This window comes from Talpa europaea (assembly GCF_964194135.1).
Source record: "Talpa europaea genome assembly, chromosome: 15".
NCBI lineage: Eukaryota > Metazoa > Chordata > Mammalia > Eulipotyphla > Talpidae > Talpa > Talpa europaea.
Window position 1 is genome coordinate 33304002 of NC_140083.1, and position 70603 is coordinate 33374604.

Below are 70603 nucleotides of genomic sequence, written 5' to 3' on the forward strand. Positions count from 1 at the left end.
AGGCTTCCTCTACAACCTCAGAAAGAACCAAGAGGGCAAAGGCAATTTTTCCTGCATCATGATTCTTGTACTCATGATTCCGTTTTCCTCTTTCCAAACCCTCCATAAACAGGAAACCGAGTAACTACAGAGTATAGTCATCCTATTAAAGACAATTTTAGTTTATCTCTCAGACTCTTCCCACCCCACACTCCCCAACACACACAGAGGCCAATGGTTGAGTTTGGCAAGGGCAATTAAAGAAGGTTAAGGGAAGGCTCAGAAAATACCTACTACTAAGTTAAAATTCCAGTATCATAATATCAAATTATCAGTTCATTCAATTTTTAACCCATTTGGGAAAGTTTAAGCTATTAACTTAAAAATATGGTGATTCTACTTTAGTAACTATTATCTACCTATTGCCTCTTAACTGCTCATGCTAATAGCTTTATTGCATACTACTGTTTCTAATAAGAAGCAAATCCAGGGACCATTCCATTTTATATTAGACATAACATTTACTAGTTTTCCAAGCATGACAGAAATGGAAAAATATATATAAGAAGAACAATTTATATTGATTTCCACAATTTGTGTTCTTTCTGTGAGCAGTGCCTGATTCTATTAAAATAAACAAATTTAAGTTGTTCTGTGCTTATGGAAAAAAAAAACCCTAATGAGACTAATTTACAAAGTATACAAGAATATAATTTTATAACAAATCTTTCCAGTGTTCACTATAACTGCATTACATGAAATAATTTTCCCTCACAGAAACTTAGGATAGTTTGTAAAAATGAACAAAGCTTTCTGTGTTTAGCTCTGGCAAGTAATGAACAAATACAACTTGCTGACAAAGCATCTAAAAGTTGCCTCAGGAGCATAAACTAACATCAACATGCTGTGTGAATGAGTACTGGTGAGTGGCTACTACCCGGGACCCACTTCCTCTCTTCTCACACCAGCAAACCCATCTCACTCACATAAAGGAAGAGAAAACCCAAACCGTTGCAAAAGTGAAACAATGCTCCACTCAAACAATCTAAGGGAACCATCCTAAAGGAAAATTGAGAAGGCATCTCTTTTATCAAAAACAAAACAAAACAAAACATACAAAGGCAAGTGCTGCTGTTCGATCATCAGATGGACTTAGGCAAAAAAAAAAAATGTGACAACAGCAATAATTCAAGTAATGTATATGTGAAAATTTAAACACATCACTTTCAAGTTAAGACAAAAGTGAAAGGTAACTATGATCTTTATAACAGAGTCAAAAAGCTTAGGCATTATCACCAAATGTTAATTCACTTTACAGTTATCAATGAGACTATTGTATATATTTTTGCACCTTGCGCTTATAAAAGCAGATAAAATATTTAATGTGTAATGTACAATGTATTTTACCAGCTCAGCATACAGGATGTATATAGATTATATCAAAGTAGTAGACAGTTAGGGGCCTGTGCAAACCCTGCAAAAATAGTACTTCAGGTATCTGCTAATTAAAAAAACAAAACAAAAAGTCTGCTATTTAGAAGTGATACAATTCAAACTACCACAAAATACAAAGGGCTGCAAAAATGTATATCATTCCAACAACATATATAAGTTATTAAATAAAGATTTGATTTAAAAGAATATAAATGAAGCCTTTAAGTAGGTCTTTTCTACATGCATATTATTCCTTATTAAAGAAAAAATATGTAAAAAGGCCATTGGTAATTGCTTTGTTAACATTTGTAGAAAATGCCAATTCTCTGGTCACAAACTCCACTAAGTTTAGCACTTAAGGTCTCTGCAGTGTTATAAACGTAATTTAAAATACTGTTAATCCTATAATTCCATTGGTAAAATAACGTGACTTGGAATATGGCAGTCTTCATGTTGAGGGCAATGATCCACAGTTTGTTTTTTTAATTTCTTAGGTGTGAACAGTTATCCAGAAGAACAGCAACCTCCACCACTGCTCTGGGTTTGAGGTTCATCATCAATAATCTGTACACCTCTCCTTGCAGCTCCTGGCTGACTGGAGCCATTGCCTTTTGCCCTCTCATCCACTTGTGCTGTTTCTATCATCCCTAAGAAAGGAAGAAAAGAAATTATTTAGGGGCATAATTCTTAAGTTATGTTCAATAAAAAGCTTTTCCTGCAACATACCTAGAAATATATCAAAGTTCAAATTGTTCCACATACAAATATTTAAAGTACAAGATTTATTCTTTGACTAGTAACATAATACCTTTATGATACTATAAGAATGAGTTTGCGACATGGGAAGAACAAAATTGGAAGACCTGGCAGCTCTCATCCCAAGACTGTCCATCTTGTGACTACGCAGATATCTTTTTCCTTTCCCTCTGTCCTTTTAAAATATAAAAAACAAACAAGCAAAAAAACCCAAAGTGGGAAGACTCACGCTATGTGATATAGTTTCAAATTACTCTAATGAAGTAAGATCAGTAAACAAAGTCCAGAAATAGATTCCATATTGTTCATGTGATTTTTGACATACCTATCAAAATTATACAATGTAGAAAAGATAATCTTTCAGGGCCTCCCTGGTGGCGCAGGAGTTAAGAGTCAGCACCATTATACTATCACCAGCCATTGCAGCATGAGCTTGATGCCCGTCCAGGGAACTAACCCACATATGGTGCAGTAGACCTCTCCTGTCTAGCCCACTGCAGTGTATTTCAGTACACTCAGCAGTGTATTTCAGTAGATCTGCCAGTTCTGCTCCCCTGTCTGTCACTGGGTGAATCATCCCACCCCCTCACCTCTGGCCTATACCCCAGTTCTTATATGTATAAATAAAATATTTTTTAAAAAAATACTCTTTGAGAGACAGTTACAAAAAATGAAAAGAAAGATACAGACTAGGAGTAAATATTTGGGAATACATATCTGAAAAGATGAGGGAAGAGAAGAGGGAGTCCTTAAAACAACAAAAATTTTTTTTTAAAGATTTATTTATCTTTACATACAAGAGCTGGGGAACAGGCCAGAGATGCGGGGTGGGGGTGGGATCCACCACAGACAGAGTGGGGAACAGAACAGGCAGACTGACTGAAGTACACTGCTGAGGGGAGCAGCAGGCGAGACAGAAGAGGTCTGCCACGCCATGTGTGTTGCTCCTTGGCCAGCTGGGGATGAAACTCATTCTACAGAGGATGTTGATTGCTTCACAGTGTGGTAATTAACCCCTTGCACCAACAGGGAGGCCCAAAACAAAACTTCCTAAAACAGAAAAAGGGTTCCTAAACTTAGGTCCAGAGGATAACCTTTTTTTAAATATTTATTTTTTTAATTTATTTATGCACACAACAACTGGCATGTAGGCCGATGGTGTGGGGGATGAGAGGATTCACCAGAGACAGAGTGGGGAGCAGAACAGACAGAATGACTAAAATACACTGCTGAGGGGAACAGTGGGCAAGTCAGGAGAGGTTGGCTGCACCATGTGGGTAACTCCCTGGCCAGGATCAAACTTGTGCTGCAGTGGCTGAGGATAGCTTCATAGGTTGCGTCTTAACACCTTGCGCCACCAGGAAGGCCCTCTTACATCATTTTAAATAGACAATTTTCTTTTTTCTTTTTTTTTTTTTAATTTTATAGAGGCATGTTTATTTATTTGTTTGTTTGTTTGTTTTGTTTATACATGCACTGGGTACAGTCAGAAGCGCGGGAGGGTGAGAGAATTCACCAGGGCCAGAGCGGGGAGCAGAGCAGGCAGAAGGACCGAAGTACACTGCTGAGGGGAGCAGCGGGCGGCAGGAGAGGTCTGCGCGCCATGTGGGACCCTCCTCCGGTGGCCGGGGAGCAGCCGGGGATCGAACCGGCGCTGCAGAGGCCGCGGGCAGCTTCGCAACCCAGCGCTCAACTGCTGCGCCACCGGAGAGGCCCTAAATAGACAATTTTCTAATAAAGATGTCAGGCTTAAAACATTTGTAAGGGCCTCCCTGGTGGCGCAGCGGTTGAGCGCTGGGTTGTGAAGCTGCCCGCGGCCTCTGCGGCGCCGGTTCGATCCCCGGCTGCTCCCCGGCCACCGGGTGAGGGTCCCACATGGCGCGCAGACCTCTCCTGCCGCCCGCTGCTCCCCTCAGCAGTGTACTTCGGTCCTTCTGCCTGCTCTGCTCCCTGCTCTGGCTCTGGTGAATTCTCTCACCCTCCCGCGCTTCTGACTGTACCCAGTGCATGTATAAACAAAAAACAAACAAACAAACAAATAAAACATGCCTCTATAAAAAAAAAAAATTTGTAAGCTACTGATCTACAACATGGATACTACTATGGTCTGAGTACATCATCATCCTTGAGTACTTATTAGAAATCTGAAACTCAGGCCCACAGCAGACATACTATACTGAAATACTTCATTTTAATAAGCTCTCATGTGATTAATATGTATAGCAGTGGTTCTCAAACTTTGGTGTTCATGGAAATCATTCACAGGGATTTTAAAACACAGATTCTGAGTACTACCTCCAAAGATTTTGATTTAGTAGGTTTAGGGTAGAGAGCCCAAGAATATGCATTTCTAACATATATTCTCAAGTGATATTTGATGATCAGGGCACCCCATTTAGAGAATTACAGCTCTAGAAGAATTACGAATGACTGTTAGGTTTTTATAAAATTGAAATTCACTTCAAGTTATATATATTTTATAAGGAAAAATACTATATAGTTTCATCAGGTTCTCAAAAAAGTACAAAGTCCAAAGGCCTTCCTGGTGACGCAAGGGGTTAAGTCGCAGCACCAAGAAGCAATTGCAGCCACTGTAGCACGAGTTAGATCCCCGGTTAGGGAGCTAACCCACATGATACAGCAGACCTCTCCTGTTTCACCCCCTGCTCCCCTCAGCAGTGTGTTTCAGTCAATCTGCCTATTCTGCTCTCCACTCTTTCTTTTTTTTTTAAAGAACAAAGTCCATAAATCAAGCATAATTTGACAAAAATCATTTCATTCTATTATTTTGCAGACTAGGGTTTTCCTAAGTATAGTATGCATCCTACTGACGATATGAGAAATGACATTCAGTTATATATAAACAAATTTATTTTCCTATCTTTTTTTTTTTTGTTTTAAATATTTATTTATTTATTTATACAAGCACTGGGTACAGTCAGAAGTACGGGAGGGTGAGAGAATTCACCAGAGCCAGAGCGGGGAACAGAACAGGCAGACTGACGAAGTACACTGCTGAGAGGAGCAGCGGGCAGCAGGAGAGGTCTGTGCGCCATGTGGGACCCTGGCCGGTGGCCAGGGATCGAACCAGCACTGCAGAGGCTGCGGGCAGCTTTGCAGCCCAGTGCTCAACCGCTGCACCCCCAGGGGAGGTCCTTCCTTTCTATCTTTTTAAAAATGAAAGTTTCAAACACAAATAAAAGCAGGAATAGCATAATGAAAATCATCCATACCCTCTCAGGATCCATACCATTATTTTGAATGAAATCCCATACACAATTCTATTCATAAAATTTTTAAGAAGTATAACCATACCACCACAATCACACTTAAAAAATTTATGGTCATTTCTTAATATCATCAAACATTCAGTGAGTGTTCACATAATCCTGATTGTTTCTAGATAGTCTTTTTCATTAGTTTGTCAAATTTGAATCCAGATAAGGTCCATCCAAAGCAAAAAGTTGTTATGTGACTTAAATCTCTTTTAAACTGTATATTCTGTCCATTTTTACTTAATAGTTATGCATATATTTTAATATGTATTTAGCACATTGCACACATGATTTCATAACTATAAACTATAGCTCACAATAAGGCTAAAGCATTTAAGCTTTAAAAAGATGAGTTAAGGGCCTCCCCTGGTGATGCAGCGGTTGAATGCTGGGCTGCGAAGCTGCCCACAGACTCTGCAGCGCCAGTTCGATCCCCGGTCACTGGGTGAGGGTCCCACATGGCGCGCAGACCTCTCCTGCTGCCCACTGCTCCCCTCAGCAGTGTGTTTCATCAGTCTGCCTGTTCTGTTCCCCGCTCTGGCTCTAGTGAGTTCTCTCACCCTCCCGCGCTTCTGACTGTACCCAGTGCTTGTATAAACAAATAAATCTTAAAAAAAAAAAAAAAAAAGAGTTAAAAATAGGGCCTCCCTGGTGGCGCAAAGGTTAAGACGCAACCTATGAAGCTATCTGCACCACAACAGCACAAGTTCAATTCCCGGCAAGCCAGGGAACAACCCACATGGCGCAGCAGACCTCTCCTGACTCGCCCCGCTGCTCCACTCAACAGTGTACTTCAGACAATCTGCCTGTTCTGTTCCCCCACTCTGTCTCTGGTGAATCCTCTCACCCCTCCCACACCTCTGACCTGTAACCCAGCTCTTGTATGCATAAATAAATAAATCTTTTAAAAAAGATGAGTTAAAAATATTAAATAAATAACAGTACTGGCAGATGTGACAAATCATCAATGTGGACATTAATGTAGATAGTAAAGCATCACTTAAAAAAATACCAATATTCTATATTAAAAAAGCCTAACATACTCTTACTAATATACTCATACTAATTCTGAACATACTTACTTTTGCAAAGGTCAAGAAAGAGTTCCTCAATTCCTTTGTTCTGTTTGGCTGAAGTATGATAATGCTTTGCTCCCACAGATTCTGCATATCTTAAAAAAAAAAGTGGCATAAGAGATTGATGTTAAGAAATAAAGCTTTTTTGTTTTATCAAGAGTGCTATCTGAATTTTTTCACAACAGCAGTTTGAGTAACTTAAATTACTAATTAACCCAGATTTAGTGAAATTAAGATTATATAGTCATTTAATATTTCTATATATTAAACTCAATTTTAAACAAGAACACACATCTAATAAGAAGTGAAGATTTTATAAATTAATTTGGAACTCAAATACTTCAAAGTTTTTGTGATTCACAACAGAGTTTTCTTTTGCATCACTCAGATTTTACTGAAAGCACACTGCAAAAAAAGAAGACTTCCAATGGGGAGTTATAAGGGAAAAGGGAAGAGGATAACACACTTACGATTCTGCTTCTTGAATGGAAACATGTCTCTCCTTTTCCAAGTCTATTTTATTACCTAATTTGAAAAAGTAAATGCCAATCTTTAGTACTGATTCATTTTATAATTAAATTAGGCCAATTCTAAATATATAACTATGGCTTTAATCACCTAGAAAAATATTACTGGTCCCCATTAGATTTAAAAATGTCCTGAGGGCCTCCCCTGGTGGCGCAGCAGTTGAGTGCTGGGATGCGAAGCTGCCCGCAGCCTCTGCAGTGCCGGTTCATTTCCCGGCTACCGGCGAGGGTCCCACATGAAGCGACAGACCTCTCCTGCCGTGCCCGCTGCTCCCCTCAGCAGTGTATTTCGTCAGTCTGCCTGTTCTGCTTCCCACTCTGTCTCTGGTGAATTCTCTCGCCCTCCCGCACTTATGACTGTACCCAGTGCTTGTATGAATAAATAAATAAATCTTTTAGAAAAAAAAAATAAAAAAATAAAAAAAAAAAAATAAAAATGTCCTGAAACTATAAAGTTAACTAACTCCTAAAATAGTATAATCCCTCAAATAGCATAATGAGTATTCTTCCTGAAGCTGTAGTCTCTGTCAGAAAGAATAACTTTCCAATGAGACAAGCGCTATTCTTTGATTTGGGTATAATACGAAACAAGATTAACTAGAACCTAGAGATAAACTTATGATTCTTAGCCAAGTGTAAAAGGTCCTCAACCAACTTATAGTCAATCATAAGCAAAGCAATTTTATTTTTCACAAAGATGTATTAGGCTAGCTTCTTAGGTCCAAAGACTATCTTGGTTTCCTAGATGGTATAAGCTGGTTAGAGAAAGAATTAAATTGCATGGCTTTTTAAGCATTTCACCACCAGAACGGGAAACTGTACTATTTGTGTTAAAAACACAGAAGAACTTATAATGCATGCAATTTAACGTTACGGAAAATAAGTTTCTCTCTCCTGTTTTTAAGCAATGAAACCAAACTAAGATTATGATAAAAAAACACTGAAGTGAAGAAACTGCAACTGCAAATTCTTTAGTGAATACAAGATAGAGATTAAGGGGAGATTTTTGACGTACAACGTAGTAAAGGTAATGGAAATAATGGATAGGAATGGGAAAAATATCCTGAGGAAGATCACTTCAAGTATCTTCCTTTCTTCTACTACCACTATGGAGGGGGAGGGTAGGAGAGGAAAGAAACCTTGTATGTAGGTCATTTTTTTACCTGGGGCCTTAGGGCACCTACAAGACAATTTTGGATGAAGCACCTTGAGATGTCATGCTTAGAACTGAAAGGGATAAGCTCAGAGGTTCTGTATGTGGAGAACATCCAGTAATCTGAGCACCTAATTATGAGCAGATGCAAGCAACTATCTGACACCACAGCCTAAGAGGGAGAGAGGGAAGGCAGGAGAGGGAGAATATTACTCAAGAAAAGTTCAATGGGTATGAACAAATTCGTTAATGAACTCTCTCTTCTTTGAACAGTTACCTGTTTACCTCAGTAGGAAGACACCTATTACTTCTTATTTTCTACATTATAATTTGTCAATAAAAATTTCCATTTGCTAAATATTACAGCGAATATATCTGACAGTCACCAGAGGAACACCAGAGGAAAACAAGTTGCTTTATGCTACAAAGAATGCACAAAGCACCATCTAGTGGCTGGTAGTTCAAAGTAGACACAACATTCTGCCACATAGAAAGATAAACAGGATTGTTTTCTTTAGCTAGCAAAGAAATTTTTGCTCCAGTTAACTAAATCCCTATGATTTTTTTTTTCTGATCTTCAGTGTTTTTTTTTTTCAAATTTTACCAAAATCAAACATTTTAAATGACTATTTAAGAGAAATTATTCTCAAATAATATATATAGTGGACTTTGCTTTATTATTTAATAACACTTTAGACTTTACTAATTTTAATAAACCCAGTTACCATTAAATAACTGTTTTAATAACCCAATTATTTTAGACTTCAAAACTTTAATGTTTGGGGCCTCCCTTATGGCACAAGGGTTAAAGTCTCAGTACTAGCAAGCTATCTTCAGCCATTGTGGTATGTGTCTGATGTTCCACTGAACTGGCATGAGTTCAATCCCCAGCCAGGATGCTGACCCACATGGCACAGCAGACCTCTCCCGTCTCGCTCACCCCTCGCGTCAGCAGTGCATTTCTGTAGATCTGCCTGTTCTGTTCCCCATTCTGTCTCTGGTGAGTTCTCTCACCCCCTGCACCTCTGGTCTATACCTCAGTTCTTGCATGCATGCATAAATAAATAAAAATAAATCTGTAAAAAAAAAAAAAAAAACTTTAATCCCTCCACTATTTCTTTGAGCAATCAATGTTCACAATGGAGTGACAGCACAAAGTCACAGAAAGCTACCTGTTAATAAGTAACATCTTTCCAAAACTCAAAAATTTTTTAGCTCCTATATTCTTTTAAAAGCAAGACAACTAAAGGACTAAACTTGGAAGCTTTTATCTGTTTGAATACTACTGTGCAACTGCATTAGAAACTTTCTAACAGGAATAAAACATCTGAAAGCAAACCATCAAAGTACTACTGATGGTCTCATAGCAATAAAGAGCTAGAACCACATTCTCCTTAGACTGGAGAGTATGTGGCCTAATGGAGAGAACCCTCAAAAGGCTTTTAAAGCTGATAAAAGTTGTGTTTAAGTCTTGGCTCACTTCATAAAAATATGGAATTATCTAGTCTCCTTTAGTGTAACTTTTTACAAATGCAGTTAACAAAGCCTGCAGGATTAATGTGAAAACATATGTAAAGGGAAAATATATAGGACATACTCAACATAGAATAGTTACTATTATCAGCCATAATCATTGATATTCAGTAAATTATCATGTGAAAAATCAATTATTTTATGAGAAAATTAAAGCCCATGACAGATAATACACTTTTCACTACCATAATGCTGGCTTCATCTAGCTAATTTATCCAACACTCTAAGAAATCTCTTATTCACCCTCCAAATTTAGTAAGGCTTACTTTTTGTGCTATCACCCATTCTGTACTTCCACCTGTATAGGATTTATCATATAATACAGCAAGTTTATTTTTTCTCCCAATAAGCTCTGAGAAATAAAGATCATATCTATTTTGTTTACTTATTTATGCCACTATTCCCAGTCTGGTGCATATTAAGTAACACAGAGTACTGGTTGAAGATATGGGCTTGAAGCAGGAGAAAGGCCTTAGTTAAACCAGACCTACCATAACTAGCTATGTAATTTGGAAAGTGTCAAGCTCAATGTAAATGCAGTGTTGTCAAGAGGCTTAAATGAAGTAATAAATGTGTAGTTCTTAGATGAGCACTTGACATTCAATAAATGGGATAATGTTGGGATGAGAGAGAAGCACAGATGGGGCTTCTAACATGAAACAATTTTCATTTTTGTAGCAAATAGGCCCTCAAAAATTATTACAAATCTAACTAAAATTCCAAATCACAGCTGCGGTAGAATAGAGACAGTCTTTCATACGTCATACCATTCATTAATAAACATTACATAACACTTGATGAGAAATACCTGACCTACTCAGCCAGTACACTAGCAGATCCAATATTCATAAACTTACAATATGAACCTGGAGAGTATACAGTTTTACTATTCATAAGTGTATTTACTGTCAGTCTCACAGAAAGAAAGAAGGAACAAAGCATTAGCTTCATTTATCGTAAGAAATAATAACCTCCACATAGAAATTAAAATGACTTTTTCAATTCAAATCCCAGTTTTGGTAACTGCCTGGTGTGGGGCAAGTATTGTATCTTCAAGCTCAGTTTCCTCTACAAAGGTCTTATCATTACAAAGATTACATGAGGTAAAGTCTATAAATACAAAGCCGTGTCTAGTATAATTTATAGTTCTATAATTCATTTTCTATCAAAGAAATAATACTATAAAGAAAAAGGTAACCCAAGAGAAATTACAGAAGTCCAAGAGTGAGTTCTACCGTTCTTTTATAAAACCTTAAGCATATTGTTCCACCAATATACCTCCACATATCATGACCTGTTTGTATTCTTGGAGTCAAATTTTCCCTCAACTCAAAAATGTGTAAAATTAAATGTATAGAGCAAAAACTAGCTTATGTCATTGCCTTTTTTTTTTTTAAAAAACTCTGTTTTAAAGTAGTTCCTGACTCTCCTGCATTGTTGGTGGGAGTGCAAACTGGTTCAACCACTGTGGAGAGCTGTGTGGAGATTTCTTGGCCTACTAAACATTGAGCTTCCATATGATCCAGCAATTCCACTCCTAGGTATTTACCCAAAGGACACAGAAACCTCAATTCCAAAGAGCACCTGCACCCCTATGTTTATAGCAGCACTGTTTACAATAGCTAAGCTTTGGAAACAACCCAAATGCCCAAAAACAGATGACTGGATCAAGAAGATGTGGTACATATACACCATGGAATATTACTCAGCATTCAAAAAAGATAAACACATGCAATTTGCAGCAACATGGATGGAGCTGGAAGGGATCATGCTCAGCCAAATAAGCCAGAAAGAAAAAGAAAAATACTGGATGGTCTCACTCATAGCAGGAATCTAGAAAACTTAAATAAGGAACCAGAAAAAAGAATAACTACAAGAAAGAAAAAATCAAAATCAACAAACAACTATGAACCAGAGACACTCTATGGGGCTGGGGGGCGGGGAAAGGAGGGATTGGGGTCAAAATAAGGGGGTTGTAATTGTATGGGGAATATAAAATAAAATTTAAATTAAAAAAAATAAAGGAAAAAATAAAGTAGTTCCTGAACTCTTTTTTTCTAAATAAAATCTCATGGTAAAAACTAAAGGTCAAATTAAAGTAAGTGTGGAAGACTAGAAGCCAGAAGTTTGGCTTCCCATTTGCCCGCCAAGGTTTTTCTTAAAGTACAGAAATTACCCTGAAAGATCACTTCCAAATCCTGTTATTCTAAAAATATTAGTATTAAAATGCCATTCTTCTCTCATGAAGCTTTTACATAATTACCAATTTATTATTCTTTAATAGAAAAACATTATAGAAACAAAGGGCATTTTTAAAAAAATGCTTACCAACTATACATAAACAGATTTCATTTCCCAACATTTTCCGTAATTCTTTGACCCAGTTTTTTACCTGTATGCAAAAGAGTAAATATTAAAACAAATTCTGTTTTAAAGACTATCATTACAACACTGCAAAACTTAAATTATAAAAATAGCTCCAAATTTTGTCTAACAAACCACATTATTTAGTTGCTAATAGAAATGATTCACTGTAGGAGATCATGTTATTTAATACTAATTATACTGCACACCACACATACAATGGGAAAATATTTCTCTATATGCATCTACATGTAAGTGGAGACAGAAGCACTTCTAACCACAAATTTCCATATATCTTCCATAGATTCAAGCAAAGTTGTTCATCAAAGCAAAGGCTTCTAGCCTCTGATAGGAGGAACTTGTATAGTCACTTTGGACTTAGGAACAGGTGGTTACTTGTATCCTTTGTTCCTAAGCAAGATACAGGAGTTTCTGGTCACACGCTTTAAAAAAAAATGTATATAGATACCCAAAAACAAACAAACAAAAAAGAGTAGCAAAATTCTCATCCTTTAGTGTAAGTTATTTTTGTGGGTTTTTTTTTTTTTTAAGATTTTTATTTATTTATTTATACAAGCACTGGGTACAGTCGGAAGCACAGGAAAGTGAGAGAATTCACCATAGACAGGGTGGGGAGCAGAACAGGCAGACTGACGAAGTACACTGCTGAGGGGAGCAGCGGGCGGCAGGAGAGGTCTGTGCGCCATGTGGGACCCTCGTCGGTGGCCGGGGATTGAACCGGCGCTGCAGAGGCTGCGGGCAGCTTCGCAGCCCAGCGCTCAACCGCTGCGCCACCAGGGAGGCCCCAAGTGTAAGATTTTTTAAACTTGGCACTAATGATATTTTTGCTCAGATAATTCCTGTTATGAGGGACTGTCCTCCACAATACAGTTATGGTTAGCAGCATCCCCGTCTCCTGATCACTAGATACCAATAGCACCCTCCAGTTATGACAAGCAAGTGGTCACCTCCAGATATTGCCACCCCCTGGTGAAGAACCACCAGTATACAATGACTCCAGTAACAAACTGGTTCTTTATTGTGGAAGAAGCATAGCAGCAGGCACAGATGGGAGTAAACTGGAGTTAAGTAAATCAATCTTTTGAACTCAAGGTTTCAAATATGTTGACCACAAGAACAAAATAAAGAAGCAGGATACTTCTCATTTTTTGTAATGGAATTTAATCTGTGTAATTAAATCACAAAGAACCTAACAACTGTCCTCCCCCCACTTTGCAAAAAAAAAAAAAAAACCTATAAATTATAAAAATTAATTTAGACATGTGGCAAGCACCTATTGTGCACCTGGTCCCATGGTACAAATGTAACATTTTCACCCTTCTGTTCTCTTCAAAAATGCAGAGGAACTGTCTTTAGTGAAACAAAAATCTTTATAAAAATAAAGGTTATCAATTAGCAATACTGTATCTCTGTAATAACACCATCTTTTTGTTTCATTCATATATATGTATAAAGTTTAACTTCTACTTTAGGTGACTTATATTAAGAAAAATGTGAGGGCCTCCCCTGGTGGCGCAGTGGTTGAGCACTGGGCTGCAAAGCTGCCCGCAGCCTCTGCAGCACCGGTTTGATCCCCGGTCACCAGGCGAGGGTCCCACATGGTGCGCAGACCTCTCCTGCCACCTGCTGCTCCCCTCAGCAGTGTACTTCGTCAGTCTGCCTGTTATGTTCCCCACTCTGGCTCTGGTGAATTCTCTCACCCTCCCACGCTTCTGACTGTACCCAGTGCTTATATAAATAAATAAATTAATCTTTAAAAAGAAAAGAAAAGAGTACTGGTATAAAGTATGTATCTTTATCACCTCAAACATGCCAGAATTCAATAATGAATTGCTCTAGTCTCTGCACATATAGCACCATAACCAACTGAATCTAATAAGTTTTTAAAAAGTGTATTATTCATCTCCAATCAGATCCCCTTCCACAGACATCATAATAATTACCCCCATATATTCTGTGCTGAATGAAGGATAATCACAAATTCTTTGCCAATCTTCCCATGGACAGTTAGTCTATTTTCTCTTTGGATCTGGACAAGACTTGTAAGTTGCTTTGACCAAAGAATGTGGCAGAAGTTAATACTATGTTTGTTCCAGAGGTAAGCCTTAAGAAGGCAGCTATACTCTTGGTATGTGGTTGTCATAGAAGCAGCTTAGGGCAGAGGGCCTCCCTGGTGGCCTAGGAGTTAAATCTCAGTGCTATCACTGCTACGGCCTGAGTTCAATCCCCAGCCAGGGAACTAACCCATATATGGTGCACCAGACCTCGCCTGTCTCGCCTGCTGCTCCCTATGCAATGTATTTCAGTAGGTCCTCCTGTTCTTCTCCCTACTCTGTCTCTGTTGAATTCTCTACTGCAACCCCCACCCCATCCCGTACCTCTGGCCTACACCTCAGTTCTACACCAAAAAAAAAAAAAAAAAAAAGTAAATAAAGACTTAGGACAGAATACAGAATAATGACAAAGTATGTGCAAAAAAGTACTAGAGGATGAGACACCAGATGCAGAGGCCATATGGAGAACCAGGCCTTCTTGTAATGTCCCAGTCTAGTCAAACTTGCAGTTCAATGCCACTGTGTGAGTGATTCCACATGGAGTAGATGACCTGCCCACTCAATCCACAAAATCATAAAAAATAACACTTTGTTTTAAGTCACCAAATTTTGAGAGGTTTGTTGCACAAGAGATAAATGGGCATTTAGCTAGCTAAAAGACTCAACTTTCTCTTAATAAAATACTTGAACCATTTCTTTTTATGCCAAAAGGCAGCCCCAGTATAACCAAAAAAAAAAAAAAAAAAAAATTAAATCTGTAAATTACCTATCATTTCTATTTCTGTTGTTCTACTGCTCATTGAAAGCATTTCCACATGCCATTAATGATCCATATATATATATATATATATATATATATATATATGATTCATCAGTTAAATATTGGGAAATAAAGAGAAAAAAATTGAAAAGACAAACAATTTAAACAATAACAAACCTGTAACTCAAAGCAAGAAAGTTTCTGACTCGAAATTACCCCCTTTATACATATTCTTGACGTATTTATTTCAAGAGTTTTCAAAGAAAGGGTCAAATAAGTAATCCATCCTGATTCTGATGAGAATTCAGAGAAAATTTAATGGTTACTCACTTTTCTGTTCCAAATAACTTATTTTCGCTTCTAAATTTTAATTTTAATTATACTGAAATAACATAATTTAGTGTAAAAGGTTTAAATGCCATTATAATTGCTAAACTATGAAATCAGCATAATGTCTACCTGATCAGTTGCACAAAACTCATTCTTTTTTTTTAAAACAGATACAAGAAATCTCAAAGAATAAGGGAGCAACAACTAATTAAAGGCCACGATTACTAATCGAACACCAAAACTCCATTCTTAGAAGCCCCTATGTGGCTGGAAGGAGGATGGGAAAAGGCAATGGTACTGCAAAAGTCAGAGCTATTCTGAACATGAAACCCTATCTGTCCATTAAGACAACGCAGGGCTTAGCAAAGAAAATAATCACTGAGACAGTAAGTTAAAAGATTTTGGTTCAGATAGTAAAGGTGGCCCTTCACTGCAGCAGAATCAGTGTATTGAGAAGGCAGTGCTGGGGTTGACCTCCAGATCTACAGGGTTTCTTCTTGGCATCCAAGTCCTTTATAATATCTTCAAGATTTTCAGTCAGGTTTGGTATGTCACAGTTCTGAGCCAGATACCTCCCTAATACACTGCCCAAAGCAAATCCAAAGAGGAAGTGGACCATGGTGTCAGCAAGAGCCCAAACAATTTTAAAAATCTACATTTACTGTATATGCTTCAAGAGGGGGTAACAAAAAAGGAGCTTTAAAATAAACACTAGGGTAGTCCTTGGTGGCGAAGGGGTTAAAGTCTCAGCACTATCAAGCTATAGCCAGCCAGCTAGCCACTGTGGCATGAGTTTGATCCCTGGCAGGGAGCTAAACCCCATGGTGCAGCAGACCTCTCCTGTCTCTCTTGCTACTTCCCTCAACAGTGTATTTCAGTAGATCTGCCTGTTCTTGCCCCACTTTGTCTCCGGCGAATCCTCTTAACCCCTGCACCTCTGGAATACACCCCAGTTCTTATATACAAAAATAAATAAAAACAAATCTTTAAAAAAAAAATAAGCACTACCTAAATTGTCCTCTTAAACTGTAGAGTTTGGGGCCTCCCTGGTGGCACAGGGGCTAAAGATAGAGCTATCACGCTATTACCAGCCACTGCAGCATAAGTTCAATTCCCTAGCTAGTCAGAGAAGTGACCCACATGGCACAGCAGACCTCCTCAGTCTTGCCCGCTGCTCCCCTTGGAAGTGTATTTCAGTAGATCCACCTGTTCTGCTCCCTACTTTGTCTCTGGTGAATCCTCTTACCCCTGCACCTCTGGCCTGTACCCCAGTTCTTGAATGCATAAATAAATAAATCTTTTAAAAAATAATAAAATGTATAGTCTACCCTCCAGGATAACTGTGATGAGAAAGAGGTTAAACTTGATTTAGTTCTTTTTCCTGTTTACAATAAAGGTTTGTGCAATCACAACAAGAATTGTCCAACTGTACACGGAATCAAAGAAAAGTATGTGATTTTGTTTTTAATAGGAAGGAAAAAAACTATGCTTTTCTGAAGCTTCACTTCAGATTATTTCTCTTTCCTAATGTTTGAGAAAGTCATGTAATAAACTATTAAAAACTCTGATAGTCATATTAATATAAATTAAATACACAATTAAAATATATAAGTGGTCGCCACTTATGCACAAACTGTATACCTTTAAAACCAAGATTAATCACATAAGTAAACAAAAAGGTATGTTAATGGAAACTTGAAAAATCAGTATTTTCCTTCTACTAAGTTATCTACCCATAAGTAAACAGAATACCTTCTGAAAAGAATCTTCATCTGTTATATCATACACTAAAATGGCTCCATTTGAATCTCTGTAGTAAATTGGACCCAAAGCATGGAATCTCTCTTGACCTGCTGTATCCTAAATAAAGAAACAAAATGTTTATTAGATCAGAAGAAAAAATACATACATCTGCTGTAGCAACTACAGTAAACTTATTAATTGGTAAGTAGAACATGAAGTCACAACCCCAAAACACTGAAGAAACAAAACAGGTTATAAATTTTTTCAGTCAGATTATATACAATACTTAATGTTTTACTGATATAAAAAATTACTGCTCTTCTTCCATCCCCTCTTCCCCTCAGCAATTTCCCCACACCAACCAAAAAAGCAATTCAGTTGCCAGAGGGTCAAAAAGGCCATTATATGGATTATGATGTAGGAATCAGCCTTGCCTAAAATTCAGGTTCCCCAAGGATGGAGAAAAGAGAGAATGTATTCCCTTAGGAGGATAGAACATGAAGACACAAGGAAGAAAGGTGAGGCAGCCTGTCCACCCACCCTGTCCTTTCTCTGATGTGGAATCCCTCAGAGTTGAAAAATTCATGTATAACACAATTACATTCAAAAATATAATTCTTATCTCCAGCTTAAAAGTTAGAGCAATATACATGTGTACGCTTGTATTCAAGGTATAATTCTTAGCCAGATTTTAGAAAAATAATTTATTAACAAAAGGTTTGGCAACTTTCAGTTAACTAAAAAAAAAAAAAAAAAATTGAGAAGTTTAAATTTATATCCCTTGAACCAATTAATTATTGGATATTAAGAACAGGCAAGGGCTTTTATTCACACAACTGAAAATAATAACTTACCCATATAGCAAGGTTTACTCTTTTCCCACCAATATTTAACTTCTTTGTTAGGAATGATGCCTAAGAAAAGAAAGATATACATTAAACAATGCTTCATATAAAGTAACATTTCTTACCCTAAATACTATAAACGAATGCGTCACCTCAATATGTTTTTTTTTTATTTTTTTTTTTAATAGAGGCATGTTTATTTATTTATTTATTTGTTTGTTTGTTTTGTTTATACATGCACTGGGTACAGTCAGAAGCGAGGGAGGGTGAGAGAATTCACCAGAGCCAGAGTGGGGAGCAGAGCAGGCAGAAGGACTGAAGTACACTGCTGAGGGGAGCAGTGGGCGGCAGGAGAGGTCTGCGCGCCATGTGGGACCCTCCTCCGGTGGCCAGGGAGCAGCCGGGGATCGAACCGGCGCCGCAGAGGCTGCGGGCAGCTTCGCAACCCAGCGCTCAACCGCTGCGCCACCGGGGAGGCCCCGTCACCTCAATATGAAACTCAAATTATCTGGAAGAAAAAGCAATTACTAAGTTTTTATTAATTACAACTATTTTCACTGAACACAGAATATTACTTACCTAATCTAAGAAAAAAGATACCTGTCTTATGAATAATTACAAAAAATAAAGAAAAATTTATAATTAATTATATTTTTAAAGACATTTTCCCCTATAAAAATTTCTTATGGCATTTTATTTGATGCCACTTTACCTACTAATTATAAAAATCTAAGAGAGGTCTAAGATGAGATAAAAGAAATGTTTACTGGTGGCTTACTTAACTATATGTATAAATTCCAACATTATCTGACATGTTCCTATAATTATTTTATAACTCAAAAGTTTAACCTATATCCAAAAATTGTCCCAGATGCTAAAGTCATATAAATGAAATCAGTCCAGTATTCAAGGAGCTGACAGTCTCCTGCAGAAATAAAAATGCAAAGGCAGTTACAGTAACGTGAAAACAGTTAACCCTTTGCACTCCACTGTCCCCTCTCAGGGGACATTGCAATTTATTGGTGATTACGGGGAATTGAGGTTAATTCAACGCAACTTTTTATTTTTTTTTATTTTATTTTTTTATAGAGGCATGTTTTTATTTTATTTATTTATTTGTTTGTTTTTTGTTTATACATGCACTGGGTACAGTCAGAAGCGCGGGAGGGTGAGAGAATTCACCAGAGCAAGAGCGGGGAGCAGAGCAGGCAGAAGGACCGAAGTACACTGCTGAGGGGAGCAGCGGGCGGCAGGAGAGGTCTGCACGCCATGTGGGACCCTCCTCCAGTGGCCTGGGAGCAGCCGGGGATCAAACCGGCGCCGCAGAGGCCGCGGGCAGCTTCGCAACCCAGCGCTCAACCGCTGCGCCACAGGGGAGGCCCACAACGCAACTTTTTGAGACATGCATGTTTCCCTGAAGTTTTATCTTGAAATGGCACAAGAAATTAAATCAAAATATCGTAAAATGGTTCAGAGTGCAAAGGGTTAAAATGGAGGTTCTTGCCAAGTATACTCTAAAAAGAGTACTAAGAAAAGAAGTGTAAAGTCTTCTTGAATTAATCAAAGAATGCTGCAGAGAAACAGTGATGACCACACCTTTAGGCGTAGTAGGGGGTTTTCCTGACAGGTGGTGAAGCCACTGAAGGCTGAAACACATGACTTCTACCCAATGGGGAACTCCATGTTGGTATGGTCAATGCCAGAGATAAGACTACAAGTATAGGAAGAGATTAAATGAATCAAAAATGTCCTAGAATTCAATATCCTAAAGTATGGAATTTATTCTTGTGGGTTTTAATAAAACATATCCTGAAACACTAGACATGTATTTTGTTAATGTATACTATAATCAGATATAGTACCTTCCCCTTAACTGTGCTTCTGCTTTCTCTGGTTTCAGTTACGGGCAGTCAACCATGGCCTGAAAATATTATAATCAGTAAGATATTCTGAAAGGCCACATTCATACAACTTTTATCACAATGTTATAATTATTCTATTTTATTATTGTTGTTAATCTCTTACTGTGCCTTACATAAGTTAAATTTTATCATAGGTCCATAGGAAAAAACAGGGCCTCAAATAACATTATTTAATTTAACATCATTTAGTTGTAACACTGATGCAGAAAAAATAACCCCAGTCAACACTGAATGACATTATTCGAGGGCCTGCTTCCATTATACATGTCATTTCACATTAAGTCATAGTTTCCAAGAAAATTTGACAATGTTAGGGAAGGACTTACTAGATAGGGCTTGGTACCAGTCACAATTTCAGACTCACTGGAGATCTTGGGACATTCTGCCCTCAGATAAGAGACTGCTACTATATATTTGAGAAATACTGCATTTGCTCTGTAACCCCTGTGTACATTCACAATACACATCAGCACACCAAGAGACTACAAAAAAAGAAAGCTGGCTAAATGCATTTATACAAGCATTTCCCAAACTCGTTTTACCTTTTTTCCATAGAGAAATATCCTAAAGAAAATTGTTAAGGGATAATACTGCTGAAAATGGAAAACCACTGACAAGTTTTTAAGCAGTGAAATATAAGAGCTATATTTTAAGAGACTACCACTGGGTTAGAAGGGGAAATTGGACTAGAAAGGACAAGACTAGATACGGAGACAGGAAGCTATTACAGAGTTGAAGAGAAAAACAAAAAGGGCCTCAACTAAGTCCCTGAAGAGAGAAGAGGAGAAAAAGAACAAAATCAAGAGTAACTGAAGTGGAGAGAAAAATCAGAGTTCAAAGCTATGTAAAAGGTAAAACAAACAAAAAAGTTGAGTGGTAAATTATTATTGGAGATGGAACCTAGATTTCAGTAAGAACTATTTGCTGGATACACACCAAAGAAAATTAGAAAAAAAAGGTCACTGGATTTGGTGATTAACAAAGGAATCTTCAGATAAATACAAATGGCAGAGCTCCAAACCAAGAATGTCTGCCTTCAAAGCTCAAGTTGTACTAATTAAGATTAAATGAAAGTTTATGCAGAAAAGGGTAAAACATAAATGGCAAAAGAACAAAAGAAGTAACTTGGAAAATGAGAAGAGCAAACACATGTTTATGACATGTTTGTGAATAAAGGATTTCTTTCATTATACTGATAGCCAGAGGTTAAAAATATGATCTCTGGGGCGACCCAGGGGGCATAAGGGGTTAAGTCTCAGCACTATGAAGCTATGTGCTGCACCTCCCCCTGCAGTGACCTTTAGGGCTAACCGTCCCTAGGTCCGGCTAGCACGCAGGGGGAGAACAGCAAAACCCTACCTGCTGCACCTCCCCCCCTCAGTGATCTTTAGGAATGGCTTTCGCCACGGTCCCTAGAGGTCCCTAAATCCGGCTGGGCAACCAGCGGGGGAGGGGGGGGGGACGGGACGGGACGGGACGGGACGGGACGGGACGGGACGGGACGGGACGGGACGGGACGGGACGGGACGGGACGGGACAGCCTGAAGCAGAGAAAGTGCAGCGGAAGTTCCCTGAAAAGGCAGAAGCTTATCAAAAGACAACGACCACCAAGAACCACTACAAGAATGCTAAAAATCTTGTCCCTCTTCCTAGAACTACAAACTTTAATCCTATTTGTCTTTCTAAACTTCCTTCTTTCTTCTATAATGGTCATTGCTTGTTATGTAGATCACCTCCCTGATAGTGATAGACTAAGCCAGCGAGCAAGCTAATTTCTTTGATATTCATTCCTGTGGTTTTAGAAAACATATATATACTAGTCACAAACTTAAAGAAAATTACACTCAGATTTTCACTCTTGAAGTGTGTCTGTGTGTCATTTCTTTCGCCCCCTGACCACCCTGCACGCTTCTCTCAACCCTGAGGTGGCCTCATCGTTTACTGCTGTGCTGGTCCGCGGCAGCTATGGGCAGCCACTGCAACACAAATTTGATCTCTGCCAGGGAGCTGACCCACATGGCACATCAGATCTCACCTGCTGCTCTCCTCAGCAGTGGATTTCAGTGGATCTGCCTGTTCTGCTCCCCACTCTGTCTCTGGTAAGTCCTCTCAGCACCCGCACCTCTGGCCTGCACCCCAGCTCTTGTATGTAGAAATAATCTTTAAAAAAAAAAAAAAAAAAGAATATGGGGCCTCCCAGGTGGCGCAAGGGATTAAGCACCACACTGTGAAGCAATCCACAGCCTCTGCAGCATGAGTTCAATCCCGGGCCGGCCAGGGAGGAAACCACATGGCACAGCAGACCTCTCCTGAGTCGCCCGCTGCTCCCCTCAGCAGTGTACTTCAGTCAATCTGCCTGTTCTGTTCCCCACTCTGTCTCTGGTGAAACCTCTCTGCTGTAACAGAGAAACATCTGAAACATCTCTGGCCTGTACCCCAGCTCTTGTATGCAAAAAGAAATAATAATAATAAAATAAAATACATCTTTTAAAAAAAAATTAAAAAAAAAAAAGAATATGAACCCTGAAGCAGACCTTTGGACTTAAATCTCAATTTTGCCACTTATTACCTGTATAATTTCTTGATCTCAACCATATTCATGGTTTCAATATCAGTGCTATGTAAAGAAACTCAAACTCTGAATCCTAGCTAAATATTTGACAAGTCAACTTAAATGATTCCTTCTCTCAAACAAATTTAAAATTAGACTGATCTTCCCTCAAAAACTGTTTTTTCCAGAACCTCCCTGGTGGCACAAGGAATTGAGATGCAGTACTATGAAGCTATCCGCAGCCACTGCAGCATGAGGGAGCATGTGAGAGCTAACCCACATGGCGCAACAGATCTCTCCTGTCTCATCCGCTGCTCCCCTCAGCAGTGTGTTTCAGTCAATCTGTCTGTTCTGCTCCCCCTGTCTCTGGTGAATCCTCTCACCCCTGGCACCTCTGGCCTACACCCCAGTTCTTGTATGAATAAATAGAAAGATCTGGGCATCCCTGGTGGCACAGCGGTTGAGCGCTGGGTTGCGAAGCTGCCCGCAGCCTCTGCAGCGCCAGTTCAATCCCCAGCCTCCAGGCGAGGGTCCCACATGGTGCACAGACCTCTCCTGCTGCCCGCTGCTCCCCTCAGTAGTGTTATTTCGTCAGTTTGCCTGCTCTGCCCTCCCCTCTGGTTCTGGTGAGTTCTCTCACCCTCCTGCGTTTCTGACTGTACCCAGTGCTTATATAAATAAATAAATAAATCCTTAATAAAAAAAGTAAAGATTTTAGCCTTTAATTACTTGCTACCTTGATATTAAATAAATTCTTTCAGCTTTATTTTAAGGTGTAATTGTATTTGTTTTTTGAGCACGTTTAGTCTTTCGTTTTAAGATTTATTTATTTATGCAGTAAATGTTATCAATTCAGTAAGTTTTAGGAACATAAGAAGAAAAAAATAGTACATACTATGTGCCAACCACCATGCTTGGGGTTTTCTCATTTAATCTCCATCATGACCCTGTGGAGTAGGTAATTAACTATTTTACAGTTCTGAGTCTGAGATTTAAAGAAATAACAATGACTCATAAAAGGTCAGATAATCCAGTGAAGATGCTAGAGTAGGTGGAAGCCTGTTGATCCACTGTGTTTTCCATTATACAAAACTGCCTATTCTAGAACACACACTCATTCCTAAATAGCATTTTTCCTATTAAGAGACTAAGTGTTCCTGGACACCAACTTATCTCCCCAAATTTTCTCAGGTTAGGTACAAAGTAACAAGTATCCTATTTTATTCCTCTAAACCCCAAGCTACAGCACTACTACTTTAAATTCCAATAATTTCATCATCCAAATTTTAGGATATTAACAAAATCGATTATCTTTTTTTTCCCCAAAGATTTTTTTTTTTATTAATGCATACAAGAACTGGGGTCTAGGCCAGAGGTATGGGCAGGGGGTGAGAAGATTCACCAGCAAGAGAGTGGGAAGCAGAACAGGTGATCTACTAAAATACATTGCTGAGATGAGCAGAGGGAGTGATAGTGGAGGTCGGCTGCACCATGTGCGTAGCTCTCTGGCAGGGGATTGAATTCATGCAGCAGTGGCTGGCAGCACTGAGACATTAACCCCTGGGCCACCAGGAAGGTCCCAAAATTGATAATATTATTAGCTCACACTGAGATTGTCATTTCCCATAATACTTATTTACCCAACATCTTATTTGAAATCAGAGCGGATTTTTTAAAATTTCTATTTCAAAAAATATATATATAATTTTAGGAAAGAAACAACTGAAACTGTATCTGCTAGCTAGATTACTTGCTATGCTTGCTAAACACTGGCAAAGCAAAATACCTAAAGCACGATAGTAGTTGAATTATGGACAAATACTTTCTTTCCTGTCTTTATTTTTTTTTTGAGTTCAATAGACTTTCACTAACAGGAGAGAAAAAGAGGGGAGGAAGGAGGAAAGGGGGAAGACAGGAGGTGGGGGTGGGAAGAGACAATGAATGTATAACCAAACAGCTACATTAAATTTGCTACAGTCACTAACACTGTTTCTGGCTCAAGGATTTCAAAGCATCTATTACCATCACTCCCAGACCTTAAGACATGAAAGGATTCAGGCAAATGGTTTATAAAATTGGTCTTCTGTTGCAAGGCAATAAAAATTAGCCATCAAAAGACCAAGCGGGATGCCTAACGGAATGGCGCAGCAGACCTCTCCTGCCTCAACCGCTGCTCCCCTCAGCAGTATATTTCAGTCAATCTGCCTGTTTTGCTCGCCACTCTGTCTCTAATGAATCCTCTCACCCCCAGTACCTCTGACCTACCCCAGCTCTTGTATGCATAAATAAAATAAACCTTAAAAAAAAATACCTCTCCTGACTGACCCGCTGCTCCCCTCAGCAGTGCAATTCGGTCTGTCTGCCCGTTCTGTTCCCCACTCTGTCTCTGGTAAATCCTCTCACACCCCGCATCTCTGACCTGTACCCCAGCTCTTGTATGCATAAATAAATCTCAAAAAAAATAAATAAAAATAAAAAGGCAAATGTCAGCTAGATTAAGAATTCATAGTCACAACTGAGAAAAATTTTTCCTAAAAAAAAATAATCACCCAGTCTTCCATAGCTCACATGTGCCTAGTAAAATACTGAGGGAAGGAAGGACTTAAGACTATTTTATTTAATAAAGGTATTATAAATCAATACTAATGTGGCTTCCAAGGCTACTTGAAAGATATTTCAGATATGCAAGACACTAATCTTACAAAAAAGGAAATCAAGATTGCTAGGCCGGAGACTATGACACTAAATGTAAAACCAACTGCTGAAACCTGAATGTCAAGTGTTGCTCAGGTATAGGTGTATGGAGGAAAATGTAGTACATTTAGCCTTATGAAAACATGGAACAACATTACTATTTTTTGTGGACTTCTAGTGAGTCCTGACCCGCGACGGTGAAGGAAATCAGACATGGGGGACTGTCATGTCCAGCATGCAGCAAATCTTTATTGTCTTAGTGCTTATTACATACTATTTTAATTGTAGCAGGTGTAACATCAAAGTATACCACATAATGATAACACGTATGAATGATTAGTCTATTTTTTTACTATTATCTATTTACTTTAGACAGTAGGATACCAGGCGGTTAGTTCTCACACACATAATCTTATCGCCTCCTAGCCTGAGCCTGGGAAGTTTGCTCATTATTTTGTTGTTGTCAATCTGTGGAGATGTACGCAGTTCACTTCCAGGCTCTCAACACCAAGTCCTGTCACCCAGAGGTTTTCCTCCGAGACACATGTGTTTTCACATGCCTTAGGGACTCAGGTCAAGGCCCTTCTGCTTACTGCGCAGGATCTCTCTATTTTGTTATTCTCAGACTGTGGAGATGTAAAAGCCCGACTCCACGTAGGTCACTTTCCAGGCTCTCAACACCAAGTCCTGTCACTCAGAGGTTTTCCTCCGAGACGCAGGTGTTTTCACATGCCTTAAAGACTTGGGTCAAGGCCCTTTTGCTCACTACGCAGGGTGGCCGCCTCCAACAATTTTTGACTGGGAAATTTAATCCAAGTCTTAAATTATCTCATTTGCCAAACTGACAAAATACTATCTGCCCAGTCAACCTTCCAGCACTACTTTGCAAAATCAAATCTCAGGCACTCTACCCTAGCTTTTAGGTAGCAAACAGGTAGATTTCCGGTTAGAATTGTTAAAGGGAAGATGGTTAATGGTTCTGATTACAGACAATAGTATTCTTACATAGGAGACTAGTTAAAAGTGATAGACTGGGGCCTCCCGGGTGGCGTAGCAGTTGAACGCTGGGCTGCGAAGCTGCCTGCAGCCTCTGAAGCGCCAGTTCAATCCCCGGACGCCAGCGAGGGTACCATATGGCAAGCAGACCTCTCCTTCTGCACCCACTGCTCCCCTCAGCTGTGTACTTCGTCAGTCTGCCTGTTCTGCTCCCTGCTCTAGCTCTGGGGAATTCTCTCACCCTCCCGCGCTTCTGACTGTACCCAGTGCTTGTATTAAAAAAAAAAAGTGATAAACCGAATTTAGAGTAGAGTGCATGATTTTCAAGTTCGATCCCCAGCCAAGGAGCTGACCCCACAAGACGCAGCAGACCTCTCCTGCCTCACCTGCTGCTCCCCTCAGCAGTGTATTTCAGTATATCTGCCTGTTCTGTTCCCCACTGTCTGGTGAATCCTCTCACCCCCTGCACCTCTGGCTTACACCCCAGTTCTTGTATGCATAAATAAATCTAAAAAAATAATAATAATAAACTAGTGTGCATGATTTTATAGTACCTTCAATAAGGGGGGGGGATGGTAGTACAACTGAAGAAAAGGAAGTAATCATGTAAGAGCACAGATACAGAGACATACCAAAGACCGAAGGTAGTTACAATCAAAACGGCACAAATATTTAAGAAAAAAGTCATGAAAGCTAACAGTTAAAGCACCTTACTCATCTTTATATCCCAAAGCTGGCACAATGTTAAGATTATGACAGATATGAAACAAACAATTCTTGATTTTTATTGCTCAGGTTTAGCAGCGCTGCTTTAAAAAAATTCCAAGAACAAGCTATAACTCCCTCATCACACCAATGTCTTTCTTGTCTCTATCAAGTTTATCAACACCCCAAAGTCAGCAAGGAAATCACATAAGAGAGCCTCAGCACTCTCTAAGAGATCAAGATTTTTAGACTAGGGAAGGAATCCTGAGTTTGCATGGAGTTCACCAACAAGATCATGTCATAATTATCGATATTATGGTCCTCAGAGGAGCATAGCAAAAAAGAAGCAGAACTTAAAAACAAAGCACAATTTTCAAAAAAGAAGTGAATTTCCACAAATGTCAGTCCCAGTCAAAACTCTAGGATAGGGTCTCCCCGGTGGCGCAGTGGTTGAGCGCTGGGTTGCGAAGCTGCCCGCAGCCTCTGCAGCACTGGATGGATTCCCGGCTGCTCCCCGGCTGCTCCCCGGCGGCGCCGGAGGAGGGTCCCACACAGTGCGCAGACCTCTCCTGCCGCCCGCTGCTCCCCTCAGCCGTGTACTTCGGTCCTTCTGCCTGCTCTGCTCCCCACTCTGGCTCTAGTGAATTCTCTCACCCTCCCGCGCTTCTGACTGTACCCAGTGCTTGTATAAATAAATAAATAAATCTTAAAAAAAAAAAAAAAAAACCTCTAGGATAATAAGCGCATGAGCGCATCCACGCGCTCTCTCTCCCTCTCTCTTTTTCAGAATTTTTAAAATGCAGTGAGCCTTCAGACATATCATGTGTTCTCAAGTAAGTCATGTAAAATTAACCCCATTATCATTTTGACTGAGTTACTATGGAAGAAACCAAGGCAAATTTAGCACTATCTATTCATTCAACAACAAACATTAAACAAGTATGTGCAAGGCACCATGCTAGGAGCAATGCATATGATGGCTGTCTATGTAACACCCATAAAATTTCAGGAGTAAGGGTCTTTCATTTTATAGAGAACCAGCTTACAAATCTTAAATTAACCTACCAAGATCAAGATGGTTATGAACTAGGAGCCAAAATTAAAACCCATGTCTAACTTCAAAGTTCTTTCTCTTTTCACCACATCCTACTGTCTCCTAATGCAGAAACACAGCTTGCCATGTCTTTCAAAAACATTTGACACAGCAGCTCATGATATCCTCTGTAGGCAAAACTGCTGTGGTGAGTACAAAAAAGTTAGGAGATCTGTAATACTAGAATAGCCATTTTCATTAAAAACTATCTCCACTAGGGCCTCCCCGGTGGCGCAGCGGTTGAGCGCTGGGTTGCGAAGCTGCCCGCAGCCTCTGCAGCGCCGGTTCCATCCCCGGCTGCTCCCAGGCCACCGGAGGAGGGTCCCACATGGCGCGCAGACCTCTCCTGCCGCCCGCTGCTCCCCTCAGCAGTGTACTTCGGTCCTTCTGCCTGCTCTGCTCCCAGCTCTGGCTCTGGTGAATTCTCTCACCCTCTGGCGCTTCTGACTGTACTCAGTGCTTGCATAAATAAATAAATAAATAAATCTTTAAAAAAAAAAAATTAAAAAAAAAAAAAACTATCTCCACTAGATACTTGCCTATAACTGTCAATCTTAAGTTAGTTTTCACTTCCATCATCAATATGTACAATACTCCATAATAACTTTTTCTCTCTCAAAAAAAAAAAAAAAAAAAAAAACCAACAGCTCCACCTGGTCAAGTATCACTGGAATATCCTGAAATTTACTGCAGAGCTTGGTACTTGGCCCTCTCTCTTTCTAAGTCTTTTTTTTTTAAAGATTTATTTATTTATGCATACAAGAACTGGGGTACAGGCCAGAGGTGCGGGGGGGGGGGGGGTGAGAGGACTCACCAGAGACAGAGTGGGGAGCAGAACAGTCGGACTGACTGAAATTCACTGCTGAGGGGAGCAGCAGGTGAGTGAGGAAAGGTCTGAAGACATTCTTATTAAACCTTCAAGTGACAAAGTTATAAGGAGTAGCTAATCCAGACAGCAGGGAACATACCTTATTTTTTGTATGCACATGACCCAACCAAGCACCTAACCCACTCTATCAGTGATTAATGAAATATAGGATCAAATTTAAAAGGATTATTACTAAGTTTTAGCCAATGGAGCAAATCTCTCAAAGCCAACTTAATGGGTCAAATACATTAGAGACAAAAAAAAAAAATCTTTTTAAAAATCAAAGGAAGAAGATTTTGAGAGATGCAGTACTTTGTTTTTTTTTAAAAACAAGACCAAGACAGCAAGTCCAATCAATATTAATCTACGTGATGGTTGCCCAGAAGCTCAGAATCCTTTTTTACTTCAATGTTAAAAAAGAATTCTTGGGCGTCCCTGGTGGCGCAAGGGGTTAAGTCTCCGCACTGTGAAGCTATCTGTACCACTAGTTCGATCCCTGGCCAAGGCACTAACCCACATGGCACAGCAGACCTCTCCTGTCTTACCTGCTGCTGCCCTCTGCGTGTATTTCAGTCAATTCGGCTGTTTTGCTCCCCACTCTGTCTCTGGTGTATCCTCTCACCAAGCACCCACACACACACCCCAGCTCTTGTATGCATAAATAAATATGTCTTTAAAAAAAAAGGAAGAAAGAAAAGGATGCTCATAAACAAATGTGATGTGTGCTCAGTTCAAGCCACACTTGGAATCATTTCCACAGTTCAAAACATCATAATTTAATGATTAAATAGTGAGTGTCTAGAGGAGTTGTCAAAATAGTTATTACTTACAACAATGTCATAAGAGTTCCAGTTAAAGGAACTAGCGCTGTTTACCCAAGAAAAGACAAGACCAAGGAGATGGGATAACCATCATCCAATAGCTAAAGGGACATAAAATGTGTGACCCTGATTCAAAAGGCAGAACTGTGACTGAAAACTACAGGAAAACAGATCTGCGCTTGACACACTGAAAAATTTATTTGAAATTAGACCTGTCCAAATATGAACTAGGCCACCTCAGTACATAATGTTTTCCACTTTCTGTATCAGTTCATCTTACCACCAAGATGATTAATGCATTAAATAAAAGACTGAAACAGTAAACTATAAACGATCTTAGGTTCCTCTCAATCCTGTAATTCTTTGAAACACGAATCCATGAGCATGTACTCTTCAAATATAAAGAACTGTACAAAGATAGGTAGTAGTAGGAATCTTGCTGACAAAAAAGGAGGTAAGTCTTCCTCTCATATTTTTTTGATGCATGATCTCCTTTCCATCTGGGAATTAAAAGCATACAAACTTGTTTCTTAAAGTCACACTGAAGAAATATTTCCCTGGGAAAAAAATGTTTGAGACATGAGATGAACTGATAGCTAAAAGAGATCAGATTAGCTATAAAGCTGTTCCCATGCATTGGTAGGAAACAAAATCCTTGATTCAAAGCTGTTCTGTAAGTATTAGAATCAGCACTGCTATACTTGTGATACTGGAGATCTAATTTCATGTTCTTCTCTCTGATATTTAGCTTCAAGAATGTTCTTGTAATGTATAATGAAAGTGTAATTCTTAGGTTCAAGGACTAAATTATCTTTAAAAAAAAAATTAGAGCTCACTTACAATGATATTCTCTTTTATCTTAGGTCTGTGGAATGAGCCTTTATAAATTCTAGACGTAGTTTAATAGTAACATCAAACATCAAAAATCACAACAATTAGGAGACTGGGCATTCTACTAAATAGTGTCCATGTTCTTACACACTACACAATCTCTAATTAAGATCTATTATGCAATTGGGAGGCATTAATAAAGAAAGATGTCAAGCTTACACTGGACCAAGTCCTAAGTAGTCTTATGTATACTTATCTCGACAATTCTGTAAGCCAGATATTATAATGGCCATTTTAATAGATGAAGAAACTTGGGCACAGAGAAGTTAATTTATTTGCACAAAATCACAGCTAAATAGATGGAATAATCAGGATCAAAAGTCCACTAGATTTCACTGTACTAGAGTGATCAAATCAGATTAGTAGGATATGTTTCTTCTAACATGTGCAAAGTAATTTATTTCGACGGAGAAACACAACTGCCTCAAAGGCCTGGCTTTCCTGCCAATCATTGATTACATTTTAACACTTTTCCAACTAACCATAACACAGAAAGCCGACTCTGTTTTACGGGAAAGAATACAGTAGCAGCGGCTAAGCTCTTACTTTGGGAGCCAATAGCTGGCCAATATTTCCACGGCGTTTCCAGATGACTGTCGGTATACTAACCTCGCGGAATACAAGTGACCCGGAATACAGGTCAGACCCACACAGGCAGCAATGAAACTGCGTAATCCACAACGGCAAGCGGTCATTTCAAAAACCCTCCGGAGAGAAATGTTTTACCAATCAGCATGTTACTCGAAGACAGGACAAAATGGAACTTGCATAAACACTTAGTCATCAGCAAGCGCTGAAGTTAAAAATCACCTAGTTCGCAAAACCAAACCCGAAGCTAAGTTCCTAATTCTGAAAGAATCTGACATTTGATGACTGTGTGGAGAGGACACCTAGGGCCCAAGCAGAAGCGAATCGACGGGGGAAAACGAGTCCACCGACGGCGACTACACGACCTGCGCAGCCACCAAGGGGGTGGGGAGGGGTGGCCTCGGGACTTACCCAGGGCCCTTCCACTCCCTCCCCTACCAACAGCCTGTCTTTATCTCCACGGACTGCCCGACCCGGAGTGTCCCTTGAGCGAATTCAGAAGAGGAAGGTGGAGGTGACCGGCCCGCAATTTGTGAACCCCAGACGGCAGGGGACCACGGCAGCAAAGTCCTCCCAGCCCCGGGGGTGCAGGGGCCCCCAGGGGCCACCTCCCGCTCCCCGGGGCCGCACCTGCAGAGTGGTGATGTGCTTGTCGTTGAACTTGTTCTCGCAGTAGCGCAGCACCAGCGACGTCTTCCCCACGCAGCCTTCCCCCAGCAGCACCACCTTTAACGAGTATGCTCGGCCCGCCGCCGCCGCCCCGCCGCCGGCCGCAGCCATTCTGGCGCTTCCCGGTCGCTCGAGCCCTAGAGCCGCGCCGAGTTCCCCACGGTCTCCGCGGCGCCTCTACAGCCGCGGCCCGCGCAGGCCCCACCGCCCCAGCCCGGCCAACGCTGAGGCCGTCTCCACTCCTGCGGGGACGAGGCCTGGACGAGTCGACCGGCGGTCGGAGAATGAAGGGCCCCAGCGACCACGTCAGGCACCCAGGAAAAGGCGAACAGCGCTCCTTCTCCGCCTCCCTCTAATGGCGTCTCCTTCCTCCTACGTCACGCGCGCGTCACGTGGCCGCCGCGGCAGCAGGCGCCCGGAGGACTCCGCCGGGGGCGGGGCGAGAAGGGGCGGGGCGTGGGGCGTGGAGGACGTGCCCGGGTGTGGGCGGGGCTTCCGGCCCCTGTGCCGGGTGAGGTTGCAGGGAGATGAGCAACTGCTCGCTGTCAGCCGCAGGGCGGGGCGCGGCCCCTAGTTTTCTGCGCTTGGTGGGAGCCTGCGGGATTATGGAACCAGGAATCGGAGGCATCCCAGTTTGGGTGAATGTGGAAGTGCGGAACATTCTAGTCCAGGGAATGTGCACACCATTCTTGTCCAGGGAATGTGCACAAGGCTAATGTGCACAGCCACTGTCGCTGTACGCCACATCTGCCAGTGTGTCCTTCTTCAGTCCTGGATGGTGTTTCACTGAGGATGCCAGATCATAACTATTGAATTGCTTTCATTTCCCCATAGCTCCCTGTCTACTCGTTTTTCAGGTCTCAGTTTAGGCAGAAAAGGGTTCCCTGACCACCCATTTTTCTCCCTCTGTCCATTCTTTCTCCTCTCCTGCCTCCTAAATTAGGTATTTCATAACACCAGTAATTCCGGTATATTTCATAACCCTTACCGCACTTAATAGAATTTAACTTGACAAAATGTCTACCCTCATTTGGTTGTAGACTTGCTAAGCAGAAGAACTGTGTAAGACTTGCCCACCTTTGAATTTCTTTTGTTTTTTAGGATTTATTTATTTTAGGGACCTCTCTGGTGGCACAAGGTGTTAAGGACAGCACTATGAAGCAATTGGCCGCCTCTGCAGCACTAGTTCGATCCCCAGCTGACCAAGGAGCAACCCACGTGATGAAGCAGACCTCTCCTGTCTTTCCTGTCGGCTGCTCCCCTCAGCAGTGTATTCAGTCAGTCTGCCTGTTCTCTTCCCTACTCTATCTCTGGTGAATCCTCTCACCCCCCACACCTCTGGCCTGTACCTGAGTTCTTGTATGCATAAAATAAATAAATAAATAAATCTTGTTTTAAAGAATTCCATCCCTGGCCAGGGAGCTAACCCACATGGCACAGCAGACCTCTCCTGACTTGCCGGCTGCTCCCCTCAGCAGTGTATTTCAGTCAATCTGCCTGTTCTGCTCCCCACTCTGTTTCTGGTGAATCCTCTCACCTTCCCCCCCCACCCCCACACACACACCTCTGGCCTACACCCCCGCAGTATGCATAAAATAAATAAATCTTAAAAAAAAAATCTAAAAAAAAATAAGAACTCCTGATGAGATTGACAGGGTCAACACTGAGAGGTCCTTTTAGCAATGAAGGGTTTAATCAAAGGGGCTAACATCATCAGATTTGACTTTTAAAAGATTCCTCTGGGGCCTCCCTGGTGGCCTAGAGGTTAAGACTCAGCTCTATCGTCACAACAGCCTGAGTTGGATCTCTGGTCAGGGAGCTAAGCCACATATGGAACAGCAGACCTCTCCTGTTTTGCTTGCTGCTCCCCTTGTTGTTCCCCTCAGCAGTGTATTTCAGTTGATCTGCCTGTTCTGCTTCCCGACTCTGTCTCTGGTTAGTCTTCTCACACCCCTGCACCTCTGGCCTACACCCCAGTTCTATGCAAAAATAAATCTATAAATCTTTTTTTTTAAAAAAGGTGACTGGTTGTAATTTGAAAATGGACTAGCAGATTATTATACTTAGATTTATTTAGGGAAAAAGCAGCCATTGGGCCTCCCTGGTGGCGCAAGGGGTTAAGACGCAACCTATCAAGCTATCCGCAGCCACCGCAGCAGGAGTTTGATCCCCGGCTGGCCAGGGAGCAACCCACATGGCGCAGCAGACCTCTGACTCACCCACTGCTCCACTCAGCAGTGTATTTCAGTCAATCTGCCTTTCTGTTCCCCGCTCTGTCTCTGGTAAATACTTTCACACCCCGGCACCTGTGGCCTGTACCCAGTTCTTGTATGCATAAATAATTCTTAAAAAAAATTTAAAAAATAAAAAAATAAATAATTCTTAAAAAAATAAAAGCAGTCATTAAAAAGACCTTGTGTGCATGAGTTGTTGTTTTATTTTTGAGGTAACAATAGTTTACAAAACTAAATAGATTTCAAGATTACATTTTCTTATTGCACCCACCACCAAATGTCCAACCACCAGCTGCCATCAACCAGTTGAGTCCTTCTACTTATTTGCTCTCCCCTCCTTACTCTCTGGTAACCACCATTCTGTGTCAGAGTCTAAGGGTTTGCTTTGTCTTATTTTCTTTGTATTTCACAAATGAGTCAAATCATACTGTATTTTTCTTTTTCCTGCTCATGTATTTCTCTTAGCATAATCCCCTTTTTCCTGCTCATGTATTTCTCTTAGCATAATCCCCTTAAAGTCCATCCATGTTGTTAAATGGTAAGATTTCATCTTTTTATGGCTGAATAGTATTCCAGTACATCACGTCTTCTTTATTCATTCATCTGTTGTTGGACACTTGGCTCGTTTCCATAGCTTGGCTATTGTGAATAGAGCTGCAGTGAACACAGAGGTAGTATATATCATTTCAAGTTAGTGTTTTCACATTCAATTCCAGAAATGGGATTGCTGGGATCATACGGTAGTTCTATTTTAATTTTTTTGAAAAACTTCCATACTGTTTTCCATTAAAGAGACCTTGCATATCTTTAGGCTAGATCAGTTTATATTTCAACCAACAGTGGACAAGTAGATGATATGTTTTTATAAAATATCCTCATGATTATTTCTGAGGATGTATTCTCTATCTCTTCCCTCTGCATTTGTCCCCAGGGTCTTTGTAAATTCACTAATACTTCCAGAGCTGCTAGGAACTTATTTTGAAGAGGCCCCCTATCATTGTTCGTTCTGAGTTCTTCTTCATATTAAGTTGAAATCTGCCTCTTTCCACCTATAATTTATTGTTCTTTGTTCAACCCACATGGCATGTGTTTAATCCCTCTTCTTATAAAACATATTTATACATATGAATAAAGCAACAATATTTAAGACGTCTCCTCTCATCTCAGCTATTCCTTTCAACCATTGCTCAAATCATATGGATCCTAGAAGATTTAAAAGCTTGTCATCTAAGAACCTATGTGTCCTACTTTACATTTATCACTAAATCGAAGCAATTAACTTTTTACTGCAAAATAAGATACTTTGTAAAGTTAAAACAATTTTCTAGGTTTAGTTTATCATGGGATTTAAGGAAAGTATTGCAAACATTCATATATTATAACAAATCAATCTGGAATAGTTTTGAGCACAGAGTGGGAAAGTAAAGACATACATTATGACATTACGAAATCAAGCACTCCTAAAGTCTGCAAATGTTATCCTATTAGGAAAAAGGGTCTTTTCAGGTGTGATTAAATTAATGATTTTGGAGCCATTATCCTGAATTACCTGATAGGCCCTAAGTACAATCTAAATATCATTATAAAAAGGAAGTAGAAGAAGACCTCCCTGGCAGTGCAAGGGGTTAAGACGCAGCCTTATGAAGCTGTCCACAGCCACTGCAACATGAATTTGATTCCCCGGCCAGCCAGGGAGCAACCCACATGGCGCAGGAGACCTCTCTTGTCTCGCCTGCTGCTCCCCTCAGCAGTGTACTTTGGTCAATCTGCCTGTTCTGTTCCCTACTCTGTCTCCGGTGAATCCCCTCACCCCCCACACTTCTGGCCTGTATCCCAGCTCTTGTATGAATAAATAAATAAATCTTTAAAAAAAAATTTAAAAAGGAAGTAGAAGAAGATGCTAACCAGACAGGAGAGCAGAGGGCAGTGTAATCATGGAGGCAGAGGTTGGAATGAGGCAATCACAATGTTGACCGCCATCAGAAGCTGGAAGAAAACCTGGCAACCTGGGTCTAGCCCTTTATCATGAGCCATCTAAACATCAGAAGGATCTAACAATTAGCCCACATACAAATAGGAGCCCACCACCACCAGTGGTCTTCAACCAACTCTGCATTCCTCTGTTCTTCTGCTTTGTTCCTCTTGCCAAGCCCACATTCCCATGCACCCAACCTACTCCTCAGTCAACGGAATTCAATTTTTTGTTCTTCCAAACTCTGTTTTCCAAAATGTTATAAAACCCATTCCCCCATCTTTTCAAGGATGAAATTTTTTTAAAGATTTATTTTTATTTATTTATGCAACAAGAACTTGGGTGTAGGCCAGAGGTGTGGCAGGGTAAGAGGATTCACCAGAGACAAAATGGGGAGCAGAACAGGCAGATCTACTGAAATACACTGCTGAGGGGAGCAGTGGGCAAGACAGGAGATGTCTGCTGTGCCATGTGGGTCAGCTCCCTGGCCTCAGATCAAACTCATGCTGCTGTAGCTGCTAATAGCTTGATAGTGCTGAGACGTAACCCCTTGCACCACCAGGGAGGCCCTAGATCAGAGTCTTGAGGCTCTTGCCTCCCACTGACCCAGCTCTACACTGAAGTTCTTTCTTTTCCCAAACTCTGACATCTTTGGCATTTATGCACACTGAGTAGATAAGCCTTTGATTTCTCAGTAATGTGTGTAAACTTTATAAATGATGCTACAAATAAATGGAATTCCAACTTCTCCTTAAATAATTGCTACAAGAATGTGAAGACTCTTCAGTGAATAGATAACTCAAGACTGTTTTCTGATTGGTGATGAGAGGCACATGTTAGTAAATCCTTCCTGTAGCTCCTTCATACTAAAATAAAAATCATTCTTTCTCTACCTCCCAAAAGACCCAAGCATAGCTATACACATTAAATCAACTTAACAATGACTATGGAGCACAATATTCAATGGAAAAATTTTCCAAGAAAGGTAATACGTAGCTTCTATGAGGGAAAGAACAATACCACAATTTTTCAAAGTCCAAGTCACAAGCATTTAAAGCTTTTTTGGATTTGATAGACTATATAAGCGATCTGAGTATCTGCTTATGAATAAGTATGTGTTAAGGAGAATTCAAGGAAAAGCAAGAGAGTTAGACATCGTGAATTATCCTGTGGCAGATCCCACACGTTGCTCAAACATTCCAATCCCTTCTCCTTTGCATTCCTCTGGCACAGAGATAAAAAGAGCAACACTTGAGGGCCTCCCTGGTGGTGCAAGGGGTTAAGCACCACACTGTGAAGTGGTCTGCAGCGTCTGCAGAACGAGTTCGATCCCCCAGCCAGGCAGGGAGCAACCCATATGGCGCAGCAGACCTCTCCTGACTTGCCTGCTGCTCCTCTCAGCAGTGTATTTCATCAGTCTGCCTGTTCTGTTCCCCGCTCTGTCTCTGGTGAATCCTCTCACCCTCCCGCGCATCTGGCCTGTACCCCGGTTCTTGTATAAAATAAATAAATCTTTTTTTTAAAGATGTATTTATTTATTTATACAAGCACTGGGCACAGTCAGAAGTGCGGGAGGGTGAGAGAATTCACCAGAGCCAGAGCAGGGAGCAGAGCAGGCAGAAGGACCAAAGTACACTGCTGAGGGGAGCAGCGGGCGGCAGGAGAGGTCTGTGCGTCATGTGGGACCCTCACCCGGTGGCCGGGGAGCAGCCGGGGATGGAACTGGCACTGCCGAGGCTGCGGGCAGCTTCACAACCCAGCGCTCAACCGCTGCGCCACCAGGGAGGCCCAATAAATAAATCTTTAAAATAAATAAAATAAATAAAGATACTTTGTTGTTGGGAAAAGAAGGACTCATATGTATCTCTGAAGCATTTGCAGCTGAGACAAACAACACAGCAGCACTTGACGGAGGACATATGGGTATGAGAATGTAGATAGATGGCAAATTTTTATTTAAGATTTATTTATTTATGCATACAAGAATTGGGGCACAAGTCAGTAGTGTGGGAGGGTGAGAGGATTCACCAGAGACAGAGTGGGGAACAGAACAGGCAGATTGACTGAAATACACTGCTGAGGAGAGCAGCAGGCAATTCATGAGAGGTCTGCTGCACCATGTGGGTAAGCTCCCTGGTCAGGGATTGAACTCATGTTGCAGTGGCTGCAGATGGCTTCATGGGTTGCGTCTTAACCCCTTGTGCCACAAGGATGACAGATGCCTGTATATCTGATTGATGATAACTGAGATGCTCATTGCCCAGCATCTTGGAACTTCAGAGGTACATCAAACACTGATATAACCTGGACAAGATGTAGAGGAAACTCTGAATAGGCTAAGATCTCCCACATTGAGATTTAATTTGTTACCTAGTAGGAGTCAAATAATTAAGTTCAATTTAAAAATAAAGTCTTGGGCCTCCGTGGTGGTACAAGGGGTTAAGCACAGCACTCTGAAGCTATCCACAGCCTTTGCAGGACAAGTTCAATCCCCCGCCTGCTAGGGAGCAACCCTCATGGTGCAGCAGACTTCTCATGACTTGCCCACTGCCTCGCCTCAGCAGTGTATTTCAGTCCGTCTACCTGTTCTGTTCCCCACTCCGTCTCTAGTGAATACTCTCACTCCTCCCCCCCTCCCCGCACTTCTGGCCTATACCTCAGCTCTTGTATGCATAAATAAATAAATCTTTACAAAAAAAAAAAAGGCAAAGGAAAAAGGGATCATGAAATGCTTTGGAGAGGTCAAGATAATAAGGGTTAGAAAAAGGTCTACTAGTTTAACCAAAAATAATAGAGATAATGGATAGAATAGTTCAATAGTATTGTGATACTCAGGAACTAACAAGTAATGGTTGATAAGAAGTCCGGTGCTTCTCAACAAGGGGTAACTATTTTTCCAGAAGACATTTGGCAACATCTGGTGACATTTTATCTGCTCATATTTAGTGGGAAGAAGTTAAGGATTCAACTAAACATTCTATATTGCACGGATAGCCCTTGTACAAGAAATAACACTTATGCCCAAAATGACAAAAATGCCAAGGCTGCAAGGGTGCATTGGTGGAGGAAATTCTGTGGGGACTACTCCTGAGGGGGGAGGGGAAGCAAACATTGTTTAAAAATGAACAATGAGGGCCTCCCCGGTGGCGCAGCAGTTGAGCGCTGGGTTGCAAAGCTGCCCGTGGCCTCTCTGCGGCACCGGTTCGATCCCCGGCTGCTCCCCGGCCACTGGAGGAGGGTCCCACAATCTGCGCAGACCTCTCCTGCCGCCCGCTGCTCCCCTCAGCAGTGTACTTAGGTCCTTCTGCCTGCTCTGCTCCCCGCTCTGGCTCTGGTGAATTCTCTCACCCTCCCGCGCTTCTGACTGTACCCAGTGCATGTATAAACAAACAAACAAATAAATAAATAAAAACATGCCTCTATAAAAAAAAAATGAACAATGATGTAAAAAATATAAAAAGAAAAAGAAAAAAAAATTTTTAAATGCCAAGATTGTGAAACGCTGCTTTGGCCTAACTGTGTATATTTTTGCTGCACATCATATTTATAAATGTTCTCAGTGTGTTATTTTATAGAGTAGCTGAGCAAGTAGTAAGAGGATGAGAAATTTAAAAGCTTGGGAAACTGTTTCCAACTTTTCCACTATTGTCTATGTATGTCTCTTAAATAATCATTTAAGTATCTTCTTGGTTCCATTTCTCCTTGTAGCATCACCTTGTACCAAGGCATTGGTAACCCTCTGTAGAATGTTGGTTCCTTTTAACAACTGTTAAGGGGAATACATTCTTATTCTAATTAGATTTTTCCTTAGAGACAAAAAAGAAATTAAAAAACACCTCATTAAAATACAAAATTTAAATGGGGTGGAGAAAAACATTGAAATGAATAAAATGTAAAGATCTTATTGATTTTATTCAATAATTCATGATTCAGGCAGCATCCCATTCAGCATTTGGCAGGGAGATCTGAGGAACTGTACAAAGTGAAAAATAATTTTTTTTCAAAGTGAAAAACCTGTATAGGTACAAGGGTACATAATAAGAATGTGCTAGTAAAAAGCGTATTGATTATGGCGAGGTCACAGACCTTTAAGGCACTCATATTTCTATGAGACAGATTACCTAGGTAGTGCTGACCAGGTAATTTTGGATTAACTAGATTAAGATTGCATTCCTGGGAAAGGTTAAAGATGTAATTCACATTCGATTTGGTGACTTATGGCTCAGCATAAATGACTCCATGTTGGGCCTGCTGTCTCTTTGAAAAACCTTAATGACCACTTCTAGAAATTCTAGTATATATGTACCTGTTTTTGTATAGCTTTTCTACAAAAAAAAGAAGTTTGGGTTTAATATATAGTAAAATGCAATTATTTGAAAATTAATAAATTGAGTATTATGAGATAGAGGGGGAAAAAAAAACAGGAACACAATGAGAGATAAAGAAACCTGAAGACAATGAAATAAAACTGGCTATTATCCCGCAGTTGTCAGATTGGAGGGAATTGAAATTTGGGGTTTGGGAGCAAGACAGGGATTTTTTATAGAGTGAATTGCTGTCCTCTGTGTCGCATTACTGTCTCTCCTAATTCTGGAATGTAGTGATCAATTACCATTTATTAATTTTAACAAATGAATGAAGTTAAGCATAAAAAACATCAAGGTCTGAAAAATGCTTTTGGTTATATTTAGAATTTTCAAATTTGTTAATTAGAATTTTCAAAGCTTTTTCCATTTTAAGCAATAAGAATAATCACAATAGAATCATAGCTACAGTCTACTGTGAACTGTGTGAGCTAAACACATTCATTCCTTTATTTGCTTAGTCATTCAGCAACCTTTGCTGAGTGCCAGGCAGTTGTCTCTGCCTTCATGGAGCTCATATTCCAGTGTGGGAGGCAACATGGAAACAATTACAACAATGTGTGGTGGCCCTGTTTGATGCCAACCTCCAAGTCTTCACCTACCCCTTTCACTCAGAATCTGGTCCTGTGCTCAGATATCCATTCTCTACTGTGCAGCCCTGTACCACCAGCTTCTGGTTGGTTCTGATCTGATTTCCCAGGAGTTCTTTCCTGTTTTTAGAGGTTTCACTGTTTGAGCTTGTGAATAGTTCAAATACTTCTTGCTGGTAAACAAAACTGGTCTGTAATTGTAGGCACTGACCACAAAGGGGCACAAGCAGCTTGATGAAATTTTACAAGGTTGGCCAGAGTACAGGCCAGACTCAGGAGGCCCTTAACAGGAACAAAAAGGAAACCATAGGAAGATGTCCTTATGATTTGTACAAATTAAGTATACTGTAAGCACCATATGGGATAGAGGGAGAAGGGAACAGTTCCCAAGTCATTAATCCCTGAAATGACAATTTTATGTTTTAAGAAACTTACAGATTCTTGTTAAGAATATTAAGCTGGGGGCCTCCCCAGTGGCGCAGCAGTTGAGCGCTGGGTTGCAAAGCTGCCCGCAGCCTCTGCAACGCCAGTTTGATCCCTGGCCACCGGACGATGGTCCCACATGGCGCCCAGACCTCTCCTGCCTCCCGCTGCTCCCTTCAGCAGTGTATTTCGTCGGTCTGCCTGTTCTGTTCCCTGCTCTGGCTCTGGTGAATTCTCTCGCCCTCCTGTGCTTCTGACTGTACCCAGTGTTTGTATAAAGAAATAAATAAATCTTTAAAAAAAAAAAAAAGAATATTAAGCTGGGCCTCCCTGGTGGTGCAAAGAGTTAAGCACCGCTCTATGAAGCAACCATCAGCCTCTGCATCACGAGTTCAATCCCTGGCTAGCCAGAGAGAAACCCACATGGCGAAGCAGACCTCTCCTGTCTCGCCCGCTGCTCCCCCTAGCAGTGTATTTCAGTCAATCTGCCTGTTCTGCTCCCCACTCTGTCACTGGTGAATCCTATCACCCCCCGCATCTCTGGCCTGTACTCTAGCTCTTGTATGCATAAATAAATAAATAAATCTTTAAAAAAAAAAAAAAAAGAATATTAAGCTGGGCCTCCCTGGTGGCAAAAGGGGTTAAGCACCACACTATGAAGCAACCATAAGCCTCTGCAGCATGAGTTCAATCCCCAACCAGTGAGGGGGCAACCCACATGGCACAGCAGACCTCTCCTGACTCGCCGGTTGCTCCCCTCAGCAGTGTATTTCAGTCAGTCTGCCTGTTCTGTTCCCCACTCTGTCTCTGGTGAATCCTCTCACCCTCCACATCTCTGGTCTGTACCCCAGCATAAATAAATAATTCTTAAATAAATAAATAATGTATGCATAAATAAATAATTCTTAAAAAAAAAAAGAATATTAAGCCGACGGCCCAGGGGTTAACCTGCAATGGCCCACCTCAATAGCGTGAGTTCTAGCAACCATTTAGCAACGCAGCCAGGTTTCTAACCCACATGGCACAGCAGATGTCTCCTGTCTCACCCACTGCTCCCCTCAGCAGTGTATTTCAGTAGATCTACCTGTTCTGCTCCCCCCTCTGTCTCTGGTGTATCCTCTCAACATCCACATCTCTGGCCTATACCCCAGTTCTTCTATGCAAAAATAAATAAAATCTTTTTAAAAAAAAAAATCCAACTATGGCTCAATAAAGCACACACACACAAAAAGAATTTTAAGCCGAATTTTCAGAACTTATTCACCAATTTCTACTAAAAATCCCCAATCTCAAGAGTGAAATAAGGCAGAACAAGTAAAGAAGCCAAGCACAATTCTAATGTATTCTCTATTTCCATTTATAAATTATACTTTGAAATAACAAGAGCATGAGTTTGTATCAGATAGAAGTGTATGTTTGACATGATTGGCAATATAATTGTGTTCCACATTTTTTTTTAAAGATTTATTTATTTATTTATTTATACAAGCACCGGGTAAAGTCAGAAGTGCGGGAGGGTGAGAGAATTCACCAGAGTCAGAGCGGAGAGCAGAGCAGGCAGACAGACGAAGTACACTACTGAGGGGAGCAGTGGGCACAGTAGGAGCGGTCTGCGTGCCATGTGGGATCCTTGCCAGTGGCCAGGGATTGAACCAGCACTGCAGAGGCTGTGTGCAGCTTCGCAACCCAGCCCTCAACCACCATGCCACTGGGGAGGCCCTCCACAATTTTTAAATAACTAAAAAATTTCAGTCTAAAATAACAATAGGCTCAGTTAGGGTAGTATGCTCACCTATTAAAATAAGCTGTTGGTAGTATGCAACCAGCAATTCTAAACAGATTTGCGTTGTGGGGAGAAGATCAGGGCGAGGCCAGAGGCATGGGGGTAAAAGAAATCACCAGAGGGGGCTCCCTGGTGGCTCATTGGTTTGGTCACAGCACTATGAAGGTGTCTGCAGCCACTGCAGCATGAGTTTGATCCCTGGCCAGGGAGGTGACCCACATGGCACAGCAGACCTCTCCTGTCTCCCTTGCTGCTCCCCTCAGCAGTATATTTCAGTCATTTCGTCTATTCTGTTCCTCATTCTGTCTCTTGGTGAATCCTCTCACCACCCCCTCCCCCGACCTCTGGCCTGTACCCAGCTCTTGTATGCATAAATAAATAAACTTTAAAAAAAGAAACAAAACAGGGCCTCCCCGGTGGCACAAGGGGTTAAGACGCAACCTATCAAGCTATCCACGGCTACTGCAGCATGAGTTCGATCCCCTGACCAGCCAGGGAGCAACCCACATGGCGCAGCAGATCTCTCCTGACTCGCCTGCTGCTCCCCTCAGCAGTGTATTTTGGACAGTCTGCCTGTTCTGTTCCCCATTCTGTCTCTGGTGAATCCTCTTGATACCAGAATTGTCAGGCCTAGTCTCCCAGCCAGGAACGGATCCCAGGCTACAGGGGCAGCGCTGAGCCCCAGCCACTAGACTCCTACGGGTTGGTGTCTCATGAAGCCGCAGCAGGAACTTTGCAGACTCTCAGGGAAGCAAGCAAGAAGAGGCAGGTTTGTTTAGAGAAAGAAAAAGTTTATTGAGGAGAAAAAGAACAGAAATAAAGTGGGACTCCCAGGCCAGGAAACCAGGCCAGGGAGGGGCAAGGAAGCCAAAGTGGAGTCATGTCTCAGGGTATATATCCCTTCTTTCCCTCATTATTCTAATGCTCCACTAGTCTCTGTGTGGTTGGTTAGTTCTCAGCTGTCTTGCTTAATCTGCTACTGAGCGGGGGATCTTTACATTCCTTATCTAACAGGTGTGTCTCTCCCCATTTGTTGCATCTTCCCCCTTGTTTGATAGATTTGTCTTTATCGCCCAGTCTCCCAGATGAGCACCCCTGCATTTTAGGGAAGAGAAAGTTAAACATCAGCTATTGAAGAAAAACAGGTTGGCGCCCACCGGTCTCAGTGCTGACCCCTTCTCATCTCCCCCTTGCATAAATATCCTTGCACTCTGACAAAGGGGAGGACAGTGGTCTACCAGACATGGGTCTGCTGCCATAATTAAAACACTCTCCGTTTCCCCAAATTCCACCTCCCTTTATCACCTGAAGGAAACCAAGGCCAGCGTTAACAATGCTGTCCTTGGTACTGGGATGTTTGTTTTTCCCAGTGGAATTAGTTACATTCCTCTAGTTGTCCTTATCTCTGAAGCCTTCCTAAACTCTTTAGAGGTCCCTTCCTGTAATGTCCCTAAAACTGCCTAATTACCCTAACTTGCCCTATGTCTCACTCTCACCCCCCTCACCTCTGGCCTGTACCCCAGCTCGTGTATGCATAAATAAATAAATCTTTAAAAACAAAACAAAACAAAACAGAAAAAGGACAATAAAAAAAGATTCACCAGAGACAGAGTGGAGAACAGAAAAGGCGGATTTATTAATCTTACCTTTCTTCTATACCACTTCTAAGTACTTCCTAGCACGTATCACTGAGTATTACAATTACCTATTTATTTATCAGTACTAAAACTGCAGGTTTTCTGGTAGTAAAGATCTGTCTGCCTTGATCACTACTATATCCTGTATCCAGAATAATAACTGGAACATAGTAGATACAAACTATGACCGAATGCCCCAAATACAAGCTCTCTACACCTTCATTTTCAATAAAACTTTTTTTTTTTGGCCTTTGTACAAACATCTAATCTCTTGGACTTCCATCTGCCACTGATCCCACCATTTGCATAGGTGTTCAGCCCTGAACCTTCTTTTTTTTTTTAATTTATTTTATTTATGCATACAAGAAAAAAGTTGTAGGCCAGAGGTGTGGGGGCTGTAAGAGGATTCACCACAGACAGAGTGAGGAACAGAACAGGCGGATCTACTGAAATACACTGCTGAGGGCAGCAGCAGGCAAAACAAGAGAGGTCTGCAGTACCATGTGGGTCAACTTCCTGGCCAGGGATTAAATTTGTGCTACAGTGGCTGCCAATATCTTCATTGTGCTGAGATTTAATCCTTTACGCCACCAGGGAGGCCCCTATACTACATCTTCTTAATTCACTCATCTGTTGTTAGGCTGTTAGCACATGTTGGCTATTGTAAATAGTGCTACAATGAACATAGGAGTGCATATATTCCTTTAAATTAGTGTTTCTGTATTCTTGAGTAGATATCTAGGAGTGGAATTTTCAAAATATTGAAAGATCTCTTTCAATATTTTGAGAAACTTGCAAACTCTTTTCCAGTGAGGCTGGGCTTACACTAAATTTAGTCTTATATTTGAAGGATGAAACTCCACAAAGCAGGGCAAAAAACAACTGCTGAGTAAAGAACATCTACAGAGGCTCTGTAATGTAGAAAATTCACCCCCATCCCCCAGGCCATCTGTTAACCCTCGCAAAGTGTCTCCATTATCCTATTTCTAGCTCCCTCATACCCCGCCCTCATCCAGCACCAATTAAGCATCTAAACTCTCCTACCAGCATCCTTGATTCTCCTATATGCTTCCTTGTATTTTTTAAAAATATTTATTTATTTATGCATACAAGAGCTGGGGTACAGGCCAGAGATGCGGGGGGTGAGAGGATTCACCAGAGACAGAATGGGGAACAGAACAGCAGACTGACTGAAATACACACTGAGGGGAGCAGCAGGCAAGTCAGGAGAGGTCTGCTGCACCATGTAGGTAGCTCTCTGGCTGGGTATCAAACTTGTGCTTCAGTGGCTGTGGACAGCTTCATAGGTTGCGTCTTAACCCCTTGCACCACCAGGGAGGCCCCACCTTCCTTATATTTCCACTGTATCATCACAAAATACAACCTTTGTGTTAACTTCTGAAAAAACTCTGAGTCACCTAGATTTTGTGCATAAATACCACTTCAGTCATCAACTTCAGTTACCTGTCAGTTCCTTTACTTTCCTCCCACTCCCTTTTACTGTTGTAGAGCAACCCCGATACAAAATGGGGTGCCTGACTGTGGGTCCTCACCCGCGCGCTTAAAAGGACTTATCAATGCTCTACTGCAGGCACACGCGAAAGGTTAATAAAAGGTTTATTAACAAGGGAAGGGGAAATGAGGAAATGTACAGCTCAGGGAGAAAAGTGGGAGACAAAGTTTTAAATGCATCTTACCCGATCCGCAGATCTGGAATCCCCAATGGCACTCTGAGAGCTGGCCGCGAGCCAGGAGCCGTGAAGCCAGGAGGCGAGCGATAGCGAGCCCCCCAAGGCCCACGTGTTTGGTTTTTATATCCAACCTGGCTGCCCAACTCCACCCTCAGATCCCAGCCACCCTCCCTTTGGTGGTGATGGGATTTGTCTTTCCCAATGTCTTGATGGCTTTAGTCTGGAGTGGGGGTGGGGTCCACAAAGCCTGTATGGGATTAACTCAGGACATCATTTCCCCCTAACAAGACCACTATTATTAGCTTTCCTCAGTCTATGTCTGGTCCCAATTAGAGTTGTTTATAGCATTCCCTTATCCTTTAGTGTCTATGGGTCTGCAGTGATTGTACCTTTATTCCTGATATCGTTTATTAAGTGTTCTCTCATTACTTCAGTCAGTCTGGCTAGAGATGATCAGTTTTGTTTGTTTATCTAAGAATCAGTTTTGAGTTTATTTTTTTATTTTTTTTAATAGAGGCATGTTTTATTTATTTATTTGTTTGTTTGTTTGTTTATACATGCACTGGGTACAGTCAGAAGCGCGGGAGGGTGAGAGAAATCACCAGAGCCAGAGCGGGGAGCAGAGCAGGCAGAAGGACCGAAGTACACTGCTGAGGGGAGCAGCAGGCGGCAGGAGAGGTCTGCGCGCCATGTGGGACCCTCCTCCGGTGGCCGGGGAGCAGCCAGGGATCGAACCGGTGCCACAGAGGCCGCAGGCAGCTTCGCAACCCAGCGCTCAACCGCTGCGCCTCCGGGGAGACCCCTAGTTTTGAGTTTATTGACTCTCAATTGTTACTCATTTCGCAGATTCATTGATTTCTATTCCTCTTTGTTTCTTGCTTTGCTTAATTAGCTCTTTTTTCTCAAGTTCCCTAAGGTGGAAATTTATTTATTTGCATATTGGGTCACTCATTTTTTTGAAAACCTCTACCTACCTGTGGAACACTTTCTTGCATCTAAGGAACAAGTTTTATCTCTCAGACATCTTCCTAGAAGGCTTGAGTTGGGAGGGGTGGTCTGCCAAGTCATTTTGTGTCAGGGCCAGCTCCTGACAAGCTATCCCCTCTCTCTACCTTGAGTCTAACATAAATTGATTTTAAAAATAAAATAAAGAAAGATGCCATTCTACTAGACTGTGGTGAAGAATTATGGGTGTCTTGGTGGTGGGAGAGCAATGGGTACTATACTTGAGGGAGTAAATCCTTCAAAACACTGTCAAAACACTGGCAAGGATGTTGAACAATGGTACTTCAATAACAAAAACAAATAGAATTAAAAATAAAATAAAATAACGAATCCCACTCAAAGAAACACAAAAAGACATTACTGCCTTCAAGCTTCCAGTGTTAGAGATAAATCTGATGCAAATCTGATTCTTTCTCCCTTTTCAGCTAATTGTTCTTTTTGTTTTTAAGGTTTATTTTTATTTATATATGCATACAAGAACTGGGGCACAGGCCAGAGATGGAGGCAGGTGAGAGGATTCACCAGAGACAGAGCGGGGAGCAGAACAGGCAGATCTACTGAAATACACTGCTGAAGGGAGTAGCGGGCAAGACAGAAGAGGTCTGCTGCTCCAAGTGGGTCACCTCCCTGGCCTGGGTTCTAACTCATGCCACAGTGGTTAGCTGACTGGCTATAGCTCGAGAGTGTTGAGGCTTTAACCCCTGTTCTTTTTAAATGGAAGCAAATATTTATCTTTTATTCTTAGAATTCAGGTATTTTAGGGTCTCCGTGGTGGCTTATGGGTTAAGTCTCAGCACTACCACTGCTGTGGTCCACCTCCAACCAGGAAGCTAATCCACATGGTGCAGCAAACCTCTCCTGTCTTGCACACTGCTCCCCTTAGCAGTGTATTTCAGTAGATCAGTCTGTTCTGCTCCCTACTCTGTCTCTGGTGAATCCTCTCACCCTTTGCACCTCTGGTCTGTACCCCAGTTCTTCTACACACAAAAAAAATAATAATAATAAATAGAAATCTTACAGTAAAAGAACAAAAAAATCAGGAATTTTATCAGGTTATGCATATGTCTTTTCTCATTAGTTCAGTTTACCATGGAATTCTGTGAGCCCTTTGACAAAATTACCATCTCTTAGCAATCTTGAATGTGCTTACAATACCTATTGTGTATATTATGTCTCTGGCCTTTTTTTCTCTAAGTGTTTTCTCTCAATTTCCAGCCCTGTTTTGTACTTACCTTCTAGGCCACCACCTTGACCAAGCTTTTTTTTCAATTTATTGATCAATATATTTAGTTGGGGATTCACACTTTTTACACTTCTAATAATTTTTCTTTATTGCACTAGAATTTCATCTTGTTTTTAAAAAAAACATGTACTTTGCTCTTTGTTTGGGGGAGATTATGTTCTGTTTGTGATGATTCCCTCTGGCCCTCCTATCTTATCTATATGGGGTGTTTCCATTTTCTTTCATCTTTCTTTCATAACATATCTTAGGTGTGTTTTTTGGAGGGTCTGAAATGCAAGAAGTGATCTTTCTTCTACCTGTGTGGCAATGTAGAAAGCTTGCAGGTTGTCACCTCTCCTCTGACATCATGAATAGAGATCTTATAACAAAGTAAATAAGAATGAGAACTTTGGAGTCAGAATGCCTGAGTCCAAACATTAGTTCTGTTATTTAAATAGTGATGTGGCCTTAGATAAAAAAAAAATCCAAGCTCCAATTTCCTTACTTACCCAATTGGGAGAAAAGTAAGAGAATTCTGATGGGGTGTTAGTGCATGACTGAGTGGGTACCGAGGGACCCCTAAATTTGCACACTCTAAAAGATTTTGCCATCCTCTACCAAAAGACAAAGCAAACTCTTAGTGTGAAAAATCTTTAGTAGAATTGTAACACGGTGGTCCCCAGGAAAGGGAGAGGTTCTGGGTTTCCTGTCCACCCAAAAAGAGGGTAGAGCTGAGCAGAGAAGAAGCTGCAGAGGAGACTGAGGAAGGAAAGAGAGCCAGAAGGATACCTGAAGGAGTCACATGGAGCCGAAAGACACATGAAGAAACTGCGCGTGCCGTTTGGTCGTGGACTGGCTGACATAGATGTGGGTGAGAGACCCGTGGGGAGGTGACAATGGTGGTTTTTGTCTTGATTTTCATATTGCTCTTTTCCCTCCATACTTGTCTGGTGGTTTCTGATCATCCCCACTGGAAGATGCTTTAGACTTGTGACAGGCTCTGGGGCCTTGTTCTTGACCAATCCTGCTTGGGTGGACTTTTATCCACGAGGGGACGGGTAACTTTGGGAGCTTGATTTAGAGACTATTCTTTGCCTTTACTGTATTGTTTCCTAGTTGTATTAAAGTTCCTTCCATTAAATTCTCATTTGTTTTGTGTTGATGCCGTGGATGGCAGAACCCATTTAGAGCAGGCAGGTTTGCGGGATCTGAGCTGCCCTTCTCCCTGGCCTGTAACAGATTTGGCTCCCAAAGTGATTTAGGACAGAGCCATCCGTGGTTAGTCAGCCCCATTGTTACGGAGTAGCCCCGATATAAAAACGGGGTGCCTGGCTGTGGGTCCTCACCTGCGCTTAAAAGGGACTTATTAATACTCCACTGCAGGCACACACAAAAAGGTTAATAAAAGGTTTATTTACAAGGGAAGGGGAAATGAGGAAATGCACAACTCAGGGAGAAAATAGGAAAATAAAGTCTTTAATGCGTCCTACCCGATCCGCCGACCTGGAAACCCAAAGGACCTGGAAACCCAAAGGCACTCTCAGAGTTGGCCGAGCTCTGCGAGCTGGTGGAGAGCCAAAACAGGGAACCCCCCCCCCACCAAAGCCCACGTGTCTGGTTTTATACCAAACCTGGCTGCTTAACCCCACCCTCAGGTTCCAGCAACCTTCCCTTTGGTGGTGATGGGATTTGTCTCTTCAATGTCTTTTGGCTTTGGTTTGGATTGGGGGCGGAGTCCACAAAGCCTGTATGGAATTAGCTTTAGGACATCCTTTTCCCCCTAACAACACCATGGGGAAATTGGGCTTCCCTGTGGCACTGGCTACTGTAAGCACTAATGAGATGTTTGATTTCTCTAGTGTTTGTTTCATATGTAGATTTGCTGTTGAAAAACTGGCTTTGGCTTTGTTAAGATTCTGTGTGTCTGTGCGTAATTTGTAATGACTTGCTAAATGATTTGATTTTGTGAAAATTGTTCTGTGCAGCAGTTTTACTCACAAGATTAGGTAGTACATTGGACCATGTGGCCAGATCAAACATGATATCTGTGGCCACTTGGCGGGCTCTTATAAAATTCAGAAGTTCTTGTTGCTAGGACTTTGGACCTTTTTTCTTTTTGTGATCTGTCTCATTAGCATTTCTAAAGGCAATAATGATTCATCAGTGATATGTTGCTTTGTCTTTGACTACTTCCTGACCTCTGCCTGAGGGGTTTTGCAAGCCAACTGTGGAGCAGTAGTGTTTAAATTAGCAAATGTATGCCTGGGTGTTAAGGAAAGAGTAGCCTTAAGCAGTAACTGGTAATTGCTTGTAGCCTTAATGGATTCTTGGAGATAACTTGAATTTTTGCGGAGTTTGGATCAGAAAAATTAAGAAGATTTTGTCTGAGTCTGAAAGGCTTTGCTGCTGTGAATTTTGTCTACACAATTTGTTTTGGGCATGTTTGCCATTTGAATTCTGGATTTCATTGGTGGTGTAAGACAAGATTCTAAGTTTCTGCCTCCTACTGAGGAAGGTCTGTTGTGGAAAGCACTCTTTAGGGTGCATCATGTAACTACACCAGGTTTTCATACCTGTGTTGTTGTTGTCCCTCCCTAGTGTGGGGGGAGGTGTAATCTGTGCTTTGATGTTGAATCTGCTCTTTCAGCTTCTGTCCCAGAGTGGCTAACAGAAATAAGGTGATGACTCCTTTTAATTGAAAGTTAATTGCTGATATTTTGATTTTGCTTCTTCAGGTTCTGTTCCAGGAAACCCAAGGTTTGCCTGCTTGGTGGCTAACAAGAGATGATTCCTTTTGCTTACAAGATAATTTGCTTTTGCTCTTTCAGCTGCTGTACAGGATACCCCAGGACTGGCTTCTAATAAAAAGTCTTGAACACTAAAAACCCTAAAGTGATAAACAAGGTCAATCTGTTATAGGACAGGGAGAGGGGCAGCCCAAACCCCGCAAACCTGCCTATTCTAAATGGGTTCTGCCATCCGCCGCATCAACACAAAACATAGGAGACTTTAATGGGAAGGAACTTTAATAAAACTAGGAAACAATACAGGAAAGGCAAATAATCTCCTTTCTAAATGAAGCACCCAAAGTTACCCTTCCCCTCGTGGGTAAAAGTCCATCCAAATGGGATTGGCCCAGAGCAAGGCCCCAAGGCCTGCCACAAGTCTAAAGCATCTTCCAGTGGGGACCCTCAGAAAAGGGTCAGAAACAACCAGACAAGCCCGGAAGAAAAAGAGCAAAATCAACATCAAGATAAAAGCTGCCATTGTCACCTCTCCACGGGTCTCACCCACATCTGTGTTACCCAGTCCACGACCAAAAGACAAGCGCAGTTTCTTCACGTGTCTCTAGGCTCCATGCGCCTCCTCCAGGTCTCCTTCTGGCTCCATCCTGCTCCCTTCCTCAGTCTCTTCTGCTGCTTCTCCTCTTCCTGCTCAGCTCCACCCTCCCTTGGGTGGGGCAGGGAACCTCCCCCTTTCCTGGGGACCACCCTGTTACAATTTAACTCTTGTGATTAATAAAACTTTTCTTCCTATTTCCAAAGCCTTAGGTTTGTAGGTTTGTTATAGAGCAGCCCTGATATTGAACGGGTTGCCTGGCTGTGGGTCCTCACCTGTGCGCTTAAAAAGGGACTTATGAATACTCCACTACAGGCACACACAAAAGGTTAATAAAAGGTTTATTTACAAGGGAAAAGGAAATAAGGAAAATGTACAACTCAGGGAGAAAATAGGGAAATAAAGTCTTTAATGCGTCCTACCCGATCCGCCGACCTGGAAACCCAAAGTCACTCTCAGAGCTGGCTGGACGCTGCTAGCTGGTGGAGAGTCAAAATGGGGGAGCCCCCCCAAGCCCACGTGTCTGGCTTTATATCAACCTGGCTGCTTAACCCCACCCTCAGGCCCCAGCCACCTTCCCTTTGGTGGTGATGGGATTTGGAGTTCCCAGTGTCTTTGGCTTTGGCCTGGAGTCCACGAAGCCTGTATGGAAATTAGCTTTAGAACATCCTTTTCCCCCTAGCAGGTTGACAACTGGAAACTGATTTCTGCCATCATCACTCCATATTTTTTTGGAATTTTACATTTCTTTCTGAGCCTATGGAGTAAAACTGCAGTTATATAATATATTCCACATGGCAATAACTAAAAAAACTGTCTCTGTCTATATGTTGTATGTCTGTATGTCCTTGTATCTAACTGTCTTGGCCTCTAGAGTTTCAAAAACTGGTGTACATGGTGCCTATAGACATTGAAAAAAAAAGTCTCCAGTTATGGTTATGGTTTGATTGTCAACATTGTACTACTGAACTAAGCCTTCATAGAGATTGAATATTGTTGTTGCTGTTTTCTGATGTTTATGGCAAAGCTTCCCAGAAATCTAAATTCAAGTAAAAATTTGGTAGCCTGTCATTTGGTTGATCTAAGGAAATTTTGTGGAACCTCATTAGAGCTCCTGAGACACTCCACAAAACTTTCTCCCTTTCTTCCTGGGAAAGGCACTAGATGAATTTGTCCTATTTGGCTTGCCTAGTAAAGTAAAACTAGAAGGGAAGCATTGTTACTTGAAAAATGGTAAAACTTTGACATGTACAAAAATGTTAACATTGTTTTTCTAAAACATGTATAAAACCTCTCAGTACCTGATATGTATATAAATTGTCAATGGTGATTGTCACCTTGTAATATTGTATACTTCAGTTGTTTGATATCTACAGAAATTGTTTCTGAAAAACAGGGGGGAAGGACTCAACAGATTCCTATTGATGGAAATTTTGATGGGTTAAAAAATTTTTTTTTTCCTACAAAGGACTGAATAGACTGTTGCAGATACACTTGATTCTTACTAAGTGTTGACATAATACTGATAATTTTGTTGCATTTTGTTCTGATTCAACAAAGTTTTCTTGTTTTGACTGACCAGGACCTGCAGCAATGTTAAATTATTATTTTTTTCTTTTTTTTTTAGCAGAGCTAACTTGTGTTTGCTTTTTCTTTCCCCTTGATACCAACACAATATGAAAACAGTGGTAGTAATTTTTACGACTCATGTCAGTGTCTATTTTTGCATAACTTCCATGGGGATTTTGTCTGCTTAAAACATAAACAATCGGAGATAAGTTTCATTGTGTGGCTTTGAATGGAGTTCTCCCAGGAAGTTGAAATAGAGCTGAACCAAGAAGAAGAGAACCTGCTGCTTTGTTTGTAGGGTTCCAGAGACCTCCAAAGAAGGTGAGGAAGCTTGCCTCCATTGGCAGGACTGGACAACCCAGAAAATGAAAATGCCCTGGTACCCTCGAGAAGAGGATGCCCAGGTGGAGTCTGGTGAGACCAACTTTGTTCTTGAAGCCTACGTGGACCGGATGTCAAGAGTTTACTCTGATCCTATATGGAGTATTCCAACAGAGACAGCTAAAATTGCTGTTTTGTTATTCTGCCCTGTGATTGTATGCAAAAATAGGTAATATGTTTTAAAAAGTAGATTTAGTTTGCGAACTTTTGCTATGCTGTTGAAACAATTTGGAATCAAGGTTGAGAGAACATTTTTTTTTACATAAGTTCAACCAATTTTAAGTTCTTTTTCTCCTGTGATTTTGATATATTTGCTGTCTTGTTTTTGCTAATGCCTCCAGATTTTTTTCTCTTTTGGCTTGGATAATGGACTATTTTCCAGTAATGGAAAACTGTCATATTGGGTATTCATGGACAATGCTGCTAATTGTTGCTTCTCTTACACACATTGTAACCTTGCAAAAAGACTGTCTCTTAAGACTACACCCTGATATCTGTGCCACCATAGATATGGTGTAATAAAAATTAAAAGGGGGGATTGTAACACGGTGGTCCCCAGGAAAGGGGGAGGTTCCAGGTTTCCTGTTCCACCCAAAAGGAGGGTGTTGCTGAGCAGAGAGAGAAGAAGCTGCAGAGGAGACTGAGGAAATTTATTCACATGTCTCTCTGCTCTATGGGCCTCCTCCAGGTCTCCTTCTGGCTCCCCATCCTGCTTCATTCTTCAGTCTCCTCTCCAGCTGCTTCTCCTCCCTGCTCAGTTCCACTCTCCTTTGGGTGGGGCAAGGAACCTGGGACTTCCCCATTTTCTGGGCACCACCCTGTTACAGATAAATGCATAAGCAAACATGGGGAGTGCTGAGGTCCGAAAGCCTGCCACAAGTCTAAGGCACCTTCTGGTGGGGAACCATAGCGAAGGGACAGAAGGAGCCAAAGAAGTCTGGAACAAAAGGAGCAAAATCAAAGTACAAATCAAAGTAAAGGCTACCATTGTCAGTCTCCCCTTTGGTCTCTCACTCACGCTGTAACAGGGTGGTCCCCAGGGAAGGGGGAGGTTCCAGGTTTCCTGCCCCACCCAAGGGAGGGTGGAGCTGAGCAGGGAGAAGAATAAGCTGCAGAGGAGACTGAGGAAGGAAGGAAGCAGGATGGACAGCCAGAAGGAGACCTGGAGGAGCCACATGGATCCGAGAGACACATGAAGAAAGCTGCGCTTGCCTTTTGGTCGTGGACCGGTTGACACAGATGTGGGTGAGAGACCTGTGGGGTGGTGACAATGGCGGTTTTTGTCTTGATGTTGATTTTGCTCTTTTCCTTCCAGACTTGTCTGGTTGTTTCTGATCCTTTTCTGTGGGTCCGCACTGGAAGATGCTTTAGACTTGTGGCAGGCTTTGGGGCCTTGCTCTGGGCCAATCCTGCTTGGGTGGACTTTTACCCAGGAGGGGACGGGTAACTTTGGGTACTTGATTTAGAAACTATATTCTTTGTCTTTTCTGTATTGTTTCTTAATTGTATTAAAGTTCCTTCCCATTGAAGTCTCATATGTTTTATGTTGATGCTGCGGATGGCAGAACCTATTTAGAGCAGGCAGGTTTGCAGGGGTCTTGGGTGCCCCTCTCCCTGCCCTGTAACAACGTGTCTATTTCAAATGTCTCTAAAATCTCTCCTCCACATGTCTCCTTACAAGTTCCCCAAGTCCTTGGTGCAAGTCCAAACCAGAGAAGAAAGAGCACCTTCTGTTTCTTTTCTTCCCTGAGCCATCCTACCTTCCATGTTGTATATCTTTACCTGGACACTCAGCCCTGTCCCTAGTTCCTAATAAGTAGTCCAAGGCAGCTGCATGGAGGTGGGGATGAGGAACATGATACTTTCCTTTAAAAAAAAAATTATTTATACATACAAGAATTGGGGTACAAGCCAGAGATGTTGAGAATGAGAGAATTCACCAGAGACAGAGTGGGGAACAGAAAAGGCAGATCTGCTAAAATACACTGCTGAGGGGAGCAGCAGGCAATTCAAGAGAGGTCTGCTGCACCGTGTGGGTCAGCTCCCTTGCTGGGGATCCAACACATGTTGCAGAGGCTGCAGATAGCTTCTTAGGTGGCGTCTTAATCCTTTGGGCCACCAGGGAGGCCCCTGTTACCTCCCTTTAACAGGTTTTTTGTGAGAAGGATGAGGATACCTTTGCAAAGCATGGAGAACAGTTCCTGGCAAACATATTGACTGATGTTTTGTTTTAATTCCTTCTGAAAATGTATGCATATGTAATAGAACAAAAACTGGTACCACTTTTTTTTTTTAAAACAGAATTATGTATTTATGCATACAAGAGCTGGGGTACAGGCCAGAGGTGTGGGAGTGTGAGAGGATTCCCCAGAGACAGAGTGGGGTGCGAAACAGGCAGACTGACCAAAGTACACTGTTGAGGGGAGCAACCTTCTGAAGAAAGAGCACCTTCTGGCTGGCTGGGGATCAAACTCGTGTTGTAGTGGCTGCAAATAACTTCATAGGTTGTGTCTTAACCCTTGTACCACCAGGGAGGCCCCAAAACTGGTACCACTTTTGAGCTTTCTAGCTTTTCCTCCCAATGGAACTCAATTTTGGCTATACATCTGAATCACTGAGTTTTTAAGAAATTCTCTTGCTGTACCCAAGATGAGTTAGATAAAATACTCAAAGAGGTCAGTAGGAGTTTTGAAAACTTCCCAGGTGATTCTGCTCTGCAGCCAACATCGAGAACCACTGCCTTAAGTATGCCACCAAGAAAAATTCAGTTTACCTCTTGATCTGCTCTTGTATTAGTCAGTGTATGTGATTTTCCTTAGATAGCAGCTTTGGCTTTGCAGAATGCAGATTTTTTTTTTTAAGATTTTTACAAAAAGATTTATTAATGTATACAAGAGCTGGTGTGTAGGCTGAGGTGTGTGGGATGAGAGGATTCACCAGAGACAGCAGGGAGCAGAGCAGCCAGACTGACTGAAATACACTGCTGAGGGGAGCAGCAGGCGAGACAGGCGACATCTGCTGTGCCATATGGGTTAGCAACCTGGCCGGGGATAGAACTCAGGCCGTTGAGGTGGGCCATTACAGGTTAACCCCTGGGCCATTGTCTTAATATTCTTTTTTTTAAAGATTTATTTATTTATGCATACAAGAGCTGGAGCACAGGCCATTGATGCAGGGATAGGGGGCGGTGAGAGGATTCACCAGAGACAGAGCGGGGAACAGAACAGGCAGACTGACTGAAATACACTGCTGAGGGGAGCAGCAGGCGAGAGGTCTGCTGGAACATGTTGGTTAGCTCCCTGGCTAGGAACTGAACTCATGCTGCAGTGGCTGCCAATAGTGTGATAGTGCTGAGACTTAACCCCTTGCACCACTAGGAAGGCCCAGAATGCAGATCTTGAAGAAAGGACTCAGAATGAAGCTGTTGGGGGGAAATGATGTCCTGAACAAACTCCACAAATAAGTTTTATGGGCCCCACGCCCACCCCAGACCAAAGAGATCCAAGACACCGAAGACTACAAATCCCATAATGTCATCACAACAAAGGGAGGATTTCTGGGAACTGAGGGTGGAGTTAAGCAGCCAGATTTTTTATATAACTGGACATGTGGGCCTTGGGGGGAGGGGCTCTTGTTTTTTTGCCAGCTTTCAGCTGTTGGGGTTCCAGATCAGTGGAGCTGGCAGGACACATTCACCAATTTATCTTTCTCTCTTTCTCCCTGAGTTATTCATTTCTTTCTTTCCCCTTTTTGTAAATAAACCCTTTATTACCTTTTTGTGTGTGCCTGCAGTTAAGTCTTATTTTAAGTCCCTTTTTTTTAAGATTTATTTGTTTTACTCATATAAGAACTGGGGTATAGACCAGAGGTGCGGGGGATGAGAGGATTCACCAGAGACAGAGTAGGGAACAGAACAGGCAGATTTTACTTAAATACACTGCGCAGGGGAGCAGCTTGCGAGACAGGAGAGGTCTGGTGAGCCATGGGGGTAGCTCCCTGCCCAGGGATCAAAATCATGCTGTAGTGGCTGCGGGTAGCTTCAGAGTGCTCCTTCTTAATCCCTTGCACCACCAAGGAGGCCCCATGAGTCCCTTTCAAGTGTGTGGGTGAGGACCCACAGTCAGGCAACCCATTTCATATGGGCAACCATTTCACATGACCCTGTAACAAGGCCATATTGTTATAGGACAGGGAGAGGGGCAGCCCAAACCCCCGCAAACCTGCCTATTCTAAATGGGTTCTGCCATCCGCCGCATCAACACAAAACATAGGAGACTTTAATGGGAAGGAACTTTAATAAAACTAGGAAACAATACAGGTAAGGCAAAGAGTCTAGTTTCTAAATGAAGCACCCAAAGTTACCCGTCCCCTCGTGGGTAAAACTCCATCCAAATGGGATCGGCCCAGAACAAGGCCCCAAAGCCTGCCACAAGTCTAAAGCATCTTCCAGTGGGGACCCACAGAAAAGGGTCAGAAAATACCAGACAAGCCCAGAAGGAAAAGAGCAAAATCAACATCAAGATAAAAGCTGCCATTGTCACCTCCCCATGGGTCTCACCCACATCTGTGTCACCCAGTCCACGACCAAAAGACAAGCGCAGTTTCTTCACGTGTCTCTAGGCTCCATGCGCCTCCTCCAGGTCTGCTTCTGGCTCCATCCTGCTCCCTTCCTCAGTCTCTTCTGCGCTTCTCCTCTCCCTGCTCAGCTCCACCCTCCCTTGGGTGGGGCAGGGAACCTGGAACCTCCCCCTTTCCTCGGGACCACCCTGTTACAATATGTCAGAGTTGAGGAAATACAGAAACACTTTTTAGCCGTTTCTCATTATACTCAAGATAGAAACCAATGTCTGTACGTTGGGGTCCAGTGCCTGCCTGCCTGCTGCTTCAGCCTCTCTGCGATATTCTCCCCACGGCTTACATGGGTCCAGCCTAGCTAGCTGCTACCTTTGTGCCAAGGTTTTACCTGCCTTGGGCTTTTCTGCTGGTTGTTTCCTGTTCTCCACTCCCTACCCTGTTTTATCTGGCCATTGCCTACTTCCTTAGAGAAATAATTTTTGTCTTTCTAGTAAAATCACTCCCTCTAACTTCCACTAGTCAGCAGCACTGAAATTTTCCTTCACATTGATTACAATGTGTTATTATGTACTTGTGCCATTACCGGATCAATGCCTAACTTCTAGCTAGAGTATAAGCTTTATATTTATTTTGTTCTAATTCCTGTCTTAATACCTTATGCCTAATACTTGTAATATGCCCAAGAGCTCATGCATATTTAATTCATAAATGAAAAATTGTTAGTTTTTAATTTTGATCAGTGATTAAAACATAAAATTTGGCCTTGAAAGTTATTTTTGGTCACCTGCTTCAGATAGTTTATGTTTTAGATAAAGGAACTGACACTGAGGTATTTAGATGACTTGCCCAAAATCATTCAACTAATCTTACTTCCATTTCTCATTTTACTGATCTTTCGAGCATTATATTGCAGATCTAAAATACGAGGCTCAAGAAAGAAATTTAGAAAAACAATTTTTACTGTAATGTAAAGTGTTAGAAGGAATTAGAAAGTTAACTGTGTTTTAGTTTTCCTGCGAATGTAGAAGTGAACAAATTAAGGTTATTTTAACCGTTGTGAGAGGTTAATTCTCAGTCCAGATTAGATTACTATTTCGAATGTGTCTGTTCTTCAATAAAGTGTGCCATCAACCAATGACAAAGCCACCGTTCATTGATTTCCTGTACCTGAAAAAGTGCTTTGCATATCTGCACTCTAACTCTCTTTACAGCACTGTAAAGGAAGTATTACAATTTGGAAGAGATAATCAGGCTCTTTACCACATTGGTGATTTCTGGTATCTCATTGGATATGTGATTAATTTAGAAATCTTCACTTCCACCCTGTAAAGGGCAGGAACAGACACAGGCAGGTTTTCTGATCCCATGCAGACTGGGTAAAGGAGGAGTCAGAGTCCTCAGTGGTTTTGCAGGTTTTTATTGGGGTTCAGCGGGTACATGGCAGGCAGGGGTGCTGGGGGGCTGGGAAGACTGCCAGCCTCCCAGCCCCCAGCAAATCTTCACTCTATCTGGGCTCTCTGGCGTTCTCTGCTTCTGCTTCGGGCTTCTTCTCTTTCGGCTTCTGCTTCGGCTTCTGCTGGCGTCCCCATAACACCACCCTTAAAAGCACAGTCTTAGCGCAGGTGTACCCACTTCAGGTGCCCGCCATCAGGCATGCACTCAGGATCACAGGGTTCCCTCATCTATCCTGATGGCGGGAGGGCAGAAAAGCCTGATACCTTTTACCTTACCCTACACACCCTCACAACAAGAAAACAGCTGAACAAGTTGAAAATAAACTAAGATGCCTCAGAAAACTCTGGTCACAGGGCAAACTGTTGCCTGGAAACACTCCAAAGACAGGTGGATGCAGAGGATCAGTTCAGAGGCAGCAACTGCCTAAGAGCTGAAGTCAGTGGGTGGAGTACTCACCAGAAGGAACACTTTAAGCTATAATTAACAAATTGAGAAGGCTCAGGGCAGACTAGCCTGAGATTTAAAAACTCCTAGGGAGGCCAGGACTGGGGACACCTCCAATTTTTCCTGATTTTTAACTTCTACGAGCTACACTAAATTCTCTCTGTAAAGATCAAAGAAAAATCCATCCAGTGTGGAGGGGAAAAGTAACAATTTTGAAATACACACAGAACTCTCAACACTCTTTAACAAGGCTGTCTCTCAAGGAAAACTATTTTATCAGAGGCTAACTGGGATTTTACCAAAGCCTAACTCACTTGGGGGTAAGGAAATACCCAATGCCAGCCTCCTCTAGATTTTGTTTTGTAACAGGGTGGTGCCCAGGAAAAGGGGAAGTTCCAGGTTTCCTGCCCCACCCAAGAGAGGGTGGAAGCTGTGCAGGGAGGGGAAGAAGCTGGAGAGGAGACTGGAGAAGGAAGGAAGCAGGATGGAGAGCAAGGAGACTTGGACGAGACACATGGAGCTGAGAGACATGTGAAACTTGCCTTTTGGTCGTGGACTGGTTGACACAGATGTGGGTTAGTGACCCATGGGGACATTAACAATGGCAATATTTATCTTGATTGTGATTTTGCTTTTTTCCTCCCAGACTTGTCTGGTTGTTTCTGATCCTATTCTATGGGTCCCCACCGGAAGGTGCTTTAGATTTGTGGCAGGCTTTTGGAACTTGCTCAGCCAATCCCGTTTGGGTGGACTTTTACCCACGAGGGGATGGGTAACTTTGGGTGCTTAATTTAGAAACTATATTCTTTGTCTTTTCTGTATTGTTCCCTAATTGTATTAAAGTTCCTTTCCATTAAAGTCTTATGTGCTTTGTGTTGATGCCGCAGAGGGCAGAACCTATTTAGAGCAGGCAGGTTTGGGGGTTCTAAAATACCCCTTTTGTTGAGCACAGCACTGTGAAGCTACCCGTAGCCTCTGCAGCATGAGTTTGATCCCCAGCCAGGCAGGGAGCAACCCATATGGCGCAGCAGACCTCTTGTGACTCGCCCACTGCTCCCCTCAGCAGTGTATTTTGGTTAGTCTGCCTGTTCTGTTCCCCACTCTGTCTCTGGTGAATTATCTCACCACCCACACCTCTGGCCTATACCCCAGTTCTTGTATGCATAAATAAATAAATCTTTAAAAATAAATAAATAAAATAAAATACCCCTTTCCCTGCCCTGTAACAATTTGACAAGGGGGAAAGGAAATGCCCTAGTTAGGCTCACCAAAAGACTGAGAACTAATTATAGGATTATAGAACACTTCTCCCACACTTTGTCACCACATCAATAGGGTTCCTGCATAATAACAGAGGATTATAGTTAAAAGAACTCCAACCTTCAGATTCAATTCTTAAATTCCTGTTCTAAGAAAACACACAAAGATAATAGGGGAGACAAAAGCAAGAAAGTAGAGCAAGTTTTAGCCTTTGACACCACAGCAATGCAAACATTCAATACATGCTAAGTACTATCCAGATAAACAAAATCTCAGGAGAAAGGCCTACATCAGTTCCTTTTAACTGATACATCATGTTCAACTTTCAACAACAAAAAAATTACCGGGAATGCTAAAAGCAAAACCAGTCAGAAGAGACAAAACAAGTATCTGATCCAGACCCAGATATGGCAGGGGTTTTGGAATTAGGAGACCAGTTATTAAAAATAACTGATTAGGGCCTCCCCTGGTGGCACAGCGGTTGAGCGCTGGGTTGCGAGGCTGCCCGCAGCAACTGCAGCGCCAGTTAGATCCCCGGCCACCGGCGAGGGTCCCACAAAAAAAAAAAAAAAAAAAAAAATCTGATTAATACACTCAGAATGGCATGGTCCTTGTTTTATTCATCTTTAATTCACCGGCTTCAGAACACTCACAATGCCTAAAACACAGAGGGCCCAAGCAAATATTTGCTGGATGACTAGAAACAAAAACCCAGATATCCGTATGTCAATTTAAAACCTCTTTCTAGGACCTCCCCAGTGGCGCAGCGGTTGAGCGCTGGGTTGCGAAGCTGCCCGCGGCCTTTGTGGCGCCGGTTCGATCCCCGGCTGCTCCCTGGCCACCGGAGGAGGGTCCCATATGGCGCGCAGACCTCTCCTGCCGCCCGCTGCTCCCCTCAGCAGTGTACTTCGGTCCTTCTGCCTGCTCTGCTCCCCGCTCTGGCTCTGGTGAATTCTCTCACCCTCCCGCGCTTCTGACTGTACCCAGTGCTTGTATAAACAAAACAAACAAACAAACAAATAAAATAAATAAAAGCATGCCTCTATAAAAATAAATAAATAAATAAATAAAACCTCTTTCTATTATACTATTTCACTGCTTAGGTGTGAAATAGTACATAAAATAGAAACATGATATCTGGCCTACATCCCAGTTATTTTTTTTTTCTTGTATGCATAAATAAATAAAAATAAATCTTAAAAAAATTGTAGTTTGATGAGATCAAGAGAAAAAAGTAGAATCCCTATTATTATTTGGAGCTCATGAATGCACTTCAAAACATTGTCCCCCAAAATGTTTAGAATCTTTTTATACTTGGTAGTTCTTAGCAATAGAGATTGGTAGTTTGAAGAAAAAATACCAATACATTGAGTCAGTGTTTATGACATTAAGATGTTATACTTATTTACAGCAGTAAATACTATAGTTAATGTGTAGAATATATTCTAATTCAGCTTGAGGAACTTCTCAGAGGAAGTGTGATTGAGCTAATATTTGAAGGACTATGGGGAGGAGGAGGAGAGAAGAATACAGACAGAAATCCAAATGTATGCAAAAGCAGGAAGGTAGTAAAGAGTGTTAGAAAGGATTATAGTCACTCATATGAGATGTTATATATCTATTTTTAGCTTCAAGTCTGGGTAATTGCTCAGAAGATTCCCAAGGTTCTTTGTTCCAGAATTCTATAATGATGTATTGAGAAGTTTGCCATCCAGTAAGGTGTTTACTATGTATAATTTCAAATGCAAATAGCTAAGCAATAGCAGAATTGAAAAATTTGCAAGGAACTGGTTTCAAACAAAATATACTACACACAGGCACAAAGATATGAGATACATTGATTTTTGGATTTTACCAATTCTCCCTTTATTTCTTTTTTTGCCCATAGAGGAACTGGGCCAGAGGTGTGGGGGTGAAGAGGGGGGTGAGAGGATTCACCCAAGACAGTGGGGAACAGAACAGGTGGAATTATTGAAAGACACTGCTAAGGGGTGCAGTGGGCTAGATAGGAGATGTCTGCCACACCATAGGTGGGTTAGCTCCCTGGCCGGAGGTACTTTATAAGGTACCTGCTAATGAGGTACTTTATAAAGGACTACCACTTATTTTATTTTTATTTTTTTTTTTAAGATTTAGTTTATTTATTTATGGATATATGAACTGGGGTGTAGGCCAGAGGTAAAGAGGGTAAGAGAATTCACCAGATAAGAGTGGAGAGCAGAACAGGTGGAGCTACTGAAATACACTGCTTAGGGGAGCAGTGGGAGAGACAACAGAGGTCTGCTGTTCCATGTGGGTCAGCTCCCTGGCCATGAACGCAGGTTGCAATGGCTGCTGAGATTTTAACCCCTATGCCACCAGGGAGGCCCTATTGTATTATTTTTTATTGAGGTAATGTAGGTAGGAATATGATGAAATGGGTAGATGAGGGAAGAGGAATAATTCCAAGAGGCTATTTTATGTATTTTTGTGGCAGCTTTGAGATAGTAATTCATATGTTAAAATTATTTCAACAAACTATAAATCCTGTGTAATCTTACTTGATAAAATATTCATATTTTGGTATACTTTTTTTTTTTTTTTTTTTTTGGGACCCTCACCGGCGGCTGGGGATCGAACTGGCGCTGCAGAGGCTGCGGGCAGCCTCGCATCCCAGCGCTCAACCACTGCACCACCAGGGGAGGCCCGGTATACATTTTTCTATTCTTTTTTCCTTAATAGATCTTTCTTGGCTATAAGTACCCAACTTGAAGTAGTGAAATGATAGTACTAATTATAACAAAATTGCATTGATTAAAAAGAATGTGTTAGGGGGCCTGCCTGGTAGCACACGGGTTAAGCCTCAGTGCTATCACCTCTACAGCCTGATTTCCATCTCTGGCCAGAAAGCTAACCTACATATGCCACAGTAGATCTCTCCTGTCTAGTCCGCTGCTCTCCTTAGCAGTTTATTTCAGTAAACCCACTTGTTCAGCTCCCTACTCTGTCTCTGGCGAATCCTCTCCAGAATCCTACAATTCTGGCCTACACCCCAGTTCTTTTACTCAATAAAAAGCTGGGATGTAGGCCATTTGTGCAGGTGGGTGAGAGGATTTACCAGAGACAGAGTGGGGAGCAGAACAAGCGGATCTAGAGAAATACACTGCTGAGGGGAGCAGTGGGAGAGACAGGAGAGGTGTGTTGTGCCATGTGGGCTAGCTCCCTGCTGTGCCATGGCTGGGGATCAAACTCATGTTGCAGTGGCTGGGATAGCTTGATAGTGCTGAGACTTAACCCCTTGTGCCACGGGGAGGCCCTTAAATAAATAAATCTTTAAAAAAAAGAATGTGTGGGTACATACTTCGAGTTACAAAATAAGGAGATGTAATGTACAACATGGGAACTACGGTCAGTAATATGATACTGCAAATTTTACTTAAAGACACTGCTAAGGGGAGCAGTGTGCTAGATAGGAGATGTCTGCCACATACGTGGGTTAGCTCCCTGGCCAGGGATTGAACTTAGGCCATAGAAGTTGCTAAGGAAAGATGGCAAATGGACTTATTGTGATCATCATTTTGCAATGTATACAACAATTGTTAAATTGTTATGTTGTACACCTCAAATTAATATGGTATATCAATTACACTTCAAGAAAAAAAAAAGGAAAAAAAAAAGAATGTGTGTCAAAACGTACCCAAAACAGGGGTCTGCCTGGTAGGGCAGTGGTTAAAGTCTATCAAGCTATTGCACGACACAGCAGCATGAGTTCATTGCAGCTGTCCAGGGAGCTAACTCACATGGTGCCACAGACCTCCCCTGTCTCACTCACTGCTCCCCTCAGCAGTGTATTTCAGTAGTTCTGCCTGTTCTGCTCCCCACTCTGTCTCTGATGAATTCTCTTACCCCCCACACCTCTGGCCTACACCCCAGTTCTTGTATGCATAAAGAAATACATCTTAAAAAAAAAAGGAAAAAAATATACCCCAAACAGTTATTATATAGAAAATATCCCAAATATCTAGCAGAAGTATCTTTGGGAAAGTCTAATAAGAGGGTATTGGAGGCAAAGGGATATTTTAGTTTTATCATTAATTTCCTAATTAAAAAAAAAAAGATTCAGTACTTAAACTTCAGTAATTAAAACATTAATAAAAAAGAAATATTCAACATATAAAAAGAGTTGGCACATAAACCAAATAAATTTTGAAGAGGGTGGTCATGATAAATACAAGTATAGAATTAACATGTCTATTCCTGGCAGGGTAGATAATTTCAGGAGGCTTGTCCTGCAAATATGGCCTCACTTTCACTCCCTCTACAATCATTCTCTGACTCATTAGTTTCCCAACAATATTACATCACATGATTGAGAAATGTTGGAATCATCAGAGTCTTCAGAAATTCAGGTAGCCAAACCGGTTTTTAAAATTTTTTTATTATCCTCCAGAAATGTGTTCCAGATTACCAATCTCTCCACGACTCTTAAAGAAAACACTGATTAGAGTCAACTTAACAAAAATAGGTTAAACACCTATATACTCTTTTTTTAAAGATTTATTTATTTATACATACAAGAATTGGAGTACAGGCCACAGGTATGGGGGCTGAGAGGATTCACCAGAGACAGAATAGGGAACATAACAGGCAGACCGACAGAAATACACTGCTGAGGGGAACCCTGGGCGAGACAGGAGAGGTCTGCTGCACCATGTGGGTAGCTCCCTGGCCGGGGATTGAGCTGGTGCTACAGTGATGGCAGCAGCAACAGTAGATAAAACATCAGGAACCTAAGATGAACCTAAGATGAACCACAAGCCTCCAGTAAACCACTGTTCCTACTGTAGGCAGGTGGCAAAGTAAGCTCACATGGTTTTTCTCTATATAAGATCTGTACTAATCAGGATATAGTTGGCATTTCTGAAGCCAGCATTCTACACAAACACAGCAGCTACAAATGATATGTGCCTTGGCTGATATATAAACAAGTAATGAGAAAAGCTAAGAATGGGATGGCCTATTCTAGCAATTCATTGTTCTCCTGGTGGCTCTATTTGATGAGCCTTCAAAAGTCACCCCTTGAACTTTGCAGGTCTCCATTAGGGGCTGCCACATACACTTTGCTCTCCTCTACTGTGTTGCAGTACTGTAAGAAATAGGGCACCTTAAGGGCCTTCCTTGTGGCGCAGGCGGTTGAGCGCCGCACTGTGAAGCTGTCCACAGCCTCTGCAGCGCCGATTCGATGTCAGCTGGGCAGCGAGAATCCCACATGGGGAAGCAGACCTCTCCTGTCTCACCCGCTGCTCCCCTCAGTAGTGTATTTCATCAGTCTGCCTGTTCTGTTCCCCATTCTGTCTCCAGTGAATCCTCTCACCCTCCTGCGCATCTAGTCTGTACACCAGTTCTTGTATAAATAAATAAATCTTAAAAAAAAAAATAGGGCATTTTTAGGCTGCCCTGGTTGACTGTACATACTGTTTTATTATACTGTTATATGGAGCAATTTCCATGAAAAGTTTTTATGTAAACTATTGACTTGGTAAAGAGAAAGAACAGGCTGAATTAGTTAAATATCCAATTACAAAGGATGTTTTGGTAAAAAATAACTGAAATAATGAAAAAGCTACTTTCCTTATCTATAATTTTCATATACAAGATTGCTCTGAGGGCCTCCCCGGTGGCGCAGCGGTTGAGCGCTGGGTTTCGAAGCTGCCCGCGACCTCTGCGGCACCGGTTCGATCCCCGGCTGCTCCACGGGCACCAGAGGAGGGTCCCACATGGCACGCAGACCTCTCCTGCCACCCGCTGCTCCCCTTAGCGGTGTACTTCGGTCCTTCTGCCTGCTTTGCTCCCTGCTCTGGCTCTGGTGAATTTTCTCATCCTCCCGTGCTTCTGACTGTACCCAGTGCATGTATAAATAAACAAACAAACAAACAAACAAATAAATAAAACATGCCTCTTAAAAAAAAAAAAAAGATTGCTTTGAAAATAGAAAGCTTCTAAGTTTTTTTTTTTTTTTTTTTTTGTGGGACCCTCGCCAGCGGCAGGAACGAATCTGCGCTGCAGCCCAGCGCTCAACCGCTGCACCACCAGGGGAGGGCCAGCTTTTTTTTTTTTTAAAGATTTATTTAGGAAGCCTCCCTGGTGGCACAAGGGATTAAGACACAACCTACAAAGCTCACCACTGCCACTACAGCACAAGTTCGATCCCCACCCAGGGAGGTGACCCACATGGCGCAGCAGACCTCTCCTGACTCGCCCGCTGCTCCCCTCAACAGTGTGTTTCAGTCGATCTGCCTGTTCTATTCTCCACTCTGTCTCTGTTGAATCCTCTCACCACCCCCCAAAACTCTGGCCTGTACCCCAGTTCTTATATGCATAAATAATCTTTTTTTTTTAAAGATTTATTTATTTATGCATACAAGAACTGGGTAGCCAGAGGTGTAGGGGGGAGAGGGGAGAAGTGTAGAGGGGAGAGGATTCACCAGAGAGAGTGGGGAACAGAAGAGTCAGATCTACTGAAATACACTGCTGAGGGGAGCAGCAGGCGAGGCAAGAGAGGTCTGCCGTGCCATGTGGGTTGCTCCCTGACTGGGGATCGAACTCATGCCACAGTGGCTGGTGATAGCTTGATAATGCTGTCTTTAACCCCTGCACCACCAGGGAGGCCCTACTTCCTAAATTTTTTTTTAAAGATTTATTTATTTATACAAGAACCTGGGTGGTCAGAGGTGTGGGAGGGTGAAAGAATTCACCAGAGACAGAATGGGTTGCAGAACAGGCAGACGGATAAAAGACACTGCTGAGGGGAGCAGCGGGTGAGGCAGGAGAGGTCTGCCGCGCCGTGCAGGTTTCTCCCTGGCCTGCCGGGAATCGAACTCATGCTGCAGAGGTTGCGGACAGCTTCACAGCGCAGCCCTCAAACTGCTGTGCCACCAAGGAGGCCTCCTTCTTCCTAAGTTTAATGACAAAAGGTGACTTATCTGAGATGCTACTCATATGTTTACCATAGAAAGATTAGTTTAATAGTGGGTGCCACCCTAGACCCTTTAGAGTTTTAAATATTTTATAGGTACTGTATTACTTTTCTAAAATCTGAAAAAATTTGATTCCAAAACATAACTAGCTCATGGTATTCAAATAAAAAATTGTGAACCAGGCCTCCTTGCTGGCTTAGGGGTTGTCTTAGTGCTATCACCACTACTACTTGAGTTTGTTTGATCCTCAGCCAGGGAGCTAACCTACATGGTACAGCAGACCTCCAGTCTCACCCACTGTTCTCCTAGCAGTGTATTTCAGTGAATCAGACTATTCTGCCCCCTACTGTCTCTGGTAATCCCCTCACCCCCATCCCCTGAACTTCTGGCCTATACCCCAGTTCTTCTACTAAATAAATTAAATAAATCTTAAAAAAAAAAAAATGTGAACCACTATTTTCCCAAACTCTTAATGTTGGCAATTTTATCAAACCCAAAGATGGTTCCAATAAATATTTCTGTCCCATTATAAGTCATGAGACTGAAATCTTCAGGAAAAGAGAAAAGACATATTAGAACAGCTGCAGGAAGAAACAGCTGCACAAAAAGTTGATGTAGGAATGACTTGTGGGCCTCACATGTAGGCATTCTGATTTACTTGGTCTAGAGAGAAGCTTTTGCAAGTTTTCAAAAGCTCCGATAAGTGAAGTCAGAACTTTGAAAAAAAAGTCAATCCCAGGGCCTCCCCTGGTGGCGCAGCTGTTGAGTGCTGGGTTGCCAAGCTGCCCGCAGCCTCTGCAGTGCCGGTTGGTTCCCTGGTTGGTTCCCAGGCCACCAGCGAGGGTCCCACATGGCGGGCAGACCTCTCCTGCCACACCCACTGCTCCCCTCAGCAGTGTACTTCATCAGTCTGCCTGTTCTGTTCCCGGCTCTGTCTCTGGTGAATTCTCTCACCCTCCCATGTTTCTGACTGTACCCAGTGCTTGTATAAATATATCTTTAAAAAAAAAAATACAATCCCAGCCTTTACACCAGACCAAGAAAATCAGAATCTTTATGGGTGAAACACAGAGACAAATTTAATATACTTTTAAAAGATTTATTTTATTTATGCAAACAAGAGCTGGAGTATAGGCCAAATGTTTTGGAGGTGACGGATTCACCAGAGACAGAGTGGGGAGCAGAACTGGCAGACTGAAATACACTGCTGCGGGGAGCAGTGGGCGAGACAGGGGATGTCTGCAGTGCCATGTGAGTCAGCTCCATGCCTGGGAATTGAACTCATGCTGCAGTGGCTGCAGATAGTTTTATAGTGCTGAGACTTAACCTGTTGAGCCACCAGGGAGGCCCCTAGTTTAATTTTTTCTTTTAAAAGATACTCAGGTGATTCTAATATATATCAAAGTTGGAAATCAATGGTTGAGACCCAGAGTTGCTTGGCTTAAGAATTAAGGGTATAAACTGTTTTTTGTTTTTCCTTCCTAAACAAGTCATCACTGTAGTTATAAAAAAAATTTAAGCTTTAACGAGTTCGAGCCCCGGACAGGGAGCTACCCACGTGGTGCAGCAGACCTCTCTTGTGTCTCATGCACTGCTCCCCTCAGCAGTGTATTTCAGTTGTTCTGCCTGTTCTATTCCCCATTTGTCTCTGGTGAATCCTCTCATCCCCCACACCTCTGGCCTGTACCCCTGTTCTTGTATGCATAAATGACTCGATCTTTAAAAAAAAAAAATCTCAGCTTCATTCACACTAATGACAGCCTAGCTGATAAAGGGAATCTCTCCCCAATTTCTCAAGAATTCAAAAGGGATAAAGGAGAAGAAATGCAAGAAAATCACATAAGAAATGTTTCAAAATATGTTTAGGAAAATAATCTTTTTAGCAAAAAAAAAAAAAGAACATATCAAACTTCTTTACATACAGTAAATCAAGAACAAATTGTAAAATAGAATTCACTTTAGTTCAGGCTCCAATGTAAAGGAAAGTACAACTTAAAAGATACATAATAATAAGAAAGCATAGATTCTTCCAGTAAATTCTAGGACAACAAATTA

At 41.8% G+C, this 70603-nt stretch overlaps 1 protein-coding gene across 1 annotated transcript; it reads right to left on the reverse strand.

Annotated features, from left to right (window-relative positions):
• Window positions 1-1917: 1917 nt before the first annotated feature.
• RAB21 (RAB21, member RAS oncogene family) lies at window positions 1918-31759 on the reverse strand (the record flags this gene model as incomplete). Its single annotated transcript, XM_084255011.1, has 7 exons — window positions 1918-2060; window positions 6527-6615; window positions 6991-7045; window positions 12062-12125; window positions 17015-17122; window positions 17860-17919; window positions 31610-31759. The coding sequence occupies 7 exons, from the start codon at window positions 31757-31759 to the stop codon at window positions 1918-1920; spliced, it is 669 nt and encodes a 222-aa protein (XP_084111137.1).
• Between the last annotated feature and the right edge of the window lie 38844 nt (window positions 31760-70603).